This window comes from Pinus tabuliformis, chromosome 9, assembly GCF_031772625.1.
Source record: "Pinus tabuliformis cultivar Carrire ecotype Pingquan chromosome 9, CPIR1, whole genome shotgun sequence".
Taxonomy (NCBI): domain Eukaryota; kingdom Viridiplantae; phylum Streptophyta; class Pinopsida; order Pinales; family Pinaceae; genus Pinus; species Pinus tabuliformis.
The window spans coordinates 653,653,958-653,726,046 of NC_142307.1; positions in this window are offsets into that span (position 1 = coordinate 653,653,958).

Here is a 72,089-nt window from a genome sequence, read left to right on the forward strand (position 1 = left end):
GAGAGACACAGATATACGTGGTTCACCCAGTTTGGGATACGTCCACCCCGAACAGCCAGTCCTTCCTTTCTATTATCCAGCAAAATGAAGAGATACAACCTACAGCAAAACCGCTGTAATATCCTCTGTTTTCTCTCACAGTCTCACCTCTATGTTTCTCGCTCACAGAATACACATCTATATATCACAGCCTCAAATACAATGCCCTCATATAAAGAGAGGGGGTGCCTTCTAGGGAAAAAAACCCTAAACTAAACATAAGTTCTACCGTCAGATCATCCGCCTAATGAACGGCCCAGATTGACTAGAAATTACTATACTTTTACAAGGCAATTTTACAGCTGTTTTTAGCTTCGGGGGCGCTGCCCCCGAAACCCCCCGCCAGGGGGGGGGCGGCAGCGATCATTTTACGGGCGGCGTTGCCGCCCCATTTTGAACTGGGGTCCAATATGCCGGTACTGTAGAAGATAATCAGGCTCCACACCCAACACTTTCCAGATCGCAGATTGATCTCCTGGATCTCCACAGCATAGGTAGGGCATGATGTTTCCCCAGTATATACCTGCTGGGCCTGTCTGTTGTTGGGGTTCGGGTTCGGTTGAGCAGGCATTTGGGGTTGCCTTGGAGGAGCAGGAGGTAATGGTTGTGGTTGAGCCGGTGGTGGAGGCAAAATGGCAGGAGGAGTATTGTACTGGGGCCTCCACCCCGGTTGAGGCGCATTCCACTAAGGCTGTGGCTGGGCATGTGAGTGAAACGAAGGGGTAGTGGGCTGAGTATGGTACTGAGGTGGGTAAGACCATGGAGGAAGTATAGATCAGGAAGGATGAACAGGGGGTCCCCAGGAAGGCATAGGAGCAGATTGGTTGGGGATGTAATAGGTTTGGGGTGTCCCTTGCATCCCCTGTTGGTAAGGTCTAGGTCCATGTGGCCTCCTTTGGTTGAGGAAATAGAGGGGTTCAGTGGGCGCTTCTGTCCCTTGATACATGGCTTTAAGCCCAGGTAAGGTTGGACATTGGTTTGTGGGGTGGTCCTCCTCACAGACAAAACATACCTCAACTGAATGTAATGGGCACTCATTCTTAGGGTGTTTCCTTGTACACCTAGGGCAGAAGATAGCCGAAGCCCTCTCAGCTTCCTCTTTCTTCTGCTGGATTCGGAATGTATCAAGTTGCATGGCGATGGTCTGTCTCACCTCACTCTTGAGGTCCTCTAATTGATTTGCAAACTCATGTTTGGAGAAAGGAATACCAGCTGAGAGTGGGTTTCCTCTACCTCTTTTCTGGGCTGCCCTAGAGTGGTTTCTAAACACAGTTTTTATGTCCTCATAAGGCAGTTGGTAAATATCTCCTCCAGCTAACATGTGAAGGGTATCTAAGAGGTCTTCCGGGACTCCTCGGAGCAGGACCAACTTAAGAGATTCAGGGTCAAGTGTGCACCTGGCCCGTTTATAGCTAAGCTGGAACCTTTCCTCGTAATCCTCTAAAGACTCATCGTTCCCCATGGTCATCCGAAAGATTTCTCCCTTGGTTTCCTTGGACCTACAGTAGTCCCGGTATTTGGTATTGAAGGCTTGTTGCATCTGGGCCCAAGTGGCGATACTGTTCCCAGGTAAGCCCATGAACCAGCGTAATGCTGCATCCTTAAGGGTAGAGGGAAAGAGTTTCAGTTTTTGCTCATCCTCGGTATAGTCATAGGTTCGACAAAGGACGGAAAACTCAAACAGGAAGGTATCAGGATCTTCAGTAGTCAGTCCATGGAAGTGAGGTAAAGCGGAGGGGCTGATGTTCTTCATTTTCATGTCCCCATTGGTCTCTCGGATGGGGAAGGCACCCTCAATTCTCTCATCTTCTCCCCTATTGTCAGCCATAGCTTCAGATGGAGTGGTCTCTAACTCTTCTTCTACTATAGGATCTTCGTATATCTCTGGAGGTTCACCTATAGGTTCTTCTGGATCACTGTCACCAAAGAAGAGAGAAGGGTGACTTAGTGATGTGGTGGGTGTGTTGGGTAAGAATTTGCCTGTTTTATCTCGGTTTCTACGAGGCATGAAATGAAAAGACTTCTGATTGCTTTTTTTTTCTGGTACCTGCAAAACTAAAACAGATTGAACTGCAACTAACTATCTTGCTGAAATGGAAATGTGGAATTGAAATGAAAGCATGAAAGAACTAATCTATTTTGCTCAAATGAAATTGCAGGAATGAAATGCTAAGCTATGCTTTGCAGAATTGAAATGCTAGTCTACGCTTGCAGAAAGGAAATTGCGGAATTGAAATGTTAATCTATGAAAGCAGGAAATGTCTATGCTACTTTTGCAGAAAGAAAATTGCAGCATGGAAATGAAATACTACTTAGCAGAAGGCAAGAGTAGGAAAGTAGAAGAAAAGCAACAATCACCAATACTCTGACGCTTCCCTGGCAACGGCGCCAAAAAGATGGTGGGCTCCAGTATTGTAGCAATAATGCTACAACTCCTGGAGCTTCCTTCTTTAATTTTATCAACCCGGTAGTTCGTAACAAACTTGGAAGCGACGGTGCTGTATGCACAAGTACTAGCTCTTGTCGCAGCTGTCACTTGGTCAGCTGGCACAAGTCTACTAGGGGCTCAAGCCAACTTCTATGAGCTCTTAGAAGAAGCTTTTGAACTGATGGGCGAAAGCTAATATCAAAAGAAGCTAATCTATTTGCAAAAATGAACTGAAAGCCAACAAGAAATGCAAACCCTAGCAAACCCTAATTCTACCAGCTAGTCTTACTGATGCAGAGATAGGGATGCAAACTACTGAAAGCAATGCCATTACTTCTATGAAGGTGAAATGCAGGTGTTTAGACTACCTCTATCTGAAGAAAACACTTTTTGTATTTTTGTTCCAATTATTAGAATTATCATGCATGTGCTTTTAACTAGCATTTTATTGTGCAGAGGTGGATCAAGGAGGTGGAAGGTTTGAAAAAGGTTGGGAAAGTTCAGAGAGGGTCTAAGGGGGTCCCTAACACCCTTCTAGAGAGTCTCACAAAGTTTGGATCCCAAGAAACCGTGCTTATGAGCTTCTACAGGAAGTCTGCGGGGGTTCTACAGGATGTTTTAGAACTTCTATAGGATGTTCAGTAATTCCTACAGGATGTTCTACAATCGGATTTTTGGGTGATGGGTGAGTGGAAGAGGCTGCATGGGTGGATAGGGAGGTAGGAGAGGGGTTTGTAATGACTTAGGGACAGAGAGATGAGATGAAGAGGGGGTGTGCAAAGCTAGGTTGTCTTGAAGAGGGCAGAGGGAATGGAAGGCAGAAGAAGGTAGAATAACGAGGGTAATAGAATAGTTGAGAGACAAGGGGTCTAATTGGGAGATGAGTAGTTGGCCTGGGCATGACTTAGAAGGACAAGAGAGTGAGGGAGTAGCGCTGCACAGTGTAAACGAAACAAATCATCCACGTCCTGCACATAACCGAAATATTATTAACCTATTCTAACTGTTTAATAAAACCAATGAATAGCAACGTTATTTCTAAGGAGAATCATGCATGGTACTGAAACAAAGAAACATTCCAAGAGATCTGAATGCATGGACACTTCTACAAACAAAAATATTGCATCAAAGATTGCATGGACACGTAAACCAATGTTTTTGGGTGGGCAGCACTGTCTGCAATTCCAGCCCCTAGAAAGAGGTGAAAATGAGTGTGCAGGCAACCCCTTTTTTAGAACTTTTATCAACTCCAATCTCTTCACTCTACTCTAAACAGCTGAAGCAATTTTGTCTTATGAAAATGACCTACTTAACCATACCAAGAAATCTAACTCAGCAAACTGCGTTTCAATTGCATGTAAAGGAAAAAAACATAATGTTGAAAGAAAGATAACAATACAAAGGAAGGAGGCCTTAGGCTCTCAGGTTGGGCCCAACCCCGAGAGCTATGGCTCCTTTAAGAACTTAGAACTAAACTCAAATCTGCCTACTTTCCATTAAAAGATAATAATCATAAGTCAAATAACATGCCAATAATGGCTACAAAAGAGCAAAACAGAGCTAGCAGCTCGTAGTCCAGAATGTGCAACAAGGTTTCAAAAGTCCTTTTTGAAGGCTAAAGCCCTATCATTTATACATCTCGAGGCCCCAAGCTAGCCTCCTAAATCAGTGGGACTTGGCTGACCAAACTAGGAGTGAACTACTACTTCCTCAAAATCCGTTTGGCTGCCTTCTAGATCCGGTTGTGGTGGCTGTCAGAGCTCGGAGTTGGGGGTGAAAATCTCGAGGAATGCCATTTAATGCTGTGGAAAACCCTCCTACGAATCCTCAACCCCATCTTGGCTATCTCCTACCCCTCATCTGCGTGGTTTTGCTCCATTAAATGTCAAAAAACCTTAAATAAGCACGTGTTAGCCACCTAGGAATAGTGACTGCCCTTATTCGTACAAATGACATAAATATACTAAAAAATGATGCATAAGTTATGAAAAATGAAGGGTTGAGCAAGGGTAGTTAGGCCAAATGAGCCCAAAATGTTACCAAATTTGGGGCTCATCAGAGGACAGGAAGAGAGATGAGATTGACCGTGCAGATTGGGGAATATGAGATGGACCAAGTGATTCTGGACCTAGGATTGGATGCGAACTTTCTACTAAAGCAAACATGGGAGCACATGGGGAGACCTACACTTCAATGGCCTCCTATCCAACTGCGAATGGAAAACCAGCAAAAGATCCTACCGATGGGAATATTGTAGGGAATCACCATAGATATCGAAGGGGCAATTGTGCTGGCAAACTTTGAAGTGATAGAGATTGTTTATGATAGCAATCCCTACCCTGCATTATTAGGGATAGATTGGACCACTAACATGAATGGTGTGATAAACCTAAAGACACACAAGATGATTTTTGAAAAAAAGTCTCTGCGCGTAGTTGTACAGTTTGACCCTGCAGAAGGATCATGCTACATGGAGCGAGTGCTAGACTGTGAAAGAGACAATGACTTGGACTGCATCTAGAAGATAATTGTGTGAGAGCAAGGCTAGGTGAATCCCACAATGGATGGATGAATCTTGTGGGAGAGCAGAAGGGTGAGATAAGAATATGCATAGACCTCAGAAAATTGAATGACGCATGTGTGCATGACCCATTCCCAACTCCGTTCATAGATGAAGTATTGGAAAATGTCGGCGGGCAAGAAGCATATTCTTTTACTGATGGGTTCTCAGGGTACCACCAGATCAAAATTGTGCTGGAAGATAGGAGCAAGACCACCTTCACAACTGAGTGGGGCTGCTTTCAATACACCGTTATACCTTTTGGGTTGAAGAACACACCAGCCATCTTTTCGCACATAGTTGTTGCAGCATTCAAGGAATATATCCACAAGTCCCTGGAGGTTTATCTAGATGATTGGACTATATTTGGATTGGTTAAGCACCATTTAGCGAGCTTATGCTTGATGTTGGATACCTGCAAACGACTCCAAATCGCATTGAACCTTAAGAAGTGTATGTTCCCCTTTCCCTTTGGTAACCTATTGGGACATGTGGTTTGCAAATAGGGATTGATGGTAGACCCCATGAAGATTGTGGTAATTCTGAATTTGGAAGCACCGCGAACTGTCAAACAGATGCATGCTACCCTAGGACATACAGGGTATTACAGGAAGTTCATCAAAAGCTATGCCCAGATCACCGCACTGATGGAGAAGTTGTTGAAAAAAGATGCAATGTTCTACTAGAATGATGACTACATGAAGAGCCTGGATGTACTAAAAGAAAAGTTGGCCTCTGCGCCGATCCTGGTCTTCTCGAAATGGGACAAGGAGTTTCATGTCCACGTTGACACATCCTATATAGCACTGGGAGTGGTACTAACATAAGAGGGTGGAGAAGGCTTGGATCACCCTATCATGTTCACGAGTCGCAAATTGTCTAAAGTAGAAAAGGACTATTCCACCACTGAATGTGAGGGATTGGCTATGGTGTACACGCTCCAAAAATATCAACACTATTTTCTAGGAGGACACTTCAAGATGTATACATACCATTCCGTGCTGAAATATTTGGTCAATAATCTTGTGTTGGGGGGGCACATATGCAGGTGGCTCTTATTGTTCCAAGAATATGATTTTGAGGTCATTGTGAAGCCAATATGCCTGAACGCGGGACCAGATCACTTGTCGCACATTGAGATGGGAGAGGAACCTACTAGTTCGGAAGAAGGATTACCTGACGCACAGATCTTTGTTGTGCATGTAGCAGATGGACACTTCGAAGACATAATCCACTTTCTCATGACTGGAACTGTGTCGCAAGAATACTCCGTCCAGCAGAAGAAGGAACTGGTGGTGCGTGCGACACATTTTTCTGTCATCGCGGGGCACCTATATAAGATGGGCAATGATGAGATACTGCGAAAGTATGTACCTGAATTCGAACGAAGTTAGATCCTCACGAAAGCACATGAGGGTGTTGCAGGAGGACACTATGCAGGCCGAGCAACCACGCAAAAGATTCTCTGTGCAGGGTAGTGGTGGCCAACCCTTCATCAAGATTCAAAAGCACACTGTAAGGCTTGTGATATATGTCAACGAACAGGTAAACTATCGCGAAGGGACGAGATGCCTTTGAATCCACAAATGACGTTGCAACCCTTTGAAAAGTGGGTGATCAACTTTGTAGGACCTATCAAACCTCAAGGAAAGATGCGTGCGAGGTACATTATCACTGCAACAGAGTACTTGACTCGTTGGGCATAAGTGTAGCCGGTAAAAGATTGCACGGCTGCCACAGCTACGAAGTTTCTGTTCCAACATGTATTCACTTTATTTGGATGTCTGAAGATCTTGATGAGCAATCGCAGTACACATTTCCTGAATGAAACAATCAGTGCGCTGACAGAAGAATTTCAGGTGTATCATCAAAAAAGCACACCGTATCACCCCCAAGCCAATGGGAGGGTAGAATCATTTAACAAAATACTGGAGACTGCACTGACCAAATTATGCAACACGCAATGGAATGATTGGGACCTGCGTGTACCTGTAGTACTATGGGTTTATAGGACAACGTGCAAGAAACTGACGAGACAGACACCTTTCCGATTGGTCTATGGTGTGGAAGCTGTCATGCTAATGGAGTATATTGTGCCTAGTCTGTGCATAGTAGCGCTCACAGGTATGACGGACCGCAGAGCCCTGGAAGAAAGGCTCGCGCAGTTGGAAGAACTTGAAGAGGAATAGTTCCTGGTTGGATTCCATCAGCAGGTACAAAAGCAGTGCAAAACGGCCTAGCACAATCACCATATTAAGTTGTGCACCTTCAAGGTAAACGATTTAGTGTTATTGTATGATATTAAGTTTGATAAATTCCCGGAAATTTTCATAATGCATTGACTAGGACCGTATGTATTAAGGAGGTCACAGATGGAGGCGCGGTGTAGCTGGTAAAGCTAAATGGGGAACATTTCCCAGGCAAAGTGAATGGCAGTCGATTGAAGCCATACACGGGTGGCCCGACTATCTAACTAGCCAACAGAAGCATAGTCTTCATGCTCAAAGTATCCGGAAGAAGGCGCGGGACTATAAACAAATGCAGGGGACATAGGAACAGATCCAGGGAAGCTGTTTCGACACTACAATCTCGGAATAAAGTGTACAGGAGATTCAACAGGTAGCCACTCAATGCAATGCTAACCTTGCAGTTGTTTAAGCAAAGTTAGAGGGTCTCCGTGCAAAGATATCTGCATCAACAGTGTGACTCGAGGCTGAGTCACAATGTTTGTGTTGGGGGCCTGTTGGGAGTGGAATCCTCCCAAGGCATGTTTTGGGGCTTAAAGCCCATGTTTTTACTAAGTCCATTGTAAAGACTTCGTGATTTATGGGCGCAGAGCGCGAAGTCATAATAGATTCATAGGGTTGTTTGCCCTTGTTTTTGTAATGTAATGTTGGTTTGAAAGATTTACCCATGGTCTGCGAACCATGGGATTGTATAAATAGAGCGAGGCTCTTAGTGTAGAAAACAATGAATCTAAGGAAGCATGATGAGTCTAAGGAATTGATGAACCATTGAGTTGAGTGTAAATCATGTCTTTGGGTCGTAGAGTAGGAGAAGGCTCTGTAGTTGAGTGCACAGAGGCCTAGTATTCCGTAGCTGAGTGCGCGGACCCCTGCAGCTGAGTGTGCAGGGAAGGTTGAGTTTGTAACTGTGGGAAGAATTAATAAAAGAGAAGTTTTACAATATTTTTGTGTATCTTTTCCTTTTTTATGTATTATTGGGTATGAATTGCAAGTTTATTGTTTATTTACTGCCCGAGCTCATATGAATGTGCTGAATAAGTAAATATAATACAAGGCATATGTTTACACAAAGATAACTAACTGTTATAAGAATATAGGTAAAGATATCGGGTGTGACTTAGGGAAATAGTGCAGATTGCTGCTCCAACAGTGAGAAAGCCCCACAACCCCTGGTTAGGGCTGCGCGAAGGTGAATATATCAGGGTGCAAAGGCCAAGGAAGTGTGTGAAGTAACCTGCGTGAAGAGACTCTCAGTTGGACCAAATCAACTCCTCAGACATCTCAAGGGTGTGGAAACCTAGTTCCAGCACCCCCCCATACTACCTCGGGTGAGACCTCAGTCCGCTCTCCGTGGAATGTTACCGAAAGGTCTAGTAGTATAGGGATTTTTTTGGCTAATTAACTCTGAACCTGGGTCAGGCCCCAACAAGCCACAACCGAGCTAAAGGCTTCAAAATCAGATGCACGTTACGACTCTGAGTCAGAACCTGACAAGGGGAATGACAAAGGGAAGCAGATTATTGATGCGGATCCCAACACCACCATTGTCACCATGAAGATCCATAAGGAGGAACCTGAAGATCCAAAGGAGGACAAGTGCCTCTTTCACTCCCAAATGTGGGTAAATGGTTCCCTGCTATAGTTCACTGTCAACATTGGAAGCTAAAAGAACCTCATTTTGGCATAGGTCATGAAGCATCTGGGCTTATCGAACATAGCACATCCGCAACCGTACACCATCAGGTGGCTTCACCAAGGACGAGATCTTTGCTTGAGCTAGCAATGTCGCCTTCTATACAACATCAAGCCCTTCAGAGATGAGGTATTATGTGACGTTACTCCCCTTTATGTTTGTGATGTATTATCAAGCCAACCATACTTATGGAAGTGACATGTTGTGTATGAGTCAAGGCCTTGTGTTGTTATTGTTACTTTGGGAAATAAGTTGTACATGATACTGGAGGTAGCACTGTCTACCGCCATCTCTTTAGTTACTACTAAACAATGTAGTAAGCTCATTTCCAAAACCAGGGAAAAAGATTTCTTGATGATACGCCCTTAGGGAAGGAAGAAGATAGTGGCCACAACCTCTAGACAAGGCCCCTCCACATGACAACAACAGATGGACAAGGTCATGGAGTATGAGGAAATCTTCACCTACCCCACAGGGGTGCCTCTGCACTGTCAAGTCAAGCACTCCATCGATTTGACCCCAGGTGTGCCACTGCCCAATGGACCAATCTATCAGCACTTCGTTTTGGAGAACGATGAAATCAAGAGGTGGATTTAGGAGTTTTTGTAGAAAGGTCACATCGGTTCGAGTTCATCACCATGTGGGAGCCCAATCTTGTTGGTATAGAAGAAGGATGGGACTTGGAGACTCTGTATTGACTACTGGGTGTTGAACAAGATCACTGTCCGGAATAGGTACCCATTCCCAAAGATTGATGACCTTCTAGACCAACTGAAGGGGGGGAAATATTTCAGCAAGATCGACTTGAAGTTCAACTATCACCAGCTACCAATCGAACCCTCCAATGTGTGGAAGACTACCCTCAAGGCCAAGGAGGGCCTTTTCGAATGGTTGGTTATTCCTTTTGGGTTGATGAATGCTGCTGCAACCTTCATGAGGCTGATGGATGACATCTTGCATCATTTCACCAACTCATTTGTAGTGTTATACTTGGATGACATCCTGATATTTAGCCAGAGTTGGGAAGATCACCTCCACCACATCTAACAAGTTCTCCAAACACTGCGACAACACAAGTTGTGTGCCAGTTTGGAGAAATGCACCTTTGGCATGACCTAGGTTCAGTGTTTGGGATACATTATTGATTAACCAGGGGTGCATGTGGATCTAGACAAGATCCAATTCATTCAGGATTGGTCAGCCCCAACCACTCTGACATATCTCTGTAGCTTTCTTGCTCTTGCCAATTTCTACCGTAGGATCATGTTAGGATTCTCTCGTATCACTTGGCCCTTGAGTCAAGTCACCAAGGGAGGAGCGAAAGAAAAATTATTTTGGTATGAATCTCAACAGTAGGTAATTGTAGAGTTGAAACATCGCCTCTGCTCTGCACTAGTGCTCACTTTACCAAACTTGCAACAACCATTTGAGATCAAGACAGATGCCTTTGACTATGCTATTGGGGCAGTCCTTACTCAACAGGGGCATCCAGTGGAATATCACAATGAGACACTTTTAGACATAGTCCAGAAGTATACCACTTATGACAAAGAGATGTATTCCATTGTGCAGGCTTGCCGACAATGGAAGCATTACATTCTAGGGAAGGAAACGGTCATCCACACAAACCACCAACCCCTGCAGTTCATACAAATGCAAGGGAAGTTGCAGAATGATCGCCATCAAAAGTGGTCCACGTACCTGTAGTAGTTCCATTTGAATATCAAGTATAAGAAGGGTAGCACCAATAATGTTTCAGACTACCTCAACCGACCACCGATCATTGTGTTAACCACCATGCTCAACTCTTGTGGGCGCGAGACTCCTGATTGGCCACTTCTCTACAAAAGTGGCCCAGAGTTCGGCCACACATACTAGATGCTCTTGGAGGGTTAGCAAGTTCTAGATTTTCACCCCTAGGATGCCCTGCTATTCCACCTGGGACACCTTTGTTTTCCTTCAATCGAACGAGCCGCTGGGCATTTCGTGGTCAAGAAAATAGTGGCAATACTACAGAAGTATTTATACTGGCTGAATCTTCGACAAGATGTCAGGAATCACATTAGATCTTGCATTACTTGCGCCATTGCCAAATTGACCATCAAGAATCAAGGCCTCTATACTCCGTTGCCTACCCCTAGTCGACCTTGGGAATCCATCTCCACGGATTACATGTCGGGCCTTCCTTCTACTAAGCATGGCAAAAATTGTGTTTTTGTGCTCGTCGATAGATTCTCGAAGATGACCATTTTGGCGGCCTGCAAGAAGAATATCATAGTAGAAGCCACTGCTAAAATCTTCTTTGAATGAGTGTGGTTACACTTTGGGAACCCACATTCTATCATCTCAGATTGGGATAGAAATTTCCTCAGTACATTTTGGTCCAGTCTCTGGTCGATGCTGGTCACCAAGCTCACTAAGTCCACTACTTTCCATCCCCAAATTGATGGCCAGACAGAGGTCATCAACAAGATGATCATACACATTCTGTGCATGTACAACTCAAAGCATCCACACACATGGGATGAGAGACTTCCCTATGTCCAACACAACTATAACCGAGCTCTCCACAGCTCGACTGGCCACAACCCTTTTCAGGTGGGCTTGAGATTCCAGCCACTATGTCCCATTGATTCGGCTCATGTCCAATCGGAAGCTGATAAGGTAAATAACTCCATTAAGCACATCCAACATATCCACCAACAGGTCCATGACATTATGGAGAAATCAAATGTCAAGTACAAGCAGCGACATGATCAACATAGGGTGCCACACAAGTTTTGGGTGGGCGACAAAGTCTGGTTGCATTTGCAGAAGGAACGCCTTATCGGAGTCTATCATAAAATCAGACCACTCCGATATGGTCCTTACACCATTACCAAGGCTGTGGGCAACAATGAATTTGAGCTTAGCGTTCCCCCATTCCTTGGTCTGCACCCAGTGTTCAATGTCGATCGCCTTCGACCATACTTCCCACTGTTGTTAGACACATCAAACATTGCAGAACAACTCACACCTATAGAGTTAAATCTATATTGCATGGAGCAAGCCACAACTGATAGGATCATGGACACATAGATCAAGAACACTTGCTAGTAGAAGATCCAATTGTATTGAGTTGTCAAAGTAGGCCAACTCCTTCACCAAGGTAAGTGGCTCACCAAGGACCAAGTTTAGCAGAAGTTTCGTCATCTCATGGAGTAACTCAACGAAATGGGGACCATTGCTTCCTAAGGGGGGAGGAATGATCCAGGTGGATATTGGTGGCCGCCCACCAATTCAACTTGGACCCCCACCATTGTTTCTTTCAGTTTTTTTCAGTTTCCTTAATTGTAGCATAATTTACTATTTTTAGCAGTTTTTCGGGTCCTAAACTTCCAGAGCCATTTTGTGGCCCTACATGACATTTTTTGGCAATCTACCGCCAAAAATTGTCTTTCCAAAGTTGTATTTTTGGTCATAGTCCTCAGAGAGATCTTTCCAATGGCTTATCATGCGCGTCAAGCGGAGATAATAGGACCAAGTCGCAACCCTGGGAAGTTGGTTGTCCAACTCACCCCAACAAGGCCCATAAACTCTTCGTGTTACATATCCTTGGGTTAGGGTTTTGGTTGTTTATGGTTTTCTCTTATTGTTTAATAATAAAAAAGGCCCTTGAGCCTCATTGTAACGCAGTTTAGAGGCATGTAGCCGACACATCTCTTCTCAGAGATAAGTTACCATTGCCTGAGCTAGTCTTATTTCCATTATGTTTGTAAGCATATTTCAGTATTTGATATTAATGAAAAGAAGTGTTATTTCTATTGCATCTTTGTATTTATGGTTATATCTGTAATTTGTTGTGTTCTTGTTTAAATCCGGATCAATTTTCCTACGAGTGATATTGTGTGCTCTTGTAATGGTAGACCTAAAAATGATCTTTCATCTCGCTAATCATTTCGTTCAGAAAGTGCATTCCCCTATCACTCATTAATACTTTTATGCATCCAAACCATGTTAAGACATATTCAAATAAGAACTTTGCTACAATAACTGATGTACAATCCTTCACTGGCTATGCTTCCGCCCATCAGGTTAAATATTCTATGGTAGTGATAATGCAGCGCGTGTCCGTTTTCTTTCTAGGTGTCTAAATTGGCCCAATAAAATCGATCGCCCATTTCTCAAATGCATGCAAAGATACCTAAGGATGTAGTGGTAGTTTGTCTCACCACGATGTTCTACCAGTCCTTTAACATTCATCGCATGCCCTACAGTATGCTTTGGAATCCTTGTGCAATGTTGGCCACCATAATCCCGTGCGCAAAAACTTCTGCGTGGGTTGCTTTCCCTGCATAATGGCCTCCCGCAACTCCTCCATGAGATTCAGAGAGAATACTATCATGCTCAAATTCTGGCACATATCTCCACAATATTTCGACTGCCCCCATTTTGTACAAATGTCCTGCAATGACCAAAAAATTTGTTGCGCGAATGACTAGTTATTTCTTCTGCTAAGTTGTATATCCTTCAGGTGCCATCCCTGTAGTTAAGAATTGAATAATGTCAGCAAAATGGTCATCTGCTACACGTACCATAAAGAGTTGTGCTTCTGGTAACCCATCCTCCAAATTACTGGGTCCTTTTCTTGTTTCAATCTTTTATAGATGGTCTGGAACAATGTTCGACCAACTAGGCTTCATAATAACTTCAAAATCATATTCCTGAAATAATAACAACCACCTGCAAATCTTTCCCCCCAACACAGGCTTGTTGACTAGGTAATTTAAGGCAAAATGATGTGTATACATATTGAAATGTCCCCCTAACAAATAATGCTTGAATTTCTGCAATGTGTAGACCATGTCCAACCCCTCAAGCTTTGTCGTTGAATAATTTTTTTCAGCCTTTGATAACTTCCTACTAGCGAAGGGTATAGGATGGTTCAGTTTGATTTCGCATGCCTGTGTTAGTACAGTACCCAGCACAACCCAATAATCATCCACATGTACATGAAACTCCTTCTTCCAATTGAGAAATACCAAGATTGGTGCAATCACCATGTTTTATTTTAACAAATCTAAGTTGCGCTAACATTCCTCATCCCAATAGAATGTCACATCCTCCTTTAGCAGTTTTTCCATGGGCGCGGTAATTTGAGCATAGGCTTTAATGAATTTTCTATAGTATTCAGTGTGTCCCAACGTCTCGCACAACTTCTTGACATTCCTAGGAGCTTCCAAGTTCACAATTATAATGATCTTTGTAGGGTCCACCATCAATCCTTGCTTACACACGACATGACCCAGCAAGATCCCAAAAGGAACACAGAATATACATTTTTTCAAATTCAGCGCAATCTAGTATCTTCGACATGTATCCAACATAAGGCACAGACTTGCTACATGGTGTTTTACCAATCCAAACATGGTCCAATCATCGAAGTATACCTCCATAAACTTATGAATGAATTCTTTGAACACTACTATGACTACGCGGGAAAATATTGCAGGCATGTTCTTTAATCCAAAAGGCATAATAGTGTACTGAAAGAAACCCCACTCTATCGCAAAGGTGGTTTTGCTTCGATCCTCTGGTGCAATCTTAATTTGATGATAACTGGAAAACCCATCAGTAAAGGAATAGGCCTCCTGCCCTCCAACATTGTCTAACACTTCATCTATAAATGGCATTGGAAATGGATCATGGACACATGCATCATTCAGCTTCCATAGATCTACACAGGTCCTTATTTCACCCTTTTGTTTCTTCTCTTGGATGACCATTAGGCTTACCCAATCAAACTCTTCAACAGGTTCTATAATTCCATCATCTAGCATTTTATCTAGCTCTTGTCGAACCTTCTCCTTATACTTGGGATTAAGGCGATAAGGCCTTTATTTGACAGGCTTCGCATCCGGCTTCAATGTGATCTGCATAACACCTAAATCTCCAAGTACACCCTTTAAATCTAAAACCTTAGTGGGGAATAGATCCTAGTACTCGTGAAGTAATTCAGCAACTTTGTATATTGTAGCGTCATCCCAATAATCTCCAACCTTCATGAACTTCGGTTCTTCCTCAGTGCCAATGTTTACCTATCTTGTTTTCAAAGGTGTAGAGATGTCTGGGTTCTCTACTTGTGGTCCTTCTATTATGCGATGCCCTTCTGTTTCTAGAATATTGATATTCCTTGGGTCTTCTTCCTCCTCTTCAGCGGTCACATTATAGCATTCCAATGTGTGGTGCAACTGGGTGCTCCAATCAGGTTGGGTCCATTCCATAGGTTCCTTTAGCATCCTGAAGATAACCACTTTAATCTCTTGAAGCACTTCATCGATGCTTTCAAACTCGTCCTTGAAGCTGAAAGTCAATAAGAAACTTTCTCTCAATACATCCCATTCCGCAGTGTCATGGCAGAGCTCTGTTTCGAGATACCAATTCATGGGGATTGTATCCAAGGTATGACAAAATATATGTACCCATTCTGGCTGTAGTTTCATCCCCCACGCCTTAGTCCACTTCACCAGGTGATCACGCAGATCATCCTTCCCACTATACTTCTCAGTCATTCTTGTATTAGCATGCCCAAATCATAACTTCATCATTCGCCTATAATCCCTCCATCCAGCAAAACTTTCCTTATGCGTACCCCACCATCATGCAAGCATAGCATGCAATGCCAAATCCAATGCTTGAAAATGGTGGTCTTCAGGGACTTCATGCTCAAATTCATCTAAAAACATATCTACATCAGTCAGACCATCATAATAAGGTAGCTTTCTTACCTCCGATGAAACACAGCGTAGTGACTTCATCATCATATTTCATCGCAATGTAGATACTTCATGTAAGCGGTTTTTCCAATGCTCTAATTCCTCATCTGAGTCAGAAGTGCATGAACTCTCCTAGTCCCATGTGATCCATCCATCTGTTGTTGGATTGATCCAATCCTGATCTCATGTTGTTATCTTGTATATTTGATCCAACTCATCATCACTTTCTACATAATCACAGACGAGTTCAGTATAGTGCTCTTGTTGTCTAGATACATCCTCTCGGCGAATAGAGATGATCCCTATAGCCCAATGAGTTGGTCTGGCAACCTAAGTGATAATCTACAAAACACTTTCCTAAGTTACAATTGAAAATAGAGACGAAGAAGATGGCCTACCTCATTCTGATGCTATGTCGATCTCCTTTGTTGAAGACCTTGAATCAGTTGCATCACGGGATTGTTCCTAATGCTCACAACGTTTATGCACCTACAAAAGATATCAAGACACAACAAGGAATGAAAATACAAGTAGCATATTCAAAATTAACCTACTTAACTGATTAATGAATGTTAAGCTAAATGATACATGAGCATACACATTTAGGGAAAATGAACCAGCAGTTGTATATTAATAGAAAATAAGGGGAAGCATACAACCAAGCCTTGATGTTCATAGGCTCTCCTTGAATGAATATCCAAGTCCAAGCTAAGCTCGCCAAGCACTCCTTCTCCAATCCCAATGAGTAGCATATAGGCACAATCTGAGCATAAGGGTGTATATAAGCAAAGACCAACCATTTGGGAATGAGAAAGGATGAATATATAGGCTGGGAAAGGGAGTTAGGATCTCTCCAAAGATAGGAGTAGACACTTATCTCAAGGAGGTAGCTCATATGGATAAAACCAAGAGACCAAGTTTGGAGAATTCGACCTCATCTATGTTGAACAACCTCTAACTCGTCGCTCTGGAAGTTTCTAGATCACAAAGCTTCTCATCCTCTTTGGGAAAATTGCATTTTTGGGATCATTGCGGGTATACAAGTGAATAAAGTGATGCTATTGCAGGTCAAGTATAGTGCAACTAGCAACCATCATTGTTTTAGTCTCATAAGGGCGATGATTCTCAAATTAGGGTTTTAGAGCTATTTCCTTCAGGGGAAGCTCAAGGAATTTTCCAATCAAAGTCCTAGGGAGGATCTCAATTGCATATATGAATGAGTACACTGCATGATGGTCATGCTTCGGGCACTTCGGGGTATGTCATGAGGACGTGCAGGAGGTGTGGAAAAATACTGTGTAACAAATTCCCCCTAAATCATGAAGGGAGAATGGGGAGTGATGGCTTATATGCTTTACGATCTTTTGCAAGGACGAGGACAAACACTGTCAAAAGACCTGCAAATCAAGGACGCATATGCATATACATTTATGATATCGAAACATGAATCCATGGTATGGACGCAGCCATCCGATATAAAAGGATCATCATAAATGTAAATTCCCACGGTATGATCACAGTCATACATATAGCAGAAACATGTGTAAAATCATGAATAACATATAACTCCATGTAGCCTAAGTCATACCAGACATGACTCAAGGTATTGCGCTCCATCCTGACCCAATCAAAGTACGAATTCTAACATGTAAATGAATGTGTTGGAGTCGAATATGCTAAAAAACCACCTACTTACCAGCCAATCATGTGGATAGTTAACAAGTACGAGAGAAACCACCAATAATGACAATGGATCTCAAGGCACGACAGTATAATCTATGAATGTGATAATGAAACTGAAGTTGAACACTCATGGAATCATCCAATCAAAGTCCAATGATGAAGACATGTCATTGGATGCGAAGTACTTGCCATTAAGGCATGCAAGCTCTAAGGTACTGAAAGGGAGTTTGTAAGTCATCTTCCTGGATAATGAGCTTAAGTCGATAGGAAGTGACCCATCGAAGGAGGGCAATGATGATTCCCCCATAATCAACAAGAAACAAGAAATAAAAAGTGGAATGAAATGAATAATATCCAAGAATGTAACAATGGGTCAGACAATGTATAGGTAAATAACTGCAACTATGACTTCTCTTGAACATCAGTTACATGACTCTGGAGTGTGGCAAAAATTGGATTGACATAGGACTAAAGATCATGATGACAAAATGGAATAATCAAATGAGAGGAAAAAATGGATCACCCAAACCCGAGAGGACAAGTGATTGAGTGAGGATATCCCAAACCTAACACGAAAGTAGAAGAGTGTCATGTTCAAGAGTGACATGTTGCCTATACAAAGGATGTTTCATTTTCATTTTTCCCCCGATATTTCTAGTGAGTACCCCAATTATTTTTATCACAAGCTTGAAGGGGATAGCATATGCTTGTCATGTAATTTCATTCTTTGAATGAATCCATCCTGGTAAGTTTTACAAGTCCTAGGAAGGAGAAACTCGATCTCATCATGATGATGAGTCTTTCGTCGTAAACTTTTAACGAGTCTGGCGTAAGAACAACTCAGTGTCTTTCATATTTAGAGAGTTTGAAAAAGAGACGAAAAAGAAAACTCCATCATGTCTCTTTTCATAATTTGTCCCTCGAACCCGAAAAGGTAGAAAACAATATTTGAGAGAACCTCTTGAACATGTCGACCAAGGTGTACCATTTTCGTAAATAGCCAATCTCAGCCTGAAAAAGAGGTAAACATATACTGAGATGACATCAATTCATTTGATTTAGTGAGTTTGAAATGACAAGTGCTCAGCGATATTCATGTTTCGAGAGTTAGAAAAGGGCTTAAAGATGACTCCAGGGAGGTTCCTTTTTCGTTTATTTTTAATGAGTCTGAAAAAGAGATAAAACAAAAACTCATTTGAATCAATCAACAATAATCACATGTTCACCAAAAATTGCCTGTAATTGCATAAGGAAATTCACCCATCACTAATATCGAGAAATAATAATAAAATATTGCAAAAAATGAACTCAAAAGTTATAAATAGCTCATAAGTAAAAATATTTTTACCATTTCACCAAAGTAAATTTTGAGAAAGCATTTGTGCCCTATTTTACTCGATTTTCAAATGACCAGTGCGGGAGATCCAGGGCGTCATTTTGTGAACCATTTGCAGCAGATAAGAGGTTTGTCCTTGCTTTTGCAATTCATCATATTTTTATGTATTTGTAATGAATTTTGTATGCCAAAAGGAAGGATTTTAAAATTTTAAACTACCGGAGATCATCGCGGGTTTCCTCATCGGACCCACAATGATCGCTCTTGAGCCCAAATTCCCTCACAATGACATCTCTCTATTAATAAAAATAGACACGATGGCGCCGAGGTGGAAATTTTTGAAGAAAATCTCTTCTTTCAAGAAAAAATTTTCAGTTTTGACCCATGAAAAAAATCTCTAACTTAAGTTTAAGGATGTTTTTCAGGAGATCATCATTTTAGAATGGAAAGAAAGAGGCCATGAGGCTGAAGACCACCAGGTAGTCCAAGATCCAAAATGCATCAATGCTTGGAGAAATTGTATAATGTTGAATTTCTTCAGGACCACAGGATTGAGAGCTCAGATGGAACCACTGCTATATTTTATCAGCTTGTGGGATGTTGATCGAGAGATATTCATAATAAAATACTAGGAGCTAGTGCTAGAAGAAACAGGCATCTATTTCATTACCAGATTGTCTAAGAGGGGAGAGAGAGTGCAACTCTTTGGATCTTGCCCAGGAGGTGAAATTAATAGGAGTATCGTCAAGAGACATTGCCCAGGTTCAAAGATGACCATGGGTGGGAAAGTAAAGATAGAAACAGTCACTAACCTTCCCTTGAGAACTATCTTGTTCACCATAGCTCGCATATCTGGCATGCAAGCTCTCCATGAAGCCTCCCAGTCGCAATTTTGTTATGCAATAGATTTCTTGACTCCCACAGTCTTCAACTAGTGTGGAGGAATGCTGGATAATATGAAGAGGAAGCTAACCAAAGGTAAATGAGTGAACCTGAAACAATTTTGTTTCGGTTCAATATTGGTTACTTTCTTCCTAGAGTGGGTGCCCTTGTTTTGGAACCATTTTGCAGAGGTACCAGATCCTCTCCCCCAGGATCTGAGGCTAGTGTGGTGGAGTCAGCTCATGCCCTGAGGAGGAGGGGGCCAACAGATGCATTTCCCTCCACAGTTTTTTGGTTGGATACATCACCAAATACTTGTTTTGGATGATTATGCACAGATTTCAGATGGGATCCGGATCTACCTCTGCCACCGGGAGAACAGTGGACTGACGTAGGTAAAACTTGTTTTTTTTTTTTTTTTCAAGTTTTATGATTTTTTGTAAAAGTGTAACTGAGATGTAACTTGTGATAAATGTGCAAAATGTTGGACCAAAAAGACCGCCTGGAATGTCTCCAATAGCAAGGCAAGAATCCCATTAGATAGTAGGCGTTGACTATGAGGAAGTGGCAGACCCCTTAGTAGAGATGGAGTGGAACCTGGATGTGATTACCCGGGGGATACCCAATTATGCTACCATCAACGAGGTGCCACTGTGATGGCAGAGGCATACCGTAGGAGTATCATCGAGACTACATCACCTGTTAGGCCGAGTGATCATAGCAGTCTCATGCTACCATGAGCATCAAGTGGGCTGATAGCCTTTCTAGTTATTTTTACACATTTTGTAAGCTTTGAAAGCCAAGTGTCTTAGAACACTTTATTCTTTGAGATTTTGATGTAAACACTATGAAAAAAATGATATATATATACATATGCATGTATTATTTTCTAGTTGTGTCCATGTATCATGATGATCTGATTGGTTTTATAAATTACGCAAATTTCTGTCAATAACATAGTTTGCTAATGCATCTGTTAATGTATTCAAATTGTGTGGAATATGTTGATATGTGATAAAATAAAAATTTCTTTCCAGTAATCGAACACGTAGATACATACGCAATATTTGTGGATTTATTACCGAATAATGATTATTTAACTGTAACACAACGAGTTATGAATCTAACTTGACAACTAAATCTCTAATGCCAAGAGCAACTACTTCTGACAATAGTTCAATGACTGCACTGTATTCAACAATATTGTTAGTTGTTTGACCGAGGCATATACCTTGTAAGTCAATCAACTTGCCATTAGGGGCAAAGAGTGCCCAAGCTGTGGAAGACAAATTCCATGTGCTACGACAAGCACCATCAACAAAACTGAGATAATGACTTGACGACATATGCAAACTGAGTGGAACACAAGGTAAGAAGAAAAACACATGTCTTCAAAGCAAACAAACACACCAAAAATAAAAAAACACACACTAATGAATTCACACACTAATGTACAAAATTCATTACATGAATTTCATGCATAATACTTTTTCAAATACAACCCATTTCAGGGCTGTGACAATGCATTTCCTTCATAATCAACTAGCTCATAGGCGCCTTTTTGCAAAACACGTTTGACGATATATGGCCCATGCCACATAGGTTCGAAATTTTTAGTGCCTAACTTATCATTAGCTTGATAATAAAGGAGGACCAAGTCGCCTTCAAAAAAAGTGTGAGGAGAAACGGTTTGATCAAAATGAGCTTTGACATGTTTCTTTTGGGCTTTGATCACCAACACAGTAATGTGATAGGTCTCGTCAAGCCTCTCAAGGTAGAGTATTCGCTTCTCTTTAGGTAAGGTATTAGGAAGAAGTTTGATAGCTAATTTGAGTGAAGGGATTTCACATTCAATCGGGAGAGTTGCCTCAAAACCATAAACCAACTGGAAAGGAGTAAATCCAGTGGTCATCTTAGTGGAAGTCCTGTAAGCCCAAAATCTAAGAATAACATCATATGCCAGTCCTTTTTGTGCTTCCCAATGGTGCATTGAAGCATAGCAATCAAAATTTTATTAATTACTTCAACTTAGCCATTGGCTTGTGGATAGTCAGGAGTTGAGTTATCATGATGAAGGCCCAACTTAGTAGTCAGCTCTGCCATCATGTACTAATGAAAATGTGATCCATGGTCAGTTACAATGGCTTCAGGAACACCAAAACATGTTATGATTTGGTTGAAGAGGAACTAAGAAGCAGTGATATCGTCAGCATTGTATGTGGGCATCGCCTCAACTCATTTAGTGAAGTAGTCAGTGGCAACAATAATATAGTCATGCCCTCAAACCGAGCAAGGGTTACATGTCATGAAGTCTATGCCCCATTTATAAAATGGACCAATGGTAACTACTGGGTGTAAGGGTGCTGGCAAGGCACAATGCTTGTGGTTAAAAATATGACATTCATGGCATTTCTGAACAACCAGAATACAATTTTTAAATACGGAAGGCCAGAAATAACCGGCGCAAAGGATTTTGTGAGCAATAGCATAGCCTGACATATGACCACCACATGCACCAGAGTGGCAGTCATTTAAGACCCGTTCATCCTCTTTAAGTGTTAAACACCTTCGAAGAATAGAGTCCACACCAACTCGCTCTAATGTATCATCAAGAATCCAATAGGGTTGGGACTGATGCTAGATGTGGCATCGGTCGGATCGAGACAACTCAGATTGGAAGGTTTGGGTTTGAAGATAAACGATAATATCTCCATACCACAGGTCAAGGGTGCTGATGAGAAATAGAGTTTCATCTGGAATCTGCTTAGTAAAATCAGTAGAAGTGCTCACAGACATAAGGCACATATCAATTCAGCAAAAATAAGTGATTTCTTTGATTTGGCGGCAATAAAATCCAAATCAAACTTCTACAGGATAACAATCCATTTGGAGTACTTTCCCCCCAGTAATTAATGAGTCAATATATAGGTCATGGGGTTGCAATCGAAAATCATCGTGGTTTTTCGTAAAAGGATATAATGAAGAAATATTTGGACAGCATGGACTACTGCCAAGGCAAGCTTCTCAACATGGGCATATCAAGATTCATTGTCAAGGAGATTTCGGCTTAAACAATAAACCACATGTTCATTGCCATCGTCCTCATCCTGAACCAACACCATAGAAATGGTATTGTCAGTTACAACCAAGTAGAGGAAATAATCACGTTGATAATCAGGGGGATGCAGTAAAGGAGAATCGATAAGCGTGTTTTTCAAAGCATCGAAGGATTTCTGGGAAACCTCATCCCAAATGAAATGGATCCCATTCTTAAGCAAGCAAGTAAAACCCTTGGCAAGTTTAGCATAGTTAGGAATGAATCGATGAAGAAAGTTAGCCTTTCCTTGCAAGATTTCCAATTGAAGCAAAGAGGTGTGGGGGGGGCAGAGGTGTGTAGGTTCACAATAGCCTCAACTTTAAAGGATCGATTTGAATACCTTAGTAGGACACAACAAAACCCAAGAGTCGACTAGATTCAACGTAAAAAATTCACTTGTGCAGATTAAGATGGATGTTATAATGTTGACATCACAGAAAGATGGATCTTAAGTGGTCCGGATGGTCATGACGCTTAGCAGAATGGGCTGGTAAGTCGTCAAGGTAAGGTTGAACAATGTGACGAATATCATGAAACACATAATACATTACTCTCTGGAAGGTAGCGCCAACATTTTTTAAACCGAAAGGAAGCTTCTTATAGGAAAAAGTGCCCCACGGATAGATAAAAGTCATCTTATGTTGATCAGAAAGTGAGATGTTGATCTAGTTCTAGCTAGAAAAACCATCCATAAATGAGAAAATATCACTCCCATCACACTCATCGATGATTTGATTGATAAATGGAGTGGGGTAATTGTCTTTTGGACATGCGCAATTGATGTCACAGTAATAAACACTAAAACAAATCGTGTCCTTCTTTTTAGTACCAGGGACAATGTTAGACACCCAATCTTTCAATGGGATTGGATAGATAAAACTAGCTTTTAAAAGATTTTCCACTTCTGCCTTAATAGCAGCAACATTCTAAGGATGCACAGGACGAAGTCGTTGATGAATAGGCTTTGCACCAGGATAGGTAGGTATTTCATACACCACTATTGTTGGATCAATACTAGGCATTTACTCATATGACCATGCGAATACATCGCACAATTCTTTGAAAAGTTCAGTGTAAACACTAATCTCATCAAGAGAACAGGAAACCCCAATATGAACATTCTCGATAATTCAAGGTTTAATGGAAATGTCGATAGGCATGGTTGCAATAATGTTTCCCATGTTACCCTTAGACAGGAATTCATGCACCAAGACAGGTATTTGAAGTGGATGTGTTGGGAAATGAGAAATAAATGCTTCAAGACATGATGGCATCTCACTGAGGCTAGGAAGAAATGAAGAACAATGATGGAGATCGTTCCAAGGAGTTTCATCCACAGACATGTTGGGCCTTCAAAATGTCTTCAAAATGACATCCACTTTCACCTTTATCGCCATCATTTCACTCACATGTCTCATCTCCATAATGATATAACCTTTCATTAGCCACCATTTTCATAAATATATGGGTTAGGATCCTTATTTACCAAAGTTATTTATTTTATGTGTTTAAAGTGAATTTATGATTAAAAACTAGGAAATTAACATAGTTTCATGTATCTATATATGTGGCTTGAGTTTCATGACATGTGTAGGTCATTTGGAAGCTTCCAAGGCACCCTTATGTGGCCTCCAATGCTCAAATTCGAATTCTCTTCAAAGGAGTCAAAGAAGGATATGTGTCCTATTTGGATTGTAACTCTATGAGGTGTCTCATCATTTCCTATTTGGATTAGAACTCTATGAGACACCTAGGGGATATGTGTCTCATTATGAGCTATTTGGTTGTAACTATATGAGATTTTAGTGGAACTTCATTAAATAGGGTAGCTTCTTATGTTTTTGTATAAATAGGAGAGCCTTTTCCTTTGAAAGGCATGTGTAAAGTTGGGGAAATGCTCATGTTTTGAATATAGAATTTGGATTTGGCACCATGCTCATGAGTGATGTTCACTTTGATTTGGTTTTGCTTGCACATGGAGCTTCTTCACTTGCCATCCTCATCCTTTTAGATTGGCCATCTATAATGTGTGAGAATTTTTTTTTTTTATAGACTAAGATTTATTGCTTTCATAGATTAAGATTTATTTCTTTCATATCTTTTCCTGTGTGAGAGGTTAAGAGTGTTTGTTTTTATTTTCTTTCATAGATTAAAATTTGTTTCTTTCATATCTTTTCCTGTGTGAGAGGTTAAAAGTGATTGTTTTTATTTGCTTTTAAGATCCTCATTTAATTGCATTAGTTGATATTCCTAAAGATCATTTCCAGAAATTGATTTAATCATATTTCAAAATTGAATGGTTGAATATTTGATACATGCAATTACTGAGTTATTTTCTGCACACTTTACTTGCTTTTCTAGGACATTAGAAGTTAATGTATAAATAGTTGCTTACACCTCATCTCAAGAAGGTAACACTTCATAATTGGATGTTGGAGTAACTAAGTATACATTAGTTGTTTTCGATTTCACAGGTTAGTTGAATTGCATTTTTTATTATTTGATTTCATAGATTAGATGAATTGGTTTATCGTTATTTGGTTTAGTAGTTAGATTGATCTAAATTGGAAGTTAATTTCTAGCATATATAGTGCACGCACACTTCACAAGTTTTATGAAACCCCTGAGTTGACAAATTAAATGATAGGCAATTACTTTGCCCCAACAAGACATAACCTCAACGATACTCTCATCAGTGGGGAACGTCTCACTCAAAGGATCCAGAGAATCCCATGAACCAAGCTAAGGAGACAACACATAAGTATCCAGGTTCATACTGAAAACAACATGACTTTCTAAAGCAGCCATTAAAGCCAATGCAATTTCTTGATAATTTTTCTCTAATGAACCTAACAGCATAGAATCACCCAATGAATCGATTTTATCTGGAGTTGGAATAACCCAAGGATCTGTAGAGACCAATATCATATTGATTGAAGTGACATTCGGAGGTGGGAGAGTAAAAGTACCCATTAAAGAAGAATCTTTGAAAAGACCTGCCCCCACACTCTCATAAGGAATTTCGGTATTTCCCACATATGGGACATTGTTGTTTAGTGAACTGGAAGAGAAAAAATACAGTTAGTCAACGGTGACAATTTTTCCTTCATGAGGAAAATGAAGCACTCGGAACAAAGAAGAAACCACACAAAACATAGCATGGGTCCAACTTCACCCGAGAAGAAGGTTGTAATTGAGACTCGCGTCTACAACTTCCACTTGTAGCTCAACGGTATTTCCTTCCAACGTGATTGGCAAGTTTGTGAGAATACTATATGGACAAGAGCCTCTACCTTCAAATTCCTCCAAAGTGTTTGGAAATTGATTGAGAGGAGGAGAGCCAATGGCCTTCCAGCACGAAATAGACATGATGCAGGTGGAAGAACCTTCATCAATAATAGTTCGATGAATCGTCTTTCCTTTAATGATAACTTGAATTAGAAAAGAAATATGATGAGGAAGACGAGGAACGTGGTTTTCAAGATCAAAGGTAATTAAAATCAAATTAGCAGGATCAATAGCACCTATAGCAGACAACAATGATTTCCACTGCGTTGGACATGTTTGGAGAACTTCCAAAGCAGACATCACCGAAGATGCTTGAGCTAAATCTTCAACAATATTAAAATGTTTTGCAGTTCTAGCATTATAAGATGATTTCTGAAGCACACCTTTGGGAGGTGGTTGGATTACGAATTCATTGTTAGGATGCTCAATATGGAGTAGTGTTGGGCATGGAAACCCCCAGAAGCATGTTTTGGGGCTCAAAGCCCAAGTTTTGACTTGATATGGTTGTAAAGACTCGTGAAATGTATGTTAGAGTCATAAGGATGTCCGCCCTAAGTTTTGAATGTAATCTTGGCCTACCCATGATCCATAGACCATGGAATTGTATAAATAGAGTGAGGCTCTAATTTTTAAAAACATCTAATAGAGAATGGACATGAAAGGTATTAGATATTAAGTCAAATGGAGAAGTTTGTCTTGAGTCGTAGAGTGGGAAAGGCTCTACAGCTAAGTGTGCAGAGGCCTAGTAGAGTCTACAGTTGAGTGCACGAACCCCTGTAGCCAAGTGCACAGGGAGGAGTTGAGTCTATAATCAGAGAAGAGATTAATAAAGAAAGGTTTTTTTACCAATTCTGTGTATACGTTCTGAGTTATTACATGTTTGATATCATTTGCGAATATATTGTTTTTTTATTGCATGCACATGTATGAATTGTGAATATTGTTAAGTATAACTGAAAGCATACCAATAAGCTAAGTTAATCAACTAATATCGGACTACTAGTAAGGACTTGGGTAATAACAGCGTTCGGCCCCTGAGTAGGGCTACGTGAAGGAAACATCACAGGCTGCGAGGTACGGGTAAGTGCACGTAGCAATGTGCACGCAGGGTCAAACCGCGAACCACTTGGACTCATCAGACAACTCTAGGGTGCGGAAACCTGGTTTTAGCACCCTCCCATACTACCTCAGGTGAGACCTCAGTCTGCACTCTGCGGATTGTTGCCGAAAGGGCCAATAGTACCGGGATTTGGCTAAATCACCTCTGAACCTAGGTTAGGCCCCAACAAGCCAACAAATGGTTCCATTGCTGGGACCAGGATCTGCATAAGGGATGTCTGATGTTGTGTCACTAGAATTTGAAAAAGAAAGAAATTGAAGGGTGGCTGGATAGAAAGTTTCACGAGTTCGCAGCACATGAAAACATGAATCCGCGAGTATCAAATTAATAGTGGTTAGAGCGCTACTTATATATGGAAATCCATGAAATTTTCTTTGCATCCTTCCCCTCTAAGTTGTATGAGTGGATCGCGAAGCTAGCAGACAGTAAACGAAGGTGTACACTCGACAAACCAATTGTGTGGACTCTAGAGTTGGTGCGCAGACTAGAAGCATCGGAAGATAATATTGCGCGCACTATGGACCATTGGCTTGTTCGGCTTAGCAGAGGGTTTATCACCGAGTTCACGATAGATACTTCATTCAGCTACAACAAGGTAGAACGATGCTTCCTCAAAGGACTGCAAGGTAAGTATATTAAATATTTGAACACTTGGATTAAAATGTTATTGTGTGAAAAGTGGGTTATGCGAATAAATTGATGTTTGGGGCTAAGTGAAGTGGGAGGATCTATAGAAACGAAGGTAGCACAGAGATAGAGAATAGCCCCTTGATTTTGCCTCGGCAAGAAAGCGAGGAAGAGCTCTTGATCAGTCTGATAAGGCAGCGAATTCCGTGCATACAACCTCCACCTACACCACCACCAGTTTCACCATATTCACCCCCATCTATGCCCACACCACCTTCACCACCACCGCAGTTCAATATGGCAAGCGCGATAAATTGTCAGTGTTCAAAGGAGTAGGGAACGAAGATCCGGACCAATTTTGGTTCGTGGTAAAAGTTGTATGGGAAGCGCAAGGAATCACGGATGATAACATAAAGAAGGCAACACTAGTAAGCATGTTGCAGGATCGCTCGCTGACATGGTATAGTAAGCACACTAATGACAATCCAAACGCAGGGATCACAGATATCCAAGCTGCACTAAACAGGGAATTTAGCAGGTCGAAATCAGAGACACAATCGATTATCGGGTTTAAGGAAATCGCGATTCTTCCAGGCGAGACCCCCTGGGAGCTGGATCAGAGACTGAAGAGTATGATTCATGAAGCCAACATGGCTTTGACAGATGGTCAGCACCATGCATGGTTTGTAGCATCATTAATGCCGCATCTAAGGACCGCATTGTCGCAGCAAAAGTTATCCACCTAGGCCGAAGCTTTGGATATTTCAATGAGACTACATGAGACCCTAATACAAGATCCTAGCCTAGATTTCCAATAAATCTAAGTGCAACTGAAAAATTTATGTCTAGAAATGTAGAGTTTGACATAGGACAGGAAAACTCGCCCAAAAGTGCACGAGGAGGTATGGTGCATAAAATGCAAAGGCGAGGGGTGTGACAAGGACCATTGTCCAGTCTTCGCGAACTACCTAGCGGGAGGAGGGTCGATGCCATTGAGACTAGAGGCACAAGCAGGACCAAGCACAACACCTGCATTATGGTATGTGATTTGTTAGATAGGAGGGAAGCACGCTACAGATAACTGTCACCTATTACAAAAGTATACACAGATGTCCCAGTAATTGTTCTATAATTTTTGCAGATCAATAGGCCATGATGAACACACCTGTAGAAGTTATGAATTGATAATGGATCAGACTCCTGCCTACATAGTTCAGATAGAAATGCGAGCCCTTGATCAAAATGCATGAATGACACGCACTGGATTTCAAGGGCGCGGAGGAGGTCGAGGTGGAATGGGACCAAGAAGGGGTCGCGGACAGCTGATTTGTTACAATTGCGGAGGGCCAGGGAATTATGCCCGCAATTGTACAAATCCGACGAGAGCATCATGTTTATATTGTACCTAGTTTTATCATGAGATGGAGGACTTCCCTACACTGATAGCAAGGTTGCGCGATAAAGGAATACTCCAGCCTCCCCTAACTCAAAACCTACAAATGATGAGGTTTGAGCCACGTGAAGAGGACCCAAATGTAAACATCGTGCTCCAAAGTGATATCACAACAAGAGATGACAAGGGCAAGCAGCCTGAAGAAAGCATGTGGGTTCGCAAGGCTCCCACAAAGGAACTTGAATTTGATTTGGAGCGCGTGAAGGAGACATTCATGGGAGCTAAGAAGAGCTTCACAGAGGCCTCCACTTTAGGTAGTAAGGATCAACTAGAACTGGAGATGGATCCTTCAATGCTCACTACCTTTCTGGAGACATGCATGAAGCTGTTGTGTGACAGTAAGGTTGTGAAGGGACTGTAGGAACTCATCACTAGGTGCGCTGGGTCAAGAGAACCGCATGTAATCCGGAAGCTCGTCAAGCACACAACGCGAATAGGAATGGAGATGAGATTGACTGCACAAATCGGGGAATATGAAATGGATCAAGTGATTCTAGATTTAGGATTAGATTCAGACGTACTGCTAAAGAAGACATGGGAGTGCATGGGTAGGCCCACGTTGCAATGGTCCCCTATTCAATTGCAAATGGCGAACCAGCAGGAGATCCTACCTATGGGAAGATTGTAGGGAATAACAGTAGACATCGAAGGTGTGAGCGCACTTGCAGATTTCGAAGTGGTAGAGATTATTGATGACAACAATCCCTATCCTGCACTACTGGGAATAGATTAGGCCACTAATATGAACATAGTGATAAATCTAAAGAAGCGCAAAATGATTTTTGAGAAAAAGTCAATGCGCGTAGTGGTACCTTTAGACCCTACGGAAGGATTGCGTTACATGGAGCCAGTGCACGATGATGAAAGCAATGACGATCTAGACTGTATCTACAAGATAACCGCTCAGGAACAGGATTAGGTAAATCCTACAGTGGATGGCAGGATTTCCTGGGAGCGCAAAAGTTGTTGCACATCAGATTCAGATGAGGAAGTAGAACGATGGCAGAACCTGTTACAAGAGGTAACCACGCTAAATTTCAACATAATGGTAATATCTCTACGCTGCATGACAACAAAGGTAAGGGATCTGCCTATGTATGGTGGGTTGACAGTGGTGGATGAATTCATGAACAAATTTGAAAGAGAGGTGCCAGAACAGCAGCGTTTTGACGCTCTGAAATGGGCACTCCGCACTACGCCTACAAGATGGTGGGGTACGCATCAGAGAAGATTTGAGGATTAGCGCAGATGCAGAAGGATGATGCACCTATGATTTGGGAAACCAAAAATGTAGCTCGCAGACAATTATGATGGACGAGATGATCCACGTACACACCTTGCGAAATGGACCAATGTCTACAAGGAAGAGCCACAACCTGAATGGGTGCATTTGTTCTGTCATACTCTGCATTTCATACCCATGAATTGGTATACTGAGACGGAGCTCCACCATGGCACGAGTGAATGGGACATCTTGTGCGAAGGGTTCATGTTAACCTTCACATTTGAAGATCATTGGTGGGATACTATTGATGATGTGCTACAAGTAGTAAAAGTAGCTATCTTCAAAATACCCCAGGAGCCAATGGAAGTGCTTCAGCTAGAATGGGAAACACAGCTGAGCTACGTGCTGGAGTGTTACAATGTAAATATTGAGGAGGATGATGAGGACCCACGGAATATTAACATTCCTAAAACTGAAGGCTGTCATGAGGTTCAAGGACCATTGATTGAGGATCCCGACATCACCGTGCCACTAAAAACAAAGCAAGTAAAAATTGGGATGGAGGCAGAACCAAAGTATGCAATGCTCGGTGACTATTGGGATGATGCCATGGTGGATAAGGTCACTGAGTTACTCCGTCAATACCAAGACTTATTCCCAACCCAAATTACAGATTTAAAAGGGATCGTTGGCGACTTAGGGATGATGAAGATCACCCTCAAACCTGACATGAAGTCAGTCAAGCAGAGGCCTTATCGTTTGAAGCCGAAGTACAAGGAAAAGGTCCGTGTAGAATTAGACAAAATGCTCGTAGCTAGAATTATTGAGCTGGTGGAAGAATCCAACTAGGTGAGCCCTATGGTAGTACGGGAGAAAAAACAGAAGGGCGAAATAAGAATATGCGTGGACCTCAGGAAGTTGAATGATGCCTATGTACATGACCCATTCCCGACACTGTTCATAGCTGAAGTATTGGAAAATGTTGGTAGACAAGAAGTATACTCGTTCACGAATGGGTTCTTAGGGTACCACTAGATCAAGATCACACAAGAAGGTAGGAGAAAGATGACCTTCACAACAGAATGGAGCTACTTTCAATACACCATTATGTCATTTGGATTAAAGAACGCACCAGCCATCTTTTCACGCATCGTTGTTGTCGCATTCAAAGAATACATCCACAAGTTCCTGGAGGTCTATCTAGATGATTGGACTGTCTTCGGATTAGTTAAACACCATGTAGCAAGCTTACGCTTGATGCTGGATACTTGTCGATGACACTAGATTGCACTAAACCTTAAGAAGTGCACATTCCTCATTCCCTTTGGAAACCTATTGGGACACGTGGTCTGCAAACAGGGGTTGATGGTGGACCCTGCGAAGATTTCAGTAATTCTAAATTTGGAAACACCACGAAGTGTTAAATAGTTGTGTGCTACCTTGGGACACACCGGATGCTACAGGAAGCTCATCAAAAGCTATGCCCAAATCACCGCACCGATGGAGAAACTATAGAAAAAATATGTCACACTCTGATAGAATGATGATTACATGAAGAGCTTGGATGTCCTAAAGGGGAAATTGGCCTCCACCCAAATCCTGGTCTTCCCAAAATGGGATGTGGAGTTTCATGTCCATGTTGATGCGTCGTGTAACGCGTTGGGAGCAATGATCACATAAGAGGGCAGCGAGGGCTTGGACCACCCTATTGTGTTTCCAAGTCGTAGATTGTCTAAAGTTGAGAATAACTATTCCATAACCAAACACGAGGGGTTAGAGATGGTGTATGCACTCAAAAAATACCAACATTATTTGCTAGGAGGATATTTCAAGATGTATACAGACCATTCCGCACTGAAATGCTTGGTCAATAGGCCTGTGTTGGGGGGGTGCATATGCAGGTGGCTCTTAGTATTTCAAGAATATAATTTTGAGGTCGTGGTCAAACCTGGATGCCTGAACGCAGGACTGGATCACTTGTCGCGTATTGAGACAAGAGAGGAACCTACTAGTTTGGAGGAAGGATTACCTGATGCACAACTCTTTCTAGTGCACGTCGTGGATAGGCACTTTGAAGATACAATCCACTTTCTAACAACAGGAACTGCACCGAAGGAATACTCCATCCAACAAAAGAAGGAATTGGTGGTGTGCGTGGGAGATTTTACTGTCATCACGGGGCACCTATACAAAATGGGAAATGATGAGATATTGCGAAGATACGTACCTGAATTTGAACAAAGTTAGATACTCACAGAAGAACATATGGGCACTACATGAGGACACTATGCAGGACAGGCGACCACACAAAAGATTCTTTGCACAGGGTTATGGTGGCCAACCCTTCACCACGATTCAAAAGCATACTGTAAGGTTTGTGATATATGTCAAAGGACCAGAAAACCATCACAAAGGGATGAGATGCCGTTGAATCAGCAAATGACACTGCAACCATTCGAGAAATGGGCAATTTACTTTGTGGGACCTGCCAAACCTCAAGGAAAGATGGGTACACATAACATCATCACCGTGATAGAGTACCTGACACGATGGGTGGAAGCACAACTGGTCAAAGACTGCACGACCACTACATCTGTGAAGTTTTTGTTCGAAAACGTGTTGACCCGATTCAGATGTCCAAAAATATTAATGAGTGATAGCGGAACAAATTTCCTGAATAAAACCATCAGCGTGCTCACAGAAGAATTCCAAGTGTATCATCAGAAACATACACCGTACCACCCACAAGCCAATGGGACTGTAGAAGCCTTCAACAAAATACTGGAGACTGTGCTGACCAAAGTGTGCAATGCATAGCAAAAGCGATTGGGACCTACATGTACCTGTAGTGTTATGGTCTCCCAGAACAATGTGCAAGAAACTGACGAAACAAACACCTTTCCGGTTAGTTTATGGCGTGGAAGCTGTCATGCTGATGGAATATATCGTACCTAGTCTCGACATAGTAGCACTCATAGGGATGACAAACTGCGAAGCTCTGGAGGAAAGGCTCGCGCAATTGGAAGAACTTGAGGAAGAACGGTTCTTGGCTAGGTTTCATCAACAGGTACAAAAGAAGCAGGAAAAAGCCTAGCACGGCCACCATATCAAGTTGTGCACCTTCAAGGTAAATGACTTAGTGTTGTTGTATGAGTGTAAGTTTGAAAAATTTCCAGGAAAATTCAGAATGCATTGGCTAGGACCATACGTGGTTAAGGAGGTCACCAACGGAGGCCCGATCTAGCTAGTCAAACTAAATGGAGAACCCTTCCTAGGCAAAGTAAATGGTAGCCGCCTGAAGCCCTACACGGGTGGGTCGGCTATCTGACTGGCCGACCGAAGCACAACCTTCGCGCTCCGAGGCGCCGGACAATGGCACGGGACTATAAACATACACATCAGATGCTAATACAGATGTAGGGAAACAATCCAGACACAAAGGTCTCAGAACAGAGGATGCAACAAATTTAGTAAGCAGCGACGCAATACGCTACCAACATCAGCACAGTTCGAGGATAGTTAGAGGAACTCCATGCCAAGATTTCCGCACCAACAATGTAACTCGAGGGTGAGTCACGATGTTTGTGTTGGGGGCCTCTTGGGCATGGAATCCCCCCCGAAGCATGTTTTGGGGCTCAAAGCCCAAGTTTTGACTTGATATGGTTGTAAAGACTCCGCGAATTACAGGCGCGGGGCACGAAATGTATGTTAGAGTCATAGGGTTGTTCACCCTAAGTTTTCAATGTAATTTTGTCCTACCCATGGTCCGAGGACCATGGAATTGTATAAATAGAGCGAGGCTCTAAGTTGTAAAAACATGTAATAGAGAATGGGCATGAAAGGTCTTAGAGATTAAGTCAAAGGACGAAATGTGTCTTGAGTTGTAAAGTGGGAAAAGGCTCTATAGCTGAGTGCGCAGAGGCCTAGTAGAGTCCACAGCTGAGTGTGCAGACCCTTGCAGCTAAGTGCGTCAAGTCTGTAATCAAAGAAGAGATTAATAAAGAAAGGTTTTGTTACCAATTCTGTGTATCTTTTCTGAGTTATTACATGTTTGATATCATTTGCGAATATACTAGTTCTTTACTATGCACACGTGTATGAATTGTGAATATTGTTAAGTATAAATAAAAGAATACGAATAAGCTAATTTAATCAACTAATATCATATTACTAGTAAGGACTTGGCTAATAACAACGTTCGGCCCCCAAGTAGGGCTATGTGAAGGCAGCATCACAGGCTGCGAGGTACAGATAAGTGCGCTTAGCGATGTGCGTACAGGGTCAAACCGCAAACCACTTGGACTCATCAGACATCTCCAAGGTGCGGAAACCTAGTTCTAGCACCCTCCCATACTACTTCGGGTGAGACCTCAGACCGCACTTCGTGGATTGTTGCCGAAAGGGCCAGTAGTACCTAGATTTGTTTGGCTAAATCACCTCTAAACCTGGGTTAGGCCCCAACAAGCCAACAAGCCAACCAGAATTGGATGGAGTAGAAGTAGAAGGTACATCAGTGACTTCTTTCTCCAATGTCTACTTTTCTAGATTTTGATATTCCTTTGTTCAAGTAGTAATCAAAATAGGTGATGAACCTTGAATCATGAAAACTTAGGAACCAGAGGAGGAAAATGATTGTGGTTGGTCTACCAACTACATATATTGAGATGTAAAAGGTTCTTTCAAAACAGTCGAAGTCCCTTTCAATAAGCAATTAGCTTCAGAACGTCTGGGACAATCTTGGTATGATGGTCTTCCTCACAGATGATGCAAGGATATTTCGGCTTGCGTTTGGAAGCATCATCAATAGATGATTTGGGTGAATCCTTTTCGGGTTATCAGTTTTAGCTTTACCTTTACCCTTTTTCTTACCTTTCGAGACCTTATCTATTGTAGTAGACTGAACAACATGTACCTTGGAGGTTTTATCAGGATTTGACAAATTTTTTGAAGGATTATTGGAACCAGTGTTTGAAATAGATTTTTACTTCGAAGAAGTCTTAGTATAAGTCTGAGACACTGAACTAATTACACCATCAACAGGTGGTACATCGGGATACTTTGAGGCTGCCAGATTTGAAGATGGTCTTGGATCATCAGGAAACATCTCATATAATGTGCCAAATTGGGAATATACTAAGTCTAGATACTGATAACGTGCAATAGCTTGGTCCTCGGTAACACATCCACCCATTGCTATATCTGCAGCAATTTTATTTACAAATGATTTTGTGAACCATTTAGTTAACAACTCATCAGTAATCTTGAATTTGATGAGGCAACACCGACATCTCCATTCATGGATATGATCAGAAATGTGGGGCGTAGTATATTTCTTAAGGGATGTAAGAAAATGAGTGTTATTTTCATATGGAAAGAGGCGAAGATAGATAGAATCATCAACATATGAATTTGAAGAGCTCCATAATTGATATGTCATCACATGGGCTTGCGGGTCCTCTTTAGACTTTCCTTAAAATTTAGGGCAATCACTTGTAATTTTAGTTCAAACCGGAGGCTAATAAGGAAAATGAAAGATAGGATCATTTGTGAGCCTCGAGACATCAACGAGTTCCAACATAGCCAAAAAGGGCAATTGCAGATTGAATGTCAAGTAGGACTTTTGAGGAGGCCTGAACTGTGGGTTCCAACCTTACTGGTAAGAATTCTGCCCCCACAGTGGAGGATTTTGACCATACGGGATTTGATTTTTCCCCCACTAAGGGTTACCTTGATATTGACCTACCATAGGCCATTGATAAGCATTATATGTAGCATATAGATTGTAAGGTCATTGGACCTGTTGGCCCTGGACCTGAAGAGATTGGCCCAGCTACTGGAGGGGTTGACCTTGTGTTTAAAAGGGCTGACCTTGTAGATATAAATATTGAGTTTGCTACAGAGGTTGACCTTGCTTCTGCAAAGGTTGACTTTGTTGTTGTAAAGGTTGACTTTGTTGTTGCAAATGTTTTTCTTGTAGATACAAGGGTTGAGTAGGCTGTTGAAAAATTTAAGTTTGCTATGGCAAAGGCTACTGAGACTACTACAAAGGTTGCCCCTACTATTGCAAAGGTTTCCCTTACAGCTATAACAGTTTCCCTTGTTGTTGTAACAGTTGCCCTTGCTGCTGCAAGGGTTGCCCTTATTGTTGCAAGGGTTGTTAGCCAGTTCCTTGGGATATACCTTGTGGATATTGATAATTTCTGAATTTAATCTAAACATATCCTCCAAGAATAGTGGATTGATCAGGTTGGACATAAGCTCCTGCTTATGGAGTGTAATATGGATTGACCAAGGCTTGTGAACCATATGGGACATAAGCTTATTGCAGTAGAATCTAATCCATATAAGGTTGCTGATATTGGATATTACCCAACTTGGATGGACCAACAAGGTTAGGAATACTACTAGAATAAGGTTGATTAACTCCAACCATGTGGGTTTGTAATCCACTCACATTGGTTTCACCTGACATAAGAGGAATATTCAAATTTCCCCCCCGGGCGGTGGCACATTTTGTCCACTTGACAGAGGGGTGGAAGAACTAACTGAAACTTGAATTGAAACAGTCAGTTGTACCGGAATGGATGGTTGAAATGATGGTACAGGTTGTGATGGAATCATAGGTTGAACAAGAACTTACATGACAGCAATTTGTACAGAAATTTGAGAGGTCGCGTTTGGAATAAATGGACTAGAAGTAGACATGGCATTGGAAGACCAAATGGGATTTTGATACAAAGATGAAGCACTAGGAGTTCCTGAAGCTAACTAGGCTAGGTTTGTATAACCAGGTGTAAACATGGTCCCACTGATTTCAGGAAATGTGTGAGATGGGACTCTTCCTGTAAAAGGAAACCTTCTCGAGGAAATCCATACCCTTTTTCTTCATCGACATGAGGAGTATGAGCATTGGAAACTTATGAATGACCTAGAGAAGAGGTTGGGATCTCACCTTCTAGATCCATGGGTGAAAACAATTGGTGAGGAGGAATCTGAGATGTACGAGGAGATAACTCCAAAGGAACACCAGGCTAGTCGTAAGGACTATAAGGACGTTGAGGAGATATCACAATAAGATCGAATACTGGATTTGGTAGATAAATAACAAGCCTCTGCAGACTCTCAGGGATCTACAGACTCTAAGGGGTCTGTATAGGATTGTCAGGGGTCTCAAGATCAGATTCTTGAGGTGACTAGAAATATGATGGTGGTGGATGAGAAGATAGGGGTTGGATACTTGGAATAATCCCAAGTTAAAACCCTTGATCTTCAAGTGAATGAGGAATCTCTGGATGAACTCCTTGGGAGTACCCTTCAGTATCATACAATGAAGGGGAACTTTAGGGTGAACTCAATGGTGTAGTTACGATGAATTTCTCTCAAGAGAAGAAAATGAAAGGAGATTCGTTGAAAGCTGATTAAAAGTAAAATTTACAATGATTTACTCAAGATTGAGCCAAGAAGCAATTGCATGGGTTCGACATGTTATCATGGGAAAATATTTTTAGAAACAAAAACTTTTCCTTTTCATCTTTTAAGAGTCGAGAAAAGGATTAAAATGTGACTCTAGTTGCTTTCGATGGTTTAGTGAGCTTGAAAGGACAAGTGCTCGATGATATTTTCAAATTTAAGGAGTCAGAAAATATCGAAATGAATACTCAGGTAACTCTAGGAAAAAAGGAGTACCAAGTAATCGTGAACTGCAATATGCACCTTAGAAAATAAATTTACGAAGTACTTGACGTACATGCAACCAATGTCCCCAAATGTTGTGTTTGGTGTATCATGTTTACAGGGTAGTAAACTTGGCTTCCTATGGATAAAGATTTACAACCTATGAGGGTCTCCCTTTATATACTCAATGGTACGGGGAGCACAAGTCCATGCTAGCACTTGTCTAATGCAAGATTATTGTGAACGACAGTTGCTAAGTGTTATAGACATCGGAACACGTCTCTAGCCTATACCACTAAGTATGAACATTAATGTTTCAAATGCTCCTTAGATTCATTGAGGTAAATTTTAAGTTAATCTTTGTATTAAGTTTCAGTTTTGAGGGCTCAACGATGTCACATGTTACTAGAATGCAACTAAATGATGAAAATGAATCTTTTCATTCAATGAAGGCTATTCTAACAAAGGGGGAAACAACCAATCAATGCATCAAACAATCCAAAAGCATGGATACAAACTTTTCAATGCAATAAAATGAAAACTAATCTTTCATTCTACTAACAAATGCAATGTCATAAAGGTGAAAATATTTTCCTTTTCACTAAAGATGCAATCAATGAAAACCAGTGCAAAAGAGCAAAAGAAAATGCAAACAATTCACTAATCATGAAAATCTCTTTCACTTTCTAATTTGAATGCAAGAAATGTTTCAAAAATACTTTAATGATATACATGTTCACTTTCCGAAACACAAGAATAACAACAAGCACTTCCTTTTGATTCAATCAAAAGACAAACAATTTTGTAATCTATTGCTTGCTAATGGAACTAAACTGAATTTCAAAGCATCTACTCAATTCAATGCTAATGAAAATAACTTTATACCAAAGAACCAAAAGTGACCTACAAAAGATATCCCGATGCAAAAGAACTCTTTGAACAAAGGTAATTGATCTCTAAAGAGCAAACCAATGAGTGAATGAAAGGTGACCTAGAAACCCTAGTAACCCTAGAAATCAAATCAAGCTTCAAACACACATAAACCAAATCAAGAGGAAATTGTAATCAGACAAACATGTCAAAAAAGACAACGACACTATAATCACACCAGCAAACCACTGCTAGAAGGCAAAATACTGAAAATCAATAAGAAAAACCTAATTATTATTTTTTTAACTTATGGGATCATTGCACCTATCAGGGAAAAACTAGTGATAATCACGACTGTAATTAAAACATCTATGATTCCATCGTGACTGTCATATAGAAAACTGCGATGGTCAAGAAAGATGAGATAAAACCAAAAAATATTCAAGATTGGTAAAAAACCAAAAACCTTCAAGAAACTACCAATAAGTGAAAAAGTTACAGACAAACAAACAAGCCTGAAAACGGACAACTGGCCAAACTCAACACAAAAGTAGGATGAAGTATTCAATGGAAAGGATCATAACCTCCCAAGTGGAGTCACCATTTTGTTTTCTAGATGAATCCTCTCTCCAGATAGATATGATCCCTCTAACCCAATGATTGGATCTAGAAACCCAAGTGACAATCTACCAGACACTTTCCTAAGTTACAATTGAAAAGAGATACGAAGAAGATGGCCTACCTCATTCTGATGCTATCTTGATCTCCTATGTTGAATACCTCGAATCACTTGTGTCACAGGCTCATTCATACTACTCATAGCATTTATACACCTACACAATAGATAAAGACACAACAAAGCATGCAAATATAAGTAGCATATTTAAAAGTAACCTACTTAACTGATCAAGGAATGTTAAGCTAAATGATACATGGGCATACACATTTAGGGAAAATGAATTAGAAGTTGTATATTAGTAGAAAATAAGGGGAAGCATACAATCAAGCCTTGATGTTGATAAGCTCTCCTTGAATGAATATCCAAGTCCAAGCTAAGCTCTCCAAGAACTCCTTCTCCAAGCCCAATGAGTAGCATATAGGCACAATCTTAGAATAAGGGTGCAGATAGGCAAAGACCAACCATTTGGGAATGGGAGAGGATGAATATATAGGCTGGGAAAGGGAGTTAGGATCTCTCTAAAGATAGGAGTAGACCCTTATCTCAAGGAGGTAGCTCATAGATATAAGACCAAGAGACCAAGTTGGGCGAATTCGGCCTCATCTATGTGGAACAACCTCCAACTTGCTGCTCTAGAAGCTTCTAGATCACAAAGCTTCTCATCCTCTTTGGAAAAATTTCCTTTTTGGGATCATTGCAAGTATACAAGTGAATAGATTGATGCCATCACCGGTCAAGTATAGTGCAACTGGTGACCATCGTTGTTTTTAGTCTCATAAGGGCGATGATTCTCAAAATAGGGTTTTAGAGCTATTTCTTTTAAGCGAAGATCAAGGAATTTTCCAATCAAAGTCTTAGGAAAGATCTGAACTACATATATGAATGGTTACACTGCATGATGGTCATGTTTCGAGCACTTCGGGGTATGTCACAGTGAAGTGCAAGAGGTGTGACAAATAACTGTGTAACAGCACTCCTTCTGCAGGATCCAATGGAACTACAACCCTAAGTGACTTCTTTTCAAAGGTCATTGTCCTCTTCTTCAAATTAATGACCCCATTCATATCAATAGCCTAGTCGAGTTTGAGGAGCTCCGGGTAGGGATTACTGCCATTGACAATTTCTATAACTTCGAAGTCTGATAATGCACTTGCACCTTCAATATCAACCGTCACTCCATACAATCGTCCCATGGGGATGATTTTCTGCTGATTCACCATTCGTAGATGAATCAGAGACCACTACAATCTAGGTCTCCCCATCCTTTCCCATGTCTATTTTGGCAGAACATTCGCATCGGATCCCAGATCCAAAATTACCTGGTCCATTTCATAATCACCTATCTGTGTTGTTAGCTGAAATGGAACCATTTGTTTTCTTAAGGGGTCTTGACCCAAGTTCGAAGTTATTTGCGCCAACCAAAAGAACCCTACATTTCTGGCCCTTTCAGTAGCAATTTGCATAGCACAGGCTATAGTCTCACCTAAAGCAGTATTGGGGGATGCAAGAACTAAGTTTCTTCATCTAGAGACTAGTGTGATGTCTTTTAGTGCCTTAGATCTACTTCCACGCAGATCTAACCTTCAGATAGAGTTAGAAATCCTAATTCAGCCCTAGATACCTTCAATTCTTCGCGAGACCAACTAATTGCATTAATTAGGCCCTAACAGGATATGTCTACTACTTTCACACAACTAAACAGGTCTTCTAGGGCTTCTGAGATCTAGATTTGATGTCGCACAAACCTATCTTCCTTATATGAAAATAACTCAACATAGATTTAGAACTTCGTAAATATCATTCAATCATCTTGTTAAGCATAAACATGTTCAATTAACCCAAGTCACGCGGAGAAAACACATTGAATTATAGAAACAGCAGTGAAAGTGACATAGCAATTAAATGGATAGATGAAAGTATTTCCAACCCAAAATTAGTCTTTATTAATCATAATAATTCTAGTACATACTTCAACTACCTTGCACACTCAGCTAGAAGGGTCCATGCACTCAGTTGTGGACTCTTCCATGCCTCTGTGCACTCAATTACGGTGCCTTTCCTTTGCTTACTGATGGGAGAAAACCTTCCTGTCTATTAGACCCTTACAACATCATTCATTCCTACTTATCTCATCCTATTATCATTCGCTAAGACTCATCTATTTATAGTCTTTCTAATACAATACCATGGCCCCCATCTAATGGGTGAGTCTTCAAAATCGCCTATCACTTACCCAAACAAGGGGCTAAGACCCTTATGATTCTTGACTAGCTACATGCTCTGCATCCATATTTGGCAGAGACTTTACATTCTTAACAAAATTCTTTACAAAAAATGACTAAATTAATTCAATTCTACCCCTAGGGACCCCATCCCAACATGTTCCTTCAATTGAATGTGCTAAGCTGATTTGGGAGGTGCACTATAGTCAGGTCATAGGACACTTTGGTGTGGATAAAATTGTGGTTGTACTCTAGAAGTACTTTTATTGGCCAAAACTCTGATAGGATGTTGGAAAATATATCAGATCTAGCACTACATGTGTCATCACCAAGCCAACCATCAAGAAGAAAGGTATGTACACTCCTCTATCTACTCCCATCTAGCCTTGTGAATCCATCCCATGGACTATCTATCTAGCCTCCCTTCTACCAAGCATGGTAATGACAATATAATTGTGTTCATGGATAAATTTTCTAAAATGGCTATATGGGCATCCTGCATGAAGAGTATCACAATGAAGGACACTACCAAACTCTTCTTTCAACGAGTGCAGGTACATTTTTGGATCCTACAAACCATTATATCATATTGGGATAGCAGGTTCCTGAGCACATTCTTGTCAAGCCTCTAAACACTATTGGACGCCAATATCACCAAGTCGACTACATTCCATCCCAGGCTAATGGTGAGTCTGAAGTCATCAATAGGATGATAGTGCACATACCACACATGTACAACTCTAAGCATCCATGAACCTAGGATGAGATTCTTCCCTATGCGCAACATAGTTATAACAAATCTCTCCATAGCTTGACTAGTCATAGTCCCTTTCAAGTTGGTCTTGGATTTCAACCATCATGTCTGATTGATGTTGACATGCCTCATGCGACTACAAAGACAGAATCCGCACATGTACAATCTGAGGTTGATAAAGCAACCAGGTTTATTGAATGCATCCAACACATCTTCCAGCAAGTTCATGACATCTTAGAGAAGTACAATTCCAAATACAAGCAGCGGCATGATCAACATGGGTGCCACACAAGTTTTAGGTGGGCAACATAGTTTGGTTGCATTTACAGAAATAACATCTTACCGAAGCCCATCAGAATCTCAAACCACTATGATATGGGCCTTACACTATCACTAAGATTATGGGAGACAATTATTTTAAGCTTATCATTCCCCCATTCCTTGGCCTACACCCATTGTTCAATGTGGACTTCCTTCAACCATACTTTCCACCATCATTGGACACATCAGACATTCCAGAACAACTCACACCAATAGAGGTAAACCCAAACTACATGAAACAATCCAAGACTAATAAAATCATGGACACATATATCAAGGACAACCGCCAATAGAAAATCCAACTATATTAGGTTGTCAAAGTTGGCCAACTCCTACACCAAGGCAAGTGGCTCGCTAGGGAGGAAGTTCGATAGAAGTTACCCCATCTCATTGATCCAAAATGGATCTTGAATAAAACCTCTAAGTCTAAGTCTTCAAATATGTTATCAAAGGAAAGACCCGACAGAGTTATAAAATAGAGTATGGTGGAGAAACAGTTAAAGTGAAAGCGGAGAAGCATAGCCTTAATGCCCCTGAGCCGTTGGATCTACGGGATCAACGGAAGATATTGAATCGCATCAGAGAAATCCGATGGCATATCGACCTCTTCCTCAAGCGAATTGCGATCAGTGATGATTTATGGACCGTGGATCGAGTGCGCAGATCAATGGTGGAGCTTGCAAGTTCTAATCGCATCGCAATAATGCCAAAGGGGAGGACTTAACACAGACAGAAGGCTTTCAGCGAACCAGAAGGAGTTATGAATTAAACAACAAAGGATTTGAGTTCTGTGGTAAACAGTAATCCAGGCGGGCTTTAGGTGGTAAGAAATATTGGAGAGGCTCCACCCAATTCCATACACTGGCCGACATGTAGCACGCCGCAAGAGAGAGAAAACCACTTTTTCGGATGGGTAATCTCTGTGCAAGTGGGCTACACGAATCAGACGGTGAGGAAGGCATGAGCTAGTTAGATGATTGGGTTGGATGCGAACCATCGAATTGAAGGTAGATCAACGGTGTGGAATGCAAAGGGCTTGCGACAATAATAAAACACAGACCCGAGAGAATTATAGGGCGGACTTTATCTTTCCGCCTGTTAGCTGCCTTGTGCCCCAAGCATTTTGACAATGAGTGTTCAACGCTCGATGAGAGCCATAGAGCCCGAACAGGGAAATGAACAGACAACGTTGTTAAGCTAAAAAAGCCATCCCATAAAAAAACAGTGACAAGTCAGAGTCAGAGAGAAGACAGATTGAGACAGAGAGAGATAACGAACGGACGAATAGAGTAACAGGACAGAGGGAGAGTCTATGCACTCTTTTAGACTCAAGGTTTTCGAGTGGATCCCTGTTTAATTTCACTGTTGGTTGAGATTTTGTTAGAGCTCACTCTTGTAATAATCTGTTCTTGAAGACATAATATAGAGGTCGAAAATGATAGCTAGACTAGGAGACATAGCCAGGAAGTCTGGTGAACTCCTTTATTATTTTGGTTGTGTTGATGTGTGTGTCTGTTATGTTTTCTAACTGTTAACTGTCTATATTATTTGCAACCTTTTAGATCCATTGCACTAAGTAATATAGGCATTTTCTTGCACATGAGTCTGTAAGACCTTTTCTTCTTGGTTTAGTATCCATATTGGATCAAGTGGTATCAGAGCATTTGTTTTTGTTAAGGTTAGACAAGCTTGTGCTGGATTTTGAATGCTAACTAGATTAAAGGTCAGACTAGGAGAAGGAGAACTTGTTGAGGCTAATCCAGAGATTGGAAGAGTCTATTCTCAAAGGAGAATGGCAAAAGAAGCTCCATTGGGATCAGAATCTCAATTTGTAGAAAGTTTTAAAACACTCCAAGCCATGGTGGAAGAGATGTATCTGGAATTTAAGAAGGATCGAGGTGAAAGCACTTCAACAACTAAACTAGACAAAGGAGCAAAGGAACATTTTCTAGTTGCCCCTCCAGGAGGCAAAGGAAAAGGAGGAATTACTCCTCCACCATCTCCTCCATCATCATCCTCGTCATCATCATCTTCTAGCTCTTCTAAGAAGAAGAAGAAAACTTCCTTAATAAAATTAGATGTGAAGTTTTGTTTGCCAATTTATGATGGAGAACTCAATGCAGAAAAGCTAGATAATTGGATAAGATAAATTGATGTATATTGCAGGGTACAGAACGTTGATTCAGAAAGGAAGAAGATCCAGCTAGCTAGCCTTCGACTTGGAGGAACTACACTAGTATGGTGGGAAGGCAAGACACAAGCTGATCTGCAAAAACATGGTAAAATCATTTCTACCTAGAATGAATTTGTTTTTGCTATCAAAAAGAAATTCTATCCTTTAGCTTACATGCAACAGGCAAATGATGAGTTCGAAAACTCTTCGGCAATTGAAGGGTCAAAGTGTACAAAGTTATACTCAGGAATTTAGAAAGAGATCTTTAACTCTAGGTATATCATTAGACTCACATGAGACTTTATTGAAGTATATAGGTGGTCTTCATAGCTATTTAAAGCATACTATTCTCATGTTTAATCCCACTAGCTTAGATGATGTATCAGTTCAAGCCACACATCTAGAAGCTAGAGGTAAGAATGTAAACCTAGAGGTTGGGGGATCATCTAAATATTCTGTAAGAAAGAGAAAGGAAAAGAAGAAACTGAAATGGAAGGAGAGGAAAGAAAACATTGTAAATAAGGATAAACCTTCATGCACTCATTGCAAGAAAGAAGGTCACGATGAGGCACACTACTGGTTTTTGCATCCAGAACTAAAACCTAAGAAGTTCGGTGGAAAGGAGAAGAAGAATGTGCTACTATTCAGCAGGACTTGGGATCAGAATCAGCCGATGAAACAACAATTACAGCCACAGGTATTAAAGGTAAATATTCTGAAGCGTCCACAAGTAATTATGCACAATCTGTTGATAATGAAAATAATGAGAGGGAAAAAAATGAGCTTTTTTGTATTAGAGTAATTTCCAAGCATAATAAGATTGATACTTTATTTGATAGTGGATCACAGGTAAATTTGATTTCTGAAACAATTGTAAAGAAGTTTGGATTACAAACAAAACCTCGTGAGAAGCCATATCCATTAGGTTGGGTGTGTGATAAAACAAAGCTACAAGTAACGAGACAATGTAAACTTAGGTTTGCTATTGGATCAACATTTTTAGATGAGGTTGAGTGAGATATAGTTCCATTGGATATATGTGGTATTTTTTTGGGAAGTCCATACTTGTATGATAGAAAAGCCATTTTCTATAGAGCTGAGAATAAGTATCAACTCACTAAAGATGGAATAGAATATATTGTAAGAGCTCATAAACTCAAAGGAAATTGTTCTCTCATAAACATAGGACAGATGAAAAGAATTGTGAATTCAAGTAAGCATTTTTTACTAATGGTTGTAATGGCAAAGGATCTTGAAAAATCCAATGCATTTGAAGGCTGTGATTCTAAACAGAAAGTTGATTTAGTTAAAGTTGTTTCAGATTATGATGTTCTATTTCAAGAACCAAAAGGTCTGCCACCCAAGTGAGAAATAGTACATGATATTTATTTGTAGCAAGATGCTCCATTACCAAACATTGGAATGTACAAGTTGTCAACTTTAGAGAATGCAGAGATAAATAAGCAGGTACAAGAGTTGCTTGATAAAGGGTTTATACAACCAAACACATCACCATGTGGATCTCCAATCATGCTGGTGAGTAAGAAAGATGGTTCGTGGAGAATTTTCATTGATTATAGAGCACTAAATAAAATAATGATCAAGAATCGTTATCCTATTCCTCGTATTGATGATTTATTAGATCAATTGAAAGAAGCGGTTTACTTTTCTAAGTTAGACTTGCGAAGTGGTTATCATCAGGTCAAAGTTGCAAAACAAGATGCATGGAAGACTACTTTCAAGACAAATCAAGGACTGTATGAATGGTTGGTTATGCCTTTAGGCTCAACTAATGCTCGTACTACATTTATTGGAGTCATGAATGATGTACTCAGACCATTTATTGATGATTTTGTAATTGTTTATTTAGATGACATTCTTGTTTTTAGTAAGACATGGGAAGACCATGTAAAGCATGTGAAGCAGACTTTAGATATTTTAAAAAGAGAAAATCTCTATGTAAAACTGTCAAAATGTGAATTTGGCAGAACAACTTTAAATTATTTGGGTTATATTGTGGGGGGTGGTGAATTGAAGATAGATCCCTCTAAGGTTGAAGTCATTGTGAAATGGCCTTAACCTAAGTCTGCTACAGAGGTTAGGAGTTTCCTAGGGGCAGCACAATACTGGAGAAATTTTATTGCTAACTTCTCATTGATTGCAGCTCCATTACATTCTTTAACAGTATTGAAATAGGTATTTAAGTGGGGAGCCAAACAGTAGAAAGCCTTCGACACCTTAAAGAATAAATTAGTGCAACACCAATACTAGCACTTCCAGATCCTCAAAATCCATTTGAGATTGAGACAGATGCCAATGACTATGCCATGGGAGCAGTGTTGATGAAACATGGAAAACCCATATGCTATCATTCTAAGACATTTACTTCTACAATAGTTAATTATCCTACATATGATAAATAATTGTATGCATTAGTACAAAGTGTGAAAAAGTGGAAACATTACATAATGGGTAAAGAAACAATCATACATACAGATCATCAACCACTTCAATATTTTCACTCACAAACTAAATTGCAGTAATCAAGACATTATAGGTGGATGGGTTTTCTACAGCAATTTCATCTTGTCATCAGATATAAGAAGGGCATACACAATAAGGTTGCAGACATGTTATCAAGACCAATCATAAATGCATCTACTATACTTAAGCATAACTCCGTAATGCATGAAAGTTACATTGAACAATATGCTCAAGATGTAGATTTTAAAGATGTATATGCAACGTTAAGTCATGGCAAGAAAGTAGAAGAATTGGATTATTATGTAAAGGACCAACTCTTATATCATTTGGGAATGTTATGCATTCCACAAACTAAAAGAGTTAACATAATTGGAGAAGCACATACTTCTCTCATATCAGGTCATTTTGGTGTAAGTAAAACAGTTGCACAATTGCAAAGATTCTGTTATTGGCCAAGAATGCATGAGATAGTTTCTAGATATATCAAAGGGTGTACTATGTGTGCTACAAGTAAGCCCAATAATAGGAAATTAGGCTTGTACACTCCACTTCCAATTCCTTCTTGCCCTTGGGAAAGTTTTTCCATGGATTTTGTTGGGGGATTGCCAAAATCTAGGAAAGGTCATGATTATTTGTATGTTGTTTTGGATAGGTTCAGTAAAATGTGTATTTTGATACCATGTAACAAGAAGGTTACAGCTGAACAAACAAAAAATTTGTTCTTTCAGAATGTATGGGTTCATTTTGGGTTACCCACTTCTATTGTATCTGATCGAGATTCTCGATTTGTTGGGAAGTTTTGGTCAAATATATGAAAGTTGATGGACACCAGGTTGATGAAGAGCACAACATTTCATCCACAAATAGATGTTCAATAGAATTCATCAACAGGACAGTGATATACTTGCTCAGAGGCTATTGCAGCAAGCATCCCAAGCTTTGGTGTTATCAGGAAATCTAGTGTCTATGCAGAGCTGCTAGTCCCACTAAGACGGGTGGCTATCTTAGAAACAAACAGATTAAAGTTACTTTCATTTTCCTTTATGAGAAGTAGATAGGAGAAGATCAAAGAATACCAACCTCAATCCTTCACTCGGTTCTTTTCTTGTTCCTTCTCCTCACCGACCGGTCTTTGCGTCTTCTCCCTTGACCACTTCACTTCAAAGAGTACCTGTAAAGTCAAAGCAGCATAACACCTTCAAAATGCAGAGATCTACAATCATAAACAATATAGGACCAGATATATATTGACCACACAAACGTATATACTATCAGACATACAAGAATGTGGAGGAAAACTTGAATAGCTTTATTAATATGAAGATTAGAAGAGAGGATTACAAGCCATTGTTCTGACCCAGCATCATCCTCCTAGCATGAAAGCCCTTCTTCACCTCATGAAAAGCTTAGATCACCCAACACTATGATATTCCACCAGGAAACCAACAGCACTTCCTTACAAGATACAAAATTCCAGCCTCTAGATCTCTGGGATGAGGGATCCATATATAGATGATTGCAGGGAGGTGAGTCAACTTATGGGATTTTGATTAGTGTCTTCTCTATGATAGTTCTTGGTTCCACTTAGAGATTGATAATCTCTTACTCATCCCTGGGTGAATTCAGAGAGGCAAGTGTCACAGGAGAAGTTTCTGGAAGATTCTATGATCATCCACCTCGCAAACTGTCTCTGCCATTTGTCCACTCTCTCCCATCGCACCCTACAGAAGGGCTTTCCAGTATGCATCGCATCCTTTACACTGGTCAGGTGAGATGCATCACACCCTTAGCACTGAGCAACCTGTATGGTCCAGTTTTGACCAGTTTTGACCAGTTTCCTGTGGAGAACTTCTGGGAGATGATGTAATCAGCTGACCTTGTTCCTTTAGGGCATGGAACAACACTTTTAGGGACTTAGGAACCCTTGGTTTATGGACATATATGATTGGGGTTGCAATGCCCAAAAATGTCTATAACAGTTTCCCCCTAAAGCATGAGTTCGTTAATCTTTTGATGTCTGGTGAAATGCTTTATCATGAGGATCCGAGGTTTTTCGAACTGGAAGGCGACCTATAATAAGATACAATATAATTCATTATCTTCATAATATTTTCATGATCTAGCTGAGGCGGGAATTCCCATTCTCAGCTTTATAAATTCATTTTCATGTACATAGGACAGACAACCGTATGTGTAGCAGACTGATGATTCTAGTAGAGCCATCATCCTTTGATTCGGATGATCATCTGTGCAGTAATGATGTACATTTGATGTCTTTATTTTCATGAATATATCGCAACCCGGATGGATGAAACTAGATCCGGGGTCTTCAAACTCGTCTAATATTTGCCCGAAGTACAAGTCGATCCATGTGAAAAATGTTCTCTAGTCGAACATGGAAAGACATCGCCTGATTACCAGCCAATGATGTAAGCTATTAACAGGCACGAGAGGAATCACCGATAATGATGATGACCCTCAAGGTATGGCAATACAATTCACGTGGTGTGAGAATGGGACTTGGCGTCAAACACCACGCAAAATCTCTTGGTCAAAGGCCATTGATGTAAACCTATCGCCGAAAGTGAGAAACTTGCCACTGAGGCATGCAAGTTTCAAAGTACTGAAAGGGTTGTTCCTAGGTCGACTTCTTGGATAAAGCGTTGATGTCGACAAGAAGTGACCCGTCATAGGAGGGCCTTAATGAATCCCACATCTATGACATGGAATGGAGCAAATGACTTTTGGAGGTGAAAACGATCTGATGATACAGGGTTCAGGGTGGCGGTCATGAAAGAATGAAGCGTAAAGGTATTGCAGTGGATGAGACACAAGATGGGTTGGTGAATTCTCTGATCAACTTCTCTTGAACATATCGGTGACACTTGGAATGGATTGGTAGCATTAACCCCAAAGATGGATGGTATGATGGACCAATGGTAATATGACCAGTGAATGGAATAACCCAACCTGACTCAGACATGGAGTGAAAGTGTCATGTTCAAGAGCGACTTTGCTACCAATAAAGTTTCTTCAAGTTTTCTTCCCAATTTTTCCCCAGTCATTGCTGACCAGTACCTCTTTATTTTTATCAAGCTTGAGGAGGATAACATATTCTTGTTCTATAATTTTCCCTTCGGGCAAACCCGTCGCTATGTTTTAACGAGCCTAGTGACAGTGAGACTCGTTCTTGTCTATATGGACAAGTTTGTTACTATTAGTTTTAACGAGTTTAACGACAAAGATAACTCGGTCCTTTTCAATTTTAGAGAGTCTAAAAGGGATGAATTTTCGATAATTTTAACGAGCCGAAAAAAACAAGCGCTCGATTTTTTTGTGTAATAATCCCTCAGGTCCAAAAAGATTAAAATATAAAGGATGGATAGCACTCTCGATAGCTTTAACAAGCTAGAGAGGCCAACTGCTCAACAATCTTTTAATATTTTACGAGTCAGACAAAAAGAGCTTAAAGGAGACTCGTTTTTTGAGGAATGAGTGATAATTTCAGGTAGCAGCTGATTCCAGGTAAGGTTTGGAATTTCAAATCACAGCAGTGTCACAAGGATGGCTAACAGAATCACTCTTCGCAGCTGTTCCTCAAAAGGGCTAAACAATCAAATGGAGGCGAATGATTGGCTAAAATAGAGTGGAGGTGATGATGAGAACACGACCAAGGCTTAGGAGCTGATGATAATGCATTCACAATGGTTATTTACCGGAAATTGGTTCATTTTTAATGAGCTTAAACTCTGGGGGAAACATTTGCTCATTGCTTAGGTTTAATTTTTAATGAGCTTGAACTTCACATAAAAATTGCTCATGATAGTCATATAATAAGGGCATCTCATTGATAGATTCCATTTTTATGGAGCTTGCACCTTTCGAAGGTTTGCTCCATATCCTTTCACATGCAAGCTAGGAACGACCAACTAGTGTCCTAGCTAGTTAACTACTAAGGTCAGGTAGGAAAATTTTTCCTTTACTTTGCTGGTGCCATTTGGACCCTGCGAAGGCGAACAGTGAATTCGACCACTCACCCAACTTAAGCAGTTGAAGCTAGTGAGACTATAGAGGTCGCTCTTCACTTGTGCACAAAAGGTTTACATGCCCCCAGGTATAGTGAAGTAGAGTTTCGAGGTTACCCCTCAATTTGCAAACAAAACATTTGATTTGTCAAGAAAGGCCTACCTTTTATAGGTTACCCCTCAATTTGCAAAAAAAACATTCATTCTATCAGGAAAGGCATACCTTCTAGCGGAGGTATCTTATCCGGTCTAATCCCATTTTTCCATACGGATGGGTGTCAGACTAGTCATATAACCTTCGCAAAAACCTACCTTATACCTATAGTTTTCCTGCTGAAGCAAACTAGGGTGCATGCCCCCTGGGTTTCAGTCATGACTCCCGAATTACTCGCGTTCTTCAGGTGGATGGACTGGAGATTGATGAGACATTCCTTGCATGAAAAGACCATTTAGGGATGGTATTTGACTATTTGCCATGTGTGAGCCGGGGAATGAAAGCTGGTCTACAAGCTGGACCACTCTACCTTCATGCGGAAAACACATTACTCGAAAGAGTTAGGAGACAATGGCTCCCATGCAATAAATATAGTCACGCCCAAGGAGTAGATTATAATCTAAAGGCCCTTGGACTACCATTACATTCATATACACGGTTTTCCTTCTCAAAGTTATAGGCACATTTGGAAGGATCCCTAATGGTCGACTGGTTCCTTTGTCAAAGCCTGTCAGATTTCTCATCTCAGGCATAAGCGATGGTGAACCAAGAACTTTCCAAGTAGTCGAGGAAAGGATATTCACAGAAACCCCTTCATCTATGATAGTACCAACCATGACCATTCTGTAAGCTTGTACAATGATTCAGAATGGTACATTAGACAGTAGATGGGGTCTACCTAGTAGATTCCAATCGAAGGAAACCACTAGGTTGCTTGGAGGTGGGACCAAATAGATGGCCGAATATGACTCTGGTGAACTTCCTTCCTGTGGTAAAGGAATGGGTAGATTTCCCCCATGTTCATTGGAGTCTGTGTTTACGAAAAGAATTTGAACGGTGTCGTTCTCATTCTCTTCAGTGATTGTATCATCTGAAGATGGACCTTCTGAAGACAAGACCGAGTCGACTGCCACCTCAACCTTTTGAATTTCATCTGGTATGGATTCAGCGGGTTTATCTTCAATGATAGATGCTTCAACCGACCACAATGGCATGTCAGTCGGATTTTCAACTAGTGATGGACTCGGCAAGAGTTTCTTGTATCCCAGAGGAAGCCGTAGTGGTGAAGCAGGACGGTTATCCAAGACTCTTTTAGCTTCATCTAGGAAGAGACAACAGTGGACGACGTGATCACCTTCACACAGTTTACAAGGAAATTTACATTTCCTTTTCTGCCCAAATGCTTTGCTTTCACTATTTGATGGTGTACTTTCAACATGATCTTCAAAGGTTGATGACACCGGATTGTGAAAATGAGGAGACCGGTCCCTTAGGATCCGAGGGATGCAAGGAAAATCTTGATGATAGTGGTCCCCTTTGCAAATGACACATGGAGATTTAGGCTTGGACGGTGCAGTGTGTGGATTTTCACTAGACGATGCCCAGTTACCCGTTTTCTCCTTTGGCTCCTTCTTCTTCTTATCTTTCTTCTCCTTCCCCTTCTTCTCCTTCTTAGTTACTTGATTTTTGGCTTTACCAGCTTCATCAAGTGAAGAGGAAGGAGGAGAGGGAGAATCGGATGAAGTAGAAGGTTGGGGGGTAACTTTAGTATCATCTAGTTGCTGACTTGATTGTTTAGGAATTACGTGTTCTGAACGACAGAGGTCGAGAAGAGCCATATTGGCAAGCCAATCGTCAATCCTGGAAGTGACAATGTGGCCATATGGGGTGCACCAACATCTCCCCAAGAGGAGAAAGGACTAGGATTTCCTCCAAGGGGAAATCCTTGGTTGGTGGACTCCATTTTTCTCAACCTAAGACCAACGCGGGAATAGTGATATTATTCTGATTAAAATAAATTTTAGATTCTTTGACACAACTTATTTTTTCAACTTTTAAGAGTCGAGAAAAAAAAAAAAGATGACTCTAGTCACCTTCGATTTTTAATGAGCCTGATGTGACAAGTGCTCAGATGGACCTTTTCCTTTAAGGAGTCTGAAAAAGAATGAAAGAGACTAATCTGGAAATCTAGACAGAGGGATTACCAAACCAATCGCAAAACTGCAGAATACTTTTTATGGTACGACAGTCAATCTTCCCGAATGCTGGGTTCAGTGCATTGCGATCGATAGGGCGGCAGACACGGCTTCCTTTAGATAAAGGATATATCCTATTGTGGTCTCCCAATATATACTCAACGGTACGTGGGAGCACAAGTCCGTACTGGCACTTGTCGTCTCAATGAGGAGGAATCACCCAAACAAAAATTAAAGCAATAGTTACCAGGCTTTACGACATCGGAATACGTCTCTAGCCTAGACTTCTAGATGTTGTGCGTTAGGTTCCAAAGCGTTTTTATGTTCATTGAATTTATTTTACAGTTGATCTTTCTTAAGAAATTTTTCTTTCAAGTTCACCGCATGATGTAGATATACAATTCCTAAAATGCAATCTAAGATGATAAACAATCGTTTAGTCTTCTTTTTGCAATGAAAATCCTAGCTACTAAAGAAAGAGAGATGATATTCTTTCAACATAGAGCAGAGAGCACACACTAGATGCATTGTCCTAAATCAAACCAACAAGAAGTCTAAATGCAAATTCACATGCATGTATTTGTTTTTAGCCTTCTTAATGTGTGAATGACAAGAAGAATGCTAAGTACAAATCTGAATTATCTTTTCAAAGCAACAGTACTAACAAATTTCTCTTCAAAAACGAAAAGAAGATAATGACGACACTTTGTGACTTTGAATTGAAAACTGCTTTCGACACTTGAAAAGCTACTAATTCAAATAAAATCAAATAGTAACTGTATAATCAACCATCAAGAACAATAGAATTCTTTTCTTTGACTGAAAACGACACTAGAGACACTTCCAAATCAAAAGACGACAGTTTGATTACGCTACTTTTTGTAAAAGAGAACTGTAAATGGTGCACAATACATAAAAACATTCACAATTCTTTGTACTATGGAGGTGGAATCATGAAAAGGAAAGGAGTTTCCACAGTGGTATACTGATCATAGATAGCAAAACTCCTAAATAAAGCTGAAGAGAGTGAACACAAAAACCAAAATCTGAGAGTAGAAGAGGTCTTATCTGATCAGTGCACCTGCAACACAGGCAAAGTGCGATGTAGTGCACCTACTACACACGGGAGGTGTGATGCATCTAGATTCCCAAGAGGAGAAAGTGCGATGGTCCAGGGACAAGACTTCAACTTGGTTCTTGGTCACAGTTTGCAGCTTAGTTCATGGATTTCGGCTGATCTAATGATAGTCAGTAAATAGAAATCACAGGGCCTGATCTAATGAGGTTACTAGAGCCACCGCTAGGGCAATTAGGATGTTTGCAAATCGATTGTTCAGTTTATAAACAAAACCCAAAGATAGACTGAAGTAGCATTGATCTACTTTGCACTTGCATAGCAAATGCAGTTCGAAGGCTAGCTGGCTTAACTTCAGGCTCCGTCTGTAAGTTTATAAAGCAAACAAATATAGACAAGCAAACAATATATTCGCTCCCCAGTGGAGTCGCCATTTTTTTATCGGGAAATACAGTGTCTATGGAGAGCTGCTAGTCCCACTAAGATGGGTAGCTATCTTAGAAACAAATATATTAAAGTTACTTTCATTTTCCTTTATGAGAAGTAGATAGGAGAATATCAAAGAATACCAACCTCAATCCTTTGCTTGGTTCTTTGCTTGTTCCTTCTCCTCACCGACCGGTCTTTGCCGCTTCTCCCTTGACCACTCCACTTTAAAGAGTACCTATAAAGTCAAAGCAACATAACACCTTCAAAGTGCAGAGATCTACAATCATAAACAATATAGGACCAGATATATATTGACCACACAAATGCATATACTACCAAACATACAAGAATGTGGAGGAAAACTTGAATAGATTTATTAATATGAAGATTAGAAGAGAGGATTACAACCCACTGTTCTGACCCAGTGTCATCCTCCCAGCATGAAAGCCCTTCTTCACCTCATGAAAAGCTTAGATCACCCAACACTATGATATTCCACCAGGAAACCAACATCACTTCCTTACAAGATACAAAATTCCAGCCTCTGGATCTTTGGGATGAGGGATCCATATATAGATGATTGCAGGGAGGTGAGTCAGATTCTGGGATTTTGATTAGTGTCTTCTCTCTGATAGTTCTTGGTTCCACTTGGAGATTGATAATCTCTTACTCAACCCTGGGCAAATTCAGAGAGGCAAGTGTCACAGGAGAAGTTTCTTGAAGATTCTATGATCATCCACCTCGCAAACTGTCTCTGCCATTTGTCCACTCTCGCCCATCGCACCCTACAGAAGGGCTTTCCAATATGCATCGCACCCTTTACACTGGGCAGGTGAGATGCATCGCACCCTTAGCACTGAGCAACCTGTATGGTCCAGTTTTGACCAGTTCTGAGCAGTTTCCTGTGGAGAACTTCTGGGAGATGATGTAATCAGATGACCTTCTTCCTTTAGGGCATGAAACAACACTTTTAGGGACTCAGGAGCCCTTGGTTTATGGACATATATGATTGGGGTTGCAGTGCCCAAAAATGTCTATAACATTTGGGATGAGCATTTGTGTTATGTGCAGCATGCTTATAACTGTGCCAAGCACTCTTCTACTCAGAGATCTCCTTTTGAGACTTGTTTTGATTTTATACCAAATTCTCCCTTGGATTTTGTCTTTGATAAATACATAGCAGTTAATGGACACAGTGATGTGGACAAAGCAACCAAGTTCATTGAACAAATCCAGGAAATTCACTAGGCAGTACAGGAACATCTGGAAAGAAATCAAGCCAAGTACAAGGCAAGACATGACAAGCATCAAGTTGAGCATAGTTTTCAAGTTGGTGATCAAGTCTAGCTGTACATCAGCAATGACAGAATGCAGGGTGAAGGTAAGAAGCTAAAACCAATAAGGTATGGACCTTTCAAGATACTTGATAAAATTGGTGAAATGCTTTTCGCCTTGATTTTCTAGCTTATATGCAGATCTATTTAGTTGTTAATGCAGAAAACTTGAGATTGTATGAACCTTCATTGATTGAGGATCCTGAAGAGCAAAGTCAGTTGCCTTCTATTAAGGATTTTTTGCCTGAATATCTCAATGAGTTACAGGAGGACACGGTTCTAGACAGGAAGGTAAGAACTACGTGTCAAGGGGATGTTGAGTACATGAGAGTGGGACTCAAAGGTTCAAATCCAATCAAAGCATGATGGATAGAAGTTAGACAAGTGAGGGAACTGTATCCTCACTTGATCGATGCCTAAAACCAACTTTTGGTGGTCCAAAAGTTTTTCAGTGGGAAGGCGTGATCCAAAATGGATCTTAAATAAAACCTCTAAGTCTAAGTCTTCAAATATGTTAACAAAGGAAAAACCCGACGGAGTTATAAAACATAGTATGGCGAAGAAACAGTTAAAGTGAAAGTGGAGAAGCACATCCTTAATGCCCCTAAGCCATTGGATCTACGGGATCAACAGACGAGATTGAATTGCATCGAATAAAGCTAGCAATGTATCGACCTCTGCCTCAAGCAAATTGCGATCAGCGATGATTTATGGACCATGTATCAAGCACGCAGATCAACGATGGAGCTTGCAAGTTGTAATCACATCACAATAATACCAAAGGGGAGGACTTAACACAAGTGGAAGGCTTTCGGTGGACCCAAAGGAGTTATGAATCAAACAAAGAAGGATTTGAGTTCCATGGTAAACAGTAATTCGGGCGGGCTTTAGGCGGTAAGTAGTATTGGAGAGGCTTTGCCTGATTCCATACACTGGCTGACACATAGTGGTGGGCTCCAGTATTGTCGCAATAATGCTACAACTCCTGGGGCTTCCTATCTCTAATTTTATCAACCCGGTAGTTCGTACAAACTTGGAAGCGACAGTGCTGCATGCACAAGTACTAGCTCTTGTCGCAGCTGTCACTTGGTCAGCTGGCACAAGTCCGCTAGGGCTCAAGCTAACTTCTATATGCTCTCAGAAGAAGCTTTCTAAATGATGGACGAAGGCTATCTCTGAGGAAATCAATCTACGTTGCAAAAATGAACTGAAAGACGACCAAAACATGAAACCCTAGTAAACCCTAATCTGACTAGTTTGACCTCTATGATGCAATAGTGAAAGTGCAAATGTCTAAAAATGATGCCATTACTTCTAATGATGTGAAATGCATGAACTCAAACTACTTCTATGAAAAAGAACATTGTTTTTGTATTTTTGCTTAAGTGGAGGGAGTGATTATGAATTTGTTTCTTATTAGGGTTTGGTTGTGCAGAGGTGGTGCGAAGGGAGAGAAAGCTTGGGAAAGGTCAGGAGGGCTAGGAGAGGTCCCAGGGGGTCCCTAGCATTAGTCCACAGAGGTCTACAACGTTCGGATGCTCGGCAACCAAGTTTGCAGGCTTCTACAGGATGTCTGCAGGGGATCCTACAGGAAACTAAGAAATTCTACAGGAAGTCTGCTAACTTCTACAGGATGTGCTGTAAGTGGAAGTTTTGGGTGATGGTGAAGTGATGGAACGGTATGGGTGGATAGGTAAGGTGGAGATGGAGCTTGTGATGACTCAGGGGCAGAGAAACAGGATGGAGAAAGAGTGCACGGAGTTGGTTGGTGGATAGAAGGATGGTAGCAACGAAAGGTCAAAAAGATGAAGCTACGTGGCAATGGATGAGTTGGGAGGTAAACGAGCTGAACAAAGGTCAAGTAGGTGGCTTGAGGAGAGGTTAAGAAGAAGAAGAAGGAAGTAGAATGATATGGGGCAGTGTAAATAAAACAAATTACTTATGTCTTGCACCAAAAACGAGAATTCATTAACCAGTGCTACCTGTGTTATTAAACCAATGAACAACGATGTAAATCATGAAGAAAAGTCGTGCATGGAATTGTAATGACGAAGTATGGCTCAAGAGAAAAATGCATGGAAGGATCCACGATTAGAACGACTGTGTTGTAGCTTGCATGAAAGTAGAAAAGACTGCGTTTTTTTTTGGTGGTTGGTATAGACTGCACCCCAATCCCTAAACAGAGATGGCAGTGGAGGCACTAACAACCTTTTCTTGGAGCTCCAGTGAATTACAAACCTCCTATCCTAATCTAAGCAGCTGAAAGTAAATTAACCATAAGCTAATCCTACTCAATCTTATTAAAGAAATCAGATCAACAACCTGTGTTCTTTGAAATGCATATCAAAACAAGGAAACAAAATGTTGGAAAGAAAGGTAAATAACACTACAAGAAGAGGAGATCTATTGCTCTCAGGTTGGGCCCTAACCTGAGAGCTATAGCTCCCTTAAAAGCTCAGAATTAGATCCAAATCTGCTTGCCTTTATTCATAATCAAAAGTCTAATGTCATGCCAAAACTGGCTTACAAAAACAAACACCGAGCTATGCTCAAGAATTACAATATCAGTCCAAAAGTTCAAAAAGCTCCTAACAAAGGCTACGGCCTTCATATTTATACAAAATGAAGATCAAGCTGGCTTCCTCCATTCTTGGAGCTTGGCTGTCCAACTGAAAGTCAAACTTCTGTAAAACTGCTGATCCTGTAGAATGTGTTGGTTGCCTTTAAGCTCGGTGGGGAGAGCTGTTAGAGCTCGGAGTTAAGGTGAAAATCACGAGTAGGGTCATCAAGACTGTGGACAACCTCCTTATGAACCCGCAATGTCACCTTTGTTGTCTCCTTGTCTCCTTTTGCGTGGTCTTTTGCTCTCTTTAATGCCAAGAACCTGAAATCATCATGTATTAGTCACATAGATATAATTCCTGCCCTTCTTCCTACAAACAACACGAATATACTAAGAAATGAATGCATAAGTGGTAAAAGATGAATGGTTGAACAAGGTAAGTAGGCCAATATGAGCCCAAATTGTACCAAAAATTGGGGCTCATCATCACCCCCCAGCTAAACTATTTGCTCATCCTTGAGCAACTTAGTCCAAATCTTCATCCTTCATTGCTTTCACTGCTTCCCTCACATCCCAAGGCTCTGTGGTAGTGTCCTCTTTGCTGATATGAAACCCTGCTTTCCTGTTCACCTCTTCCCATTGTTCACTGTCATCCTCCTCTGTATTTCCTTCAGTCAACCCTAGCAGTAGTGGTGGGCTGAGTTTAAGGCCAATCCAGCTGGCCTGGAGGCTTTGCATGGATTTCTTGTAAAGCTATACCCTTGCCAAAGCTTCTCTCATCCGAATTGGGGTATGGTACTCTCGGATTTTCAAACTGTGTGCCAAGGTATTCCATCTACGTGCACATGCTTGGGCAGCACTTTCTCCCAACAATCTTTCCATATCCTCAAAATGGGCTATGGCTTGGGCTTGTTTGTCCATAAATCTCAAAGAAGCTGTGGGATCAGTAGACAACTGTTGGTGGGCTGAGATGAGTGCCATCGGATCCTCTAGTTCTGCTCGAATGAACAGTGGCTCACTCACTTCTCGGTTCATGACCGATTTTGCTTCAGCTGCTCTTTGATCCTCATGGTTCAACCACAAAGCGAACGCCATCAATTGCATATCACCCAAGGCAATATTGGGATCCCAGGAGACTTCATTAGGCAAAGCCAAATTGTGGAGGTAGAACTCTGCTAATTTGGCTTTGTCTTCTGACGAACTAGTACTGCACAATTCAGAAAATTGTTGTGGGTTTTGGATATGTGAAATACCTCTTTGTGCCAAGGTATTTATTTGGAACTGCAGCCATTGATCTTTCAAGTACAAACCATAGGATTTTGCAGGTGGTCTGCACTGTATTGCCTCCATGGCCCAACTGGCCATGCAGGCCAATTGTGCTTCCTTTTGCTGTAGCTGTTCTTTTAGAGCTTGCACTTCAATTTTTGTTTGTTGTTCTGCTTCCTGTAGAAGTGTCATTGGCTCTTCAAGACCGGTGGTCAGCTCCTTTTTGCCTTGTTGTTCTTTTGTGATGTCTTTGGAGGATGTTCCTGCCCCTGCCCTTAGTTCCTGTAGCTGCAATCTCAGCTTCTGGTTTTCTTCCTGTAGAAGCACACGTTGGCAATTAGCCACATGTTTAGCCATGGTGAATTCACTCCTGACCTCCTTGAGTTGCTCTTGTAAAGGGCCTATGTCCGCCACACCCTTTGACTTGGCGATCTGCATCCATGTGTGGGAACGGACTCTTTCTTCCTCTAATGCAAAAAATAGGGGTACAGTAAATTTCTGCGGTATGATTTTGCCCGCCTCTAAAAAGGTGTAGTATGAGCTCAGACTAGGCTGAGGGCTGGGCTCTGGTATATGTACTTCTTCTGCCTCTTTAGGTGGCTCTACTTCACCTTCCTTTGGTGGTGATGAAGGTCCTTCTCCTTCCCTCTTCTCCGTTTCCTGTAGCCGGGCCAGAGTATCCTGTAGAACATTTTCAGCTTCCTGTAGCCGAGTTTTTTCAGTCAACAGGTCTAACCTTTCTTGCCACGTATTTTTCTTTGGACTCCCTTTCTCGTAGGTGACTGTTATCCTTGAGGGTGACTTTTCTTTGGGAGAAGCAGGGGTATCTTCGATGACAATCGGGCTGCTGGACGGAGGCTGTGGCTTGCCCGTCTTTATCCTAACACTTCTTCGAGCTTTAAAGTATAGAGGGGTCTCCCTCTTCCTCTTTTCTTTTGGCTTAGGTGGCGTGCTGAGGCCAGCTAATACAGCTACTGCCTCCCGTGCCAGAATATCCACCTTCTTCTCTTTGGGTTTCACCTTTTCGGGGCTTCCTGTAGAAGCCCCTGTTTTGGTAATTTTCAGGCTTCCTGTAGAAGACCCTTTTGCCAATTTCGGGCTTCCTGTAGAAGACCCTTTCTCTGTTTTTGGGCTTCCTGTAGAAGCCTGTTTCTGCTTTCCTATAGACACGGGTGTCACCACCTTTTCTTGCTTTGCTGCATGGGTTTTGCTTTTTGCTTTGGTTGCAAGTGTTGACGAGGTACTTGGGCTGATGTGGACCACCTCAGCTTTGTCCGTTCTGCTCTTCAACCTCTTTTCCCTTGCTGACAAGATGGGTGTGCCACCTTTTTCTTTGTCATCCTTTTCCTCATGCTTCTTCTTTTGTTCTTTTTTCTGCACTGTGGTCGAGGTCTTCTGGCCTTTTTCTCTCTTTCCCTCGGCCACTTCTTCTTGTTCCTCGCTGCTGGAGGAACCCGTTTCTTCAATCAACATTTTTATATCTCCATCTCTTGTCAAATTCCTGAATGATTCCCATGAGAGGGGAACCTTATATGAATGAAGCACATCCTCCACGAGGAGTTTGATCAACCCATGGTGGGCTACCTGATCTGGTATGCCCTCTTTTAGCTTTGTGGCACACTCAATTAGAGACTGTAACAGGAAATAAGGAACACTCAGTTTTTGTTCTACAGGAAGATCAACCCGGTGCCTCAATTCAGTGAGCAACCGAAAGTGATATGCGTACACGATGCTAAAACGGCCTTCACAGGTTATATATTTCATGATTTGCAAGCTAACTTCATTCCATGGTGGCAGCAAGCTGGTTCTTCGCACCCCATTTTTGTCCTCCGAGAATTCCTCCTCAGGTGGAAAGAATTCTTTCTTGGCTTGCTGGCTCAACTTCCTTTCTTCCTTATCCCATGGCAAACCCATCGGAAGTTCAGTAATCCGACTGATATATTGCGGGGTGAGCTTGAGGCTTAGACCTCTGAAGTTCACTGTGGCCAGTGTCTTGGATTTCGGCTTCAGAGCCTGCAAAAATTCTTCTGCCACTTCATCATCGTAACCCTGCAACTTGTCACAAAAAGATATCCATTGAACCCGTGTGAAGAGCTCTACCACTTCCTGGTTTTCCCTTAATTTGGTTGAATCAGTGGGTTCTCGTCTTATAAACCCACCCGGCATGATAAAACAGTTTTCTTAACCAGAGGTGGTGATTGTGGAAGAGATTTTAGTTTACTGAGACAGAGCGTAGAATGTCATGCACATAACCCACAAACTTATCCCTGAGGAACTTAACACAGTTTAATTACTCGACATCCTGTAGAATGACAGTATAGGCACAACAAACAACAATTTCACCGTTTTTCTATGTCCAGACTGTGGACGACAATTCTGCCACCTTTAATAACCAGTTGCATGAAGAGTTCAGGGTTACCTCTTTAATTGGCCACCTTTTTACGTGAGGCACCCGCTTTCCTGTAGAAAACTGCATTCCTGTAGGATGACAACGTTCCTGTAGAATGCAGCGTTCCTGTAGAATGACAGCGTTCCTGTAGAATGCAGCGCGCGATTTTCGGGAGAGACTGCAGTCGGTCTGCGCCTTGGGTGTGCTTCTCAATCGTTCTGATAGCCAAAGGCTCGGCGTATCACACTGCAGAAGGATCAGGATATCCGCTCGAGTTCAAACTGGTGGTTGATAAATGCATGAATGCAATCTAGCCGATCAGATTTTGAATTCGGCGGAATCCATGGCGCGGGGGTGAGCTGTCCCCGCCGGACCGTTGGGTGACATCACCCCATCATTCAACTGTGCGTTCACTTGCTGCCGCATCAATTCCCGCAGATCTGCCGCCGCCTCTTCAGTTAAACTCGGTTTTTTCGACGGGATTTCTCTCGCGTGCATGCTGCTATTCTTTTTGTCATGGCCGCCACCCTCTCATCCAACTAGACCATTAACTAGCCGACGTGGCCGGCCAAATGGCCATACGGCCGCTCAACCCATTCACCTTTACACTTAAGCAATCAATCAAAGTAACATTCATGCAATCTGATGGAAGGAAGAGTCGAGACACTTACCTGCGTGGTTGCACACGATGTTTCGGCTCTTTGGACGCTGATGAGTCGATTTACCTGCTGCTGGCGAACTTACACAGGCCCGGAGGTCCATGTTCACGAGCTGCCGACAATGGATGAAATGCTTTGGTTGCATACGCCCACGTTTCCCTTCATATGGCCTGCGCGGTGAATGGTATCCACTCTAGCAGGCTTAACTGTTACAGGACTCCCGCGGGATGTCTTGGAACAGTTCTTCCTCCTTGGGTGCATGCTGCACGACGATGGATGGCCTCACGATCATGCTCTCGGAGCTTCTGGCTGACTGTGATGAATATGGTGTGAGATCTCTAGTGATTTTTCCATTTACAATTTGCTTTTTCTCAAGACTCATCGATCTGCTTTGCTGGTGCAAGTACTTTGTTGCATGTCGACAAGGATGGTGGAACAAGATAACAGCAATGTGCATGGTTGACAACAGTGGCGTGCATGCGTCCAAACCGATCCTTAGCCGTTAGATCTCCTCATGAAATGAATTCTGGCTCGTTCTGAGCTTCTACAGGAAGCTTCCTGTAGAAGCAAATCGCTTCCTGTAGAAAGGATGTGTTCCTGTAGAGAGTCTGCACCTTCCTGTAGAAGATCTGCATCTTCCTGTAGAAACTCTGCATTTTCCTGTAGAAAATCTACGTCTTCCTGTAAAAGACTCAAGCTGTAATAAAATTGCACATACCTTGGAGAAAATGAGTATTCTTGGAGGAGGTGATGGTGAGGTGTCCTGACTGCATGATGAGGACCCTTGGCTTTGAGTTGAGAGGCTTCCTCTCCTCCATAGAACACCTGCATGCAATCTTACATAATGCATCTGCTGACCTTGTTTTTTCTTGTGTTTTTTTTCTTTTTCTTTTTCTTTTTTTTTTTTTTTTTTGAAAGATAACAGGGGCGCCTCATTGAGGTTTTCACCCTTGCCATCTGCCTTAAGCGCCTCAAAGAGGTTTTCACTCAAGGATCTTTTTCCAATCTCTTTTTTTTTTTTTTTTTTTTTGAAAATACAATAGGGGCGCCTCCATGAGGTTTTCACCCCTACCACCTGCCTTGGGCACCTTAGAAAGGTTTTCACCCAAGGATCTTTATTATTTTTTTTATTTATTTATTTATTTATTTTTTAGATTCTTCAGGGTATGCCCAAAGCAGAGGCAGAACCCTTCTCTATGACCAACATTGCCTTCTCCATAGTTTTGATGAACTCTTGTCTTGAGGGAGGCTTCCTGTAGATCTTCAATCGATGCCCATTGACAAGCATGGGGATGACTTCCTCATCAATGGTCCGAATAAGAACAGATCCATTGTCATGACATTTTTCCACTGAATATGGCCCTAGCCATCTGGTTCTCATCTTCCCCTTGAAATCTTTGTATCTGGAGTCATACAACAAAGCCCAATCTCCTGGCTGAAATTGCTTGTCATGGAGATGTTGGTCATGCCACACCTTTCTCTGAAGTTGAACCACTTCTGAGTGAAGGAGGGCTTGCATTCGGTGCTCATCCAGTCCATTCAGCTGCAATAGCCTTTCTTGTTGTGCATGGCTGAGATCTAGGTCCAGCTGAGCTGCCATCCTCAAAGTGTTGTATTCAAACTCAATGGACAGCAAAGCTTTCTTCCCATAGACCAGCTCATAAGGTGTGAAGCCGGTGGTGGTCTTCCAAGTGGTGTTGTAAGCCCAGGTGGCTTCAACCAGGCGATCTGCCCAGTCCTTTCTGCTGCTGCTCACCACCTTAGTCAAGATCCCTTCTAATGCTCTATTGGTGACTTCCACCTGCCCATTTGCTTGAGGGTGATAGGGGGTGGAAGTCCTATGCTTGATCTTGTGATGAGCTAGTAGATCTTCAACCAGGTTGGAGGTGAACTGGCTCCCTTGATCGGTGACCAACTCTCTTGGATAGCCAAACTTATAGAAAATGTTTTCTCTTAGGAACTCGACCACCTTTTCTTCTGTTGCTGCTTTGATTGCTTTGGTCTCTGCCCACTTTGTCAGGTAGTCAGTGCACACAATGATGTAATACCTTTGCCTCGAAGGAGGGTTGATTGGGCCCACAAAGTCCATACCCCACTTCTCAAATGGCTCAAGAGTCACCTGAGGTTGGAGAGGCATCTCATCCCTTTGGGTCGGTTTCCCCATTCTTTGGCATTGGTCACACTGGCTGACATATCTTCTGACATCTTGATGAAGTGTAGGCCAATAGTAGCTTGCCTGCAGGATCTTGAAGGCAGTTCTCTTTACTGCAAAATGTCCTCCACAAGGCCCATCATGACAAGTGAGGAGGATATCAAAGACTTCCTCCTCCCTCACACAACGCCCTAAGATCTGATCGGGGCCAAGCTTGAACAGATTGCCCCCGATCCAAGTAAATGAGGCACTTTTTCTGATGATTTTGCTCTTCTCTCTGGAAGATAGGTGCAGAGGAAACTGTGCTGAAACAAGGTAGTTTGCTATATCAGCAAACCATGGAGAGAGAGTACTGAAATAGCAAACAGATGTTCATCGGGCATCTGTTCATCCACCGTTCCATCCTCATCTGCAGACAAATCCAATCTAGATAAAAAGTCAGCAACAACATTTTCTCTACCTAGTTTGTCAACAATGGTCAAATCAAACTGCTGCAATAAAAGTAACCATCTAATAATACGAGCATTCACATCTGGTTTATTCATTAAATATCTAATTGCAGCATGTTCTGTATGTACAAAGGTTTGATAGCCAGTAATATAATGTCGGAACTTGTTCAGTGCATGGACCACAGCCAAGAATTCTTTCTCGGTTACAGTGTAATTCAGCTCAGCTTTGGACAAGTTTTTTCTAACAAAGTAAATGGCATATGGAATTTTTTGCTCAACTTGTCCTAAAGCTGCACCTATGGCTTTGTTCGAGGCATCAGTGTGGATGTGGAAAGGTAGGGCCCAGTTTGGACCTTTCAGGATTGGGGCTGACACCAACTTGTCCTTCAATTCATTTAAAGCCCTCTGACAATCGTCGGTCCATTTAAACTCCACATCTTTTGCCAACAGGCCAAACAATGGCGAGGCTAGCTTGCTGAAATCTTTAATGAATCTCCGGTAGTATCCTGCTAATCCCAAGAAAATCCGAACATCCCTTACCTTTTGAGGAGGTGGAACCTTCTTGATGAGAGCAATTTTGTTAGGATCCACCTGCAACCCTTGGCAAGAAATGGTATGGCCTAGCACAGTCCCTTCAGTCATTAGGAATTCACATTTTTCAGGACTAAGGGACAAGTTCATCTCAATGCATTTGGTTAGGACTTTTCCCAGGTTGGACAATGCTTCCTGGAAGTTGGCCCCATAAGGAGTAAAGTCATCCATATAGATTTCCACTGCATCATGGACCAGCTCCGAGAAGATGCTTAAGACAGCTCTCTGGAAAGTAGCATGAGCATTGCATAGCCCAAAGGGAAGGACTCAGTAGGCAAAGGTGCCCCAAGGACAAGTGAAGGTGGTCTTATCTTGGTCTTCCAGGCTGATTTGGATTTGGTTGTACTCGCTAAACCCATCCAGGAAAGAGAAGAACTTCTTTCCTGCCAGTCCATCCAACACTTGATCTATGAAAGGTAGAGGGAAATGGTCTTTCTTGGTAGCTTTGTTCAGTTCTTGGTAGTCCACACAGATTCTCCATTTCCCATTTTTCTTGGGAACCAACACCAGAGGGGACACCCATTCACTATCTGAGATGGGGTAGATGAATCCGGCATCCAACAGTTTTTGCAATTCTTCCTTGACAATGTCCTTCAGGGCTGGATTCATTCTCCTCTGGGGTTGCCTAACCGACTTACAATCCTCTTTGATGTATATGTGATGGGTAAAAACCGAAGGATGGACTCCTTTCATCTCCTTATAGCTCCAAGCAAAAGCATCTAGGTGACTGGCTAACAGGCTACACAGCTCCTTTTCCTGGGAAGGAGATAGGGAGGAGCTGATCTTCAACGTTTTCTCAGGGCCGAACTCCACATTCTTGACTCTGGGAGTGACAGGGTTGGTTGTACAAAGATCCACTAAGGTGCTAGCTTGGGCATCCTCCACCAATTTCTCTAAGGATAGTGCACTGGAAGGTGGATTCTGGATCAAGGTCTCAATCAAGTCATCCTTGGTTGGGGGGTCTCTTCTGGTGGTATCTAGGGTGCACAGAGGTGCTGAGTACACCTCGTCTTCCTCTCCTTCTTCTAACCAGAGTGGTAAGTCATGCTCCAAGGAGGGTTGGGCAGGAGGGTATAGGACTAGCTGTTTGGACATAGGACCATTTTTGATGGTCATATTTCCTGCATGGCAACTTATGTAAGCATCTGCAGTGGCTAACCAAGGCCTTCCCAAAATGAGAGGATATCCAGTAAGCTTTGCCTTAGGTTGCAGAACCAAGAAATCTGCAGGGTATTCCCAAGAGTCGATAGAGACCAAGACATCCTCCACAATCCCTTCGGGAGTCACAGTGGAGCGATCTGCTAATTGCAGTACTGTCGAGGCTTTCCTCAAGGAACCCTGAAGATTGAGTTTGAGCATGGTATCCCTGGTCATCACATTAATGGCAGCCCCCAAATCAATCAAGTTGTGAGGTATGATGGTGCCATTGATGTGGACATCTACTACAGGACTTCCAGGATCTAGGTACTTTGGGCAGATGACTTGTCCTAACATAAGGTCAGACAGTTGTCCTATGACATTGATGGTTGAAGCATCTTTCTTCCGCCTGCCTGGGTGTTTGAAACACTTTTCCTTAACCAGTTTGTTGTATATTGGCACATCCTTGATGGCTTGGAGAAGTGGTATTTTCACACACAACTGCTTGAGCTCACCCAGAAGCTCATCCTCCTTTGGGTTGGGTTGTGTCACGTGTGGTGGCTGTTAGTCTCTCAGGAAAGGGTGGAATAGCCTTTGGTTCACTTTCCTATTTATCTTCCTCATCTTCTGGGGGAGGAGGTTGGCGATCTGGTAGAGTCTTTCCAGATCGAAGATTGATCTCCTGGATCTCCACAGCATAGGTAGGGCATGAGGTTTCCCCAGTGTATACCTGCTGGCCTGTCTATTGTTGGGGTTCGGGTTCGGTTGAGCAGGCATTTTAGGTTGCCTTAGAGGAGTAGGAGGTAATGGCTGAGGTTGAACCGGTGGTGGAGGAAAAATGGCGGGAGGAGTATTATACTGGGGCCTCCACCCCAACTGAGGTGCATTCCACTGAGGCTGTGGTTGGGCATGTGAATGATATGAATGAGAAGTAGGATGAGTAGGGTACTGAGGTGGATAAGACCATGGAGGAGGCATGGACCAGGAAGGATGAGCAGGGGGACCCCAGGAAGGCATAGGAGTCGATTGGTTGGGGCTGTAATAAGCTTGAGGTGCCCCTTGCATCCCCTGCTGATAAGGTCTAGATCCTTGTGGCCTCCTTTGGTTGAGGTAATGGAGAGGTTCAGTGGGAGCTTCTGTCCCTTGGTACATGGCTTTAAACCCAGGTAAGGTTGGGCACTGATTTGTGGGATGGTCCTCCTCACAAACGAAACATACTTCAACCGAATGCAATGGGCATTCGTTCTTAGGGTGTCTCCTTGTGCACCTAGGGCAGAAGACAGCCAAGGCTCTCCCATCTTCTTCTTTCTTCTGCTGGATTCTGAATGTGTCCAGCTGCATGGCAATGGTCTGTCTCACCTCACTCTTGAGATCTTCTAATTGATTTGCAAGCTCATGTTTGGAGAAAGGGACACTAGTTGAGAGGAGGTTTCCCCTACCTCGTTTCCGAGCTGCCCTGGAGTGGTTTCGAAACACAGTCTTGATGTCCTTATAAGGCAGTTGGTAAATGTCCCCCCCAGCTAACATGTGAAGGGTATCTAAGAGGTCTTCAGGGACTCCTCGGAGCAGGACCAACTTGAGGGATTCAGGGTCAAGTGTGCACCTGGCCCGCTTATAGCTAAGTTGGAACCTCTCCTCATAATCCTCTAAGGACTCATCATTTCCCATGGTCATCCGAAATATTTCTCCCTTGGTTTCCTTAGACCTACAATAATCCCTGTACTTGGTATTGAAAGCTTGATGCATCTGAGCCCAAGTGGTGATACTATTCCCAGGTAAGCCCATGAACCAGCGTAATGTTGCATCCTTAAGAGTTGAAGGGAAGAGTTTCAACTTTTTCTCATCTTCAGTATAGTCATAGGTTCTACAAAGGACAGCAAACTCAAACAGGAAGGTATCAGGATCTTCAGTAGTCAGTCCATGGAAGTGAGGTAAGGCAGAGGGGCTAATGTTCTTCATTTTCATCTCTCCATTGGTCTCTCGGATGGGGAAGGCACCTTCTATTCTCTCATCTTCTCTTCTATTGTCAGCCATAGCTTCAGATGGAGTGGTCTCTAACTCTTCTTCTACTATAGGATCTTTGTATATCTCGGGATGTTCACCTATAGGTTCTTCTGGATCACTGTCACTAAAGAAGAGAGAAGGGTGACTCAGTGATGTGGTGGGGGTGTTGGGTAGGAATTTGCGTGATTTATCTCAGTTCCTTCGAGGCATGAAATGGAAAAGACTTTCTTTTTTTATTGTTTGTGCTTTTTTTTCTTTTGTACCTGCAAAACTGAAACAGATTGATCTACAACTAACTATAAAGATGCAGAATTAAACCGAAAGCAGGAAAGAACTAATCTACTTTGCTCAAATGAAATTGCAGGAACGGAAATGCTAGTCTATGCTTGCAGAAATGAAAGGCTAATCTATGAAAGCAGGAAATGCTAATCTATGAAAGCAGGAAATGTTAATCTATGAAAGCAGGAAATGTTAATCTATGAAAGCAGGAAATGTCTATGCTACTTTTGCAGAATGGAAATGAAATAAACTACTTAGCAGAAGGCAAGAGTAAGAAAATAGAAGAAAAGCAACAATTACTAATACTCTGACGCTTCCCCGGCAACGGCGCCAAAAAGATGGTGGGCTCGAGTATTGTCGCAATAATGCTACAACTCCTGGGGCTTCCTATCTCTAATTTTATCAACCCGGTAGTTCGTACAAACTTGGAAGCGACGGTGTTGTATGCACAAGTACTAGCTCTTGTCGCAGCTGTCACTTGGTCAGCTGGCACAAGTCCGCTAGGGCTCAAGCCAACTTCTATATGCTCTCAGAAGAAGCTTTCTAAATGATGGATGAAGGCTATCTCTGAGGAAATCAATCTACGTTGCAAAAATGAACTGAAAGCCGACCAAAACATGAAACCCTAGTAAACCCTAATCTGACTAGTTTGACCTCTATGATGTAATAGTGAAAGTGAAAATGTCTAAAAATGATGCCATTACTTCTCATGATGTGAAATGCATGAACTCAAACTACTTCTATGAAAAATAACATTGTTTTTGTATTTTTGCTTAAGTGGAGGGAGTGATTATGAATTTGTTTCTTATTAGGGTTTGGCTGTGCAGAGGTGGTGCGAAGGGAGAGAAAGCTTGAGAAAGGTCAGGAGGGCTAGGAGAGGTCCCAGGGGGTCCCTAGCATTAGTCCACAGAGGTCTACAACGTTCGGATGCTCGGCAACCAAGTTTGCAGGCTTCTACAGGATGTCTGCAGGGGATCCTACAGGAAACTAAGAAATTCTACAGGAAGTCTGCTAACTTCTACAGGATGTGCTGTAAGTGGAAGTTTTGGGAGAGGGTGAAGTGATGGAATGGTATGGGTGGATAGGTAAGGTGGAGATGGAGCTTGTGATGACTCAGGGGCAGAGAAACAGGATGGAGAAAGAGTGCACAGAGTTTGTTGGTGGATAGAAGGATGGCAGCAACGAAAGGTCAAAAAGATGAAGCTACGTGGCAATGGATGAGTTGGGAGGTAAACGAGCTGAACAGAGGTCGAGTAGGTGGCTTGAGGAGAGGTTAAGAAGAAGAAGAAGGAAGTAGAATGATATGGGGCAGTGTAAATAAAACAAATTACTTATGTCTTGCACCAAAAAAGAGAATTCATTAACCAGTGCTACCTGTGCTATTAAACCAATGAACAGCGATGTAAATCATGAAGAAAAGTCGTGCATGGAATTGTAATGACGAAGTATGGCTCAAGAGCAAAATGCATGGAAGGATCCACGATTAGAACGACTGTGTTGTAGCTTGCATGAAAGTAGAAAAGACTGCGTTTTTTTTTTGGTGGTTGGTATAGACTGCACCCCAATCCCTAAACAGAGATGGCAGTGGAGGCACTAACAACCTTTTCTTGGAGCTCCAGTGAATTACAAACCTCCTATCCTAATCTAAGCAGCTGAAAGTAAATTAACCATAAGCTAATCCTACTCAATCTTATTAAAGAAATCAGATCAGCAACCTGTGTTCTTTGAAATGCATATCAAAACAAGGAAACAAAATGCTGGAAAGAAAGGTAAATAACACTACAAGAAGAGGAGATCTATTACTCTCAGGTTGGGCCCTAACCTGAGAGCTATAGTTCCCTTAAAAGCTCAGAATTAGATCCAAATCTGCTTGCCTTTATTCATAATCAAAAGTCTAATGTCATGCCAAAACTGGCTTACAAAAACAAACACCGAGCT